A 72,089-nucleotide genomic window follows, 5' to 3' on the forward strand; every position below is an offset into this window, starting at 1 on the left:
CATGTGAGCAAGCTATATCCAAGGTGAATACGGGAGTAGTGTCATGTAAATGGTAAAATATGTGCCATCTTATATCAGGTGACAAGTTTTCCTAATAAATAGTGTCAATAAGGTGGAAACATGTGTAAGCAAGTAAAAGTTCAGACGAATATTGGCAGTGTTCTAATAATCTAACGCCTACCCAATTTAACTTATTTCAGGAGGTATTTGCATGCTTGCATCTTTCTGCAACATTTTTGTATTCGCCAATGAATGAAATATAGCGCATTCGTAGATGAAGATCTGCAGTTTAATTATATTCAGCTCGGGGTGAGTCTGCATATAAAAGAACGGGCTCAATAAAAGACAGCAATCAGCAAGAGACTGTATCGTCAGCAACGCTCAGCATGTCTTCTAACCGTAACGTGAATTATCTGTTTCCATTAGGGATATCTTGGCAGAACCTACTTAGGTACAAGTCAAAACATTTTATAATATGTGTTTTTATCCTATACTATAACATATATATATATATATATATATATATATTACTGTAATTTATAGAATATTGCATGAGTGATTGGGTATGTTTTTTTCTTTTTCAGACAAGTCCTTTTATGGTTTTACAAAATATTTTTAAACTTTTCTTTTCTCTTATAGCGCAGTTTTCATTAGTTTTTTCATTAAAATACAGTTATGTGTAAGAAAAGGCAATGAGGCTCTGACTTCACGTGATACAGTTTTCAATTAAACTAGTTTAATTTTGTATTGTACTGTGTTGTGAACTATTCTGCAGTATATGTAGTTGAATTTATGATCTAGAGGTACCCGTGGCTTGTTATTAGTTACATGACAACACTATACCTAATGACAATAAAAAATAACAAAGCTTACCACATATCTTTAATAAGTACTACTTATAATTAAGTTAAATTCTGAAGTCAAAGTAAAAAACCCACAGAAAAACAGGAAAGCGTGTAAGTAGCAGTAAAGAACAATGGCAGAACGTTTCAGTAGAAACAACTTCGTTCCTAACGACGACGCGGAGTATTCGTTACGTTAAAAACGCTAACTCCGTCTGCTTGATGAGAATTCTTTTCTATATAAGTAGATTTCCGTTTAGAGCATTTCAATATAAAGCTAAATGAATGTACTAAGATAACGTTAAAACGATGTTTACTTTACAATATACGAGACAATATTACTCCAGCTACGTAAAACCACACCATACTATTAGTACATTGCTATTCCACTGTCTGACAACATCCATTTGTCTAGTTATCGACCTATTAATTTCTTCCTTATTGAAATGACGAAATCTTCAACTAAATTGTTATATGATAAAACGTGCTTTTATCCTCACATGTGCCATTGTTGATAGATAACGTATATCAATATCACAGCACTACGTTTCAAGATCTAAAATCGGATCTCTTCATCAAGTCAAAAAATAGCATACTACATAATTACAGACGAGATTAAAGTAAACTGTACGTATAAGAGTGTTGTGACGTGCATAATTCAGGAACCGCAATAAACAAGTTGTGTGTTATCTTTTTGAACACAATCTGTACAGTCATGCACTAATAACAACAAAACACTAACTATTTAAACTGAATTAATCAATCCAGGTTGCAATAGGTCTATACTCACCAATACACAACGTAACTCTGACCAGAGGCCAATTGAATGTGACTGCAGAGATAAGAATTATGGAGATAAAATATTGTTTGATTCACAATCTTTGCACCGTCAAAAGCAAACATAAAACCATAATCTTATTATATTACTTAATACATTTAATGGAAGACATCATAGTAGAACACAATTTAAAATTATAAACAATTTCATTACATCATTTAGGAAAGCCTTATACTTGATGGCGGTGTTTTGCATTTCTGAATGTTTTGTTATAACTTAATATGTCTTGTTTTAAATGTGTACTACAAATAACACGATACTATCAATATTCTTTATTAAAATAATAATTAAAATCTCGAAATTATTTTAAACCAACGGTTTAAGACATATTGAACATTGATATGAAACTTTCTCTGAAAACCCTTACTAAAAGCTTAGTTTACGGGTTTGTGGTTTATAAGAACAAATAAAAAGTGAGAGCATAGAATTTGCCATCTTAAAGTTTGTTTCCTTGCCACCATTTTTTGTTTCCTTATTGAATGGTGGTGTCATATGACGTCAGGTCAGCCATTTTTTAACTAAGACGCAAAAAAAATTTAAAAAATGGTTTTTGTTATTAAACAAGCCTATTTAATAAAAAAGGTAATTTTTTAATTATTTAATAATTCATGCATGAAGATGTTATTATACCAGAGTTACTAATTTAAAGTTATTTAACTAATATACCATGCAACACTTACTGAAAACCAACAAAGACATACTTTTTCATAATCTAACTAAATGAAGACTTTAAGCTTCTTCACTTTAATAGTAAAGTAGTAATTGAAATGTCTAATATAATATACTGGACTAAGGGTTTTATGTATATTTAAACTTATAAGGCAAGAATATCAAAAAAATGTATGACTCTTAGATCTTTTAATGACGAAGGCTGAAAGATAAAATCATATAATATTATCTTAGTATAACTATAAAAAAGAGAAGGGATTTAAGCAAGATTGATCTCAGATACTTATACTTAGTAATTCTGAACTATACCACGTAGTTCATTATTTGGTCTGGAATGCTACTGGTCTGGCCGGTGTGGAACTTTGAGTTGAAAATTTCACATTGTTTCGTGTTTTATTTGCACCAAGCTATTAGGAATTTTATCCCTCAGAAACAAAAGTTATATAACGAGACATTCTAGACCAGCGACATAACCCCCGCAATTTTGAACTACCCCAATATAGGATACTATATATGATAATAAACCAAAATTAAGTAATATTTCATATAACTTGAATAAATATTACATTTTTCACATACAATACGAATTAGATAATAAATCATTGTTGTTTTCCTCAGTTATTATATCTGAGAATTCTATTTATGTACGGACATTGAAAAATAAACATTTAAAATAGCTTTCAAAGCAATTAAACTTGTTTAGTTTGAATTTCAAAGATTAGATTATTTAAATGTTGTTTTTTATAAAGCTTTAGATTAGATTAGATTACTGTTTTTGATATAATTTTTAAGAAACATTCAAACCAACTTTGTTTTATAAGTCAACAGCCATTTGCAGTTGGTTTTGTAGGACTACTTTTAGTTCTGTCCTGAAGGCTACAGACTCTGATTATTTGGTACGGCATATACATGTAAGACGACTGAATATAAAATAAGTTAATAAATTACAAATGTACCAAAGTCTGCAAATAACTGAACTTAACTGTGTAGTTTGTTTCTAATACATACCCACTCAACAGAACTGTTATCGTATTCATTGAACAAACGTCTGTTAATAAAAAATTAAGGGTATTTAAATATTTCTGAGTTGATCAAGTTCCTGAAAAGAAATCGTTTTTATTTTATTTGCATAAGAATATTAAAATATTTGAATCTACTTTTGAAAAGTATCATCTTTGATGCTAGTAAATGTCTTAAATTATCCAGTTAACACAGATAACACAATACCACACTACTGTTATAAATAGTGTATTATGAACTAGCCTGTAAACATCACGACACGAACAAACAGTTATATTTGCTTCACAAATTATTGAGAATTGGCTTAGCTTAAGTATTATCTATTAAATAGCTCGCAGTTGGTTAAAACTAACAATCAGTCCTCTGCTTTCTTGGAGGTCCAGTTAGTTCTTGTTATGCCACATATTATAAAATGTTTTGACTTGTACCTAAGATTTGCTAAATTTTCTTGCAACCTATATTATCTTGTTTAGCTGAACTAAACCATCTGAAAAATATTCAATGAAGATGCTTCAGATGCACTTGGACTCTAGGCTTGGTTGGCAGATCCATACTGCTTACTTGTGGAAAAGCATCGCAAGATCTCTCTACTTAAAAGTTACAAAATCCGTCCCAAAATCCGTAGTTAGAAGCCAGTGGCGCAGTGTAGTGGGTACGGCGGTTATCGCAAGATAACCAGATCAAGCAACGCCGAGCATGGCTGCAGCTTGGACAGGTGACCGCTGAGCGATCCTGTCCTTGCAAGCGGCCCGCCTGCCCGGGCATTGGTGGTGGTTCGGAAGTCTCCTTTAAGCCGTTGGTCCCCAGGTTAAGTGTTAGAGAGGGCTTCTTACCCCTAACTTCGCCTGGCAAAATAAGACATTCTTTACTTTATTTTACTTTACGAAGCTAACCCTTTTTATTAATGCATATTTAGTTTTTTTAAATTAACAAGCTACTTATGGAGCATTATTTTGGGAAGTTTCTCCATTTTACTTTGGCAGAAAAAGGCAACTGGGTGCATAAATTGAGTTACAAACAGTGAAATTTTACAGGGCTCCTTTTTATAGACTACAAGATTTTAACACCTGAATTAAAAATTTAAATATACTTTAAATTATCACACATTAATACTTTTAATTTGAATATGATTTATATATTGACATCTAATTTGCTCCCCTCAGCAAAACACAAAACTACTATGAGCAATTTAACCTAAGAATAGTTTTAAAAGTCCCTGACAAAGAAAAAACTGTTAGCATGGGTTATTTTAAACAAGGCCTAAATTCATGGTATAACATTTTGAAATAATTGTTAGATAGTTTAAACAGAAGTGAATGGTATATTATTTGATTTATAAATGATTTTTTTTCATTCTTAAGTAAACGATTCTAATAAGGAAAGAATGTTTACAACACTCTTAGTATAATTTAGAATACAGTAATAGAAAGTGAATATTTGTGTTAACTATAAAACAGTATAATCTTGTTCGTTCAAATCAATAAACTTTAATGATTTGTTTTGAAATACTGATCAATATGTTAAGTTCCATCGTTCATCATAAAAATATAAATTCTATATACAAAACAGTATTAATGAAACACGGTTTCTAAACTGAATAAGTAATATTTTCAGATCATATTGCTGCTATACTCAAAATTATGTCCTTTTTTTATTTAAAGTAAAAAGCCCTTAATACGTTATTAATTTATAATGATAAAAACTTTTCAGTTTGTCATGGGCGATAATTTAAATAACACACGTAAAGAATTCCATAAGGAAGAAACAATGGAAAATTCTAGCTACCAATAAAACACATGTTTGGGATATATTATTTTTGCCATATTAAATTAGGAAGATGGTATTAATTAATTCCCAATGCATGTAGTCTCTACATTGATAACCTCATTTTATTTTAAAATTTTATTATTACATAATACTTAATTACACACACACACACACACACACACACACACACACACACACACACACACACACACACACACACACACACACACACACACACACACACACACACACACACACACACACACACACACATATAGTGTATATATACGAGTATTTTGAATATATGTATAGATTTTAATTTATTATTTTTAAATGCCAGCTCTCATAAATCCTTCTGAATATGGAAGCGGTCTTATTTATATTGTGAAATATGAGTTATAATACCAAATAGTAACGACGAAAATTAATTGACAAAAAAAAGGCTTTAGAAATTTTATTTATTTAATAATACATTATAATTATGTTAAGTTCAGATATAAAACTAAAACACGCACAGGAAATAATACAAGGAAGCGTATAAATAGAAGTGGAGAACAATGACGCAGCGTTTTAGTTGAAAAACACTTTGTTCCTAAGGACGACGCCACGTATTTTTTATTGTTAAACGCTTACTCAATCTACTTCATGAGGATTTTACTCTATATAAGTAGAATTACTTCAAAGAATGTCAATAGAAAACCAAAGGAATTGATAAAGATAACGTTAAATAATGTTTACTCTTCAAAAGTCATTATTATATAAAATTGTTACAAAAGACACCGTACCATTATACTATGCATTGCAATCTTTTCCAACTTGCAAGACCCATTTGTTTATTTTACAAAGCATCAATCCTATAACATTAAAGCGACTCAATTTTCAGTTGCATACGGATATATTATGAAGGAAAAAGTATTTCAAGATATTTGTGATTTTTCATACTATAAGAAATAAGTAACACTACGTTTCGTGATCTGCAAGTGTATTTTTTCATCATGTGGATAATACATCTAACATATAACTACAATCAAAGTTACAATAAACATGTCATACGTTGTAATACGAATTAAACAATAGCCACAACAAACAATATGTGTGAACTCCACGCATACTACCTGTCAAATCATGTACTAAGAACCCCAAACCCTAATTATTGTAACCGAAATATAAAATACAGGTTTATATCTATCTACATTAACCTAATAACCACTAAAAACTGACCAATGGTGAATGACGACGGTCACGGCAATAGCAAGATCGTTAAAAAAATCTTTACATAATCAAAAGCTAACTAACCATTAATGCATTAAACTACGTATTTAGTAATAAATATCGTACTGCAATAATATTTTAAATTATGAAAATATAAATCAAATCTCTTGAGTGGGCAACACTTTCTATTTAAAAGCTGTGAATAGCCCACGTTGCTTTACACTTTTTATAATTTTTAAGATTAATTGTTTCTATTTTGATATGTGTATTGCAAGTACTGTGATACTTTTAGTACCCGTTATTGAAAATAATAGATGTCCAGGAATAGTCTTAAGCAACTGTTTCTTAAACATCGAGCGAGTGATATGAAATATGTTCTGAACCCTTCAAGAATCTTACGTTTATTATTTCAAACAATAAAGAAAATTTAGAAAACAACATTTTCTCTCTTCCAGTTTAGGTTCAATTATGAAAGAATTTTATTAACAAAATTTTCAAAAAAATATTTTGTAATAAGTAATACAAGTATTTTATACTACCGCTTGTTACCAGATTAAGTTCCAGAGTAAGATGGATTCTTGACTCTTTTAAAATAAGACTCTTCTTTATCTGCATTTCTAACTTTAACCAACCTGAGAAATTTTTATCGTGCCTATACCGCTTTTTAATGGCGAGACAATGAAGAACAGTTTGCATGTATTTTTTATCTTAACGTTTGTGAATAAAGTAGTCATCTTTTCAAGAGAAAAAAATATTGAAATAACCGTTATATTTGTTTTGTACAATACGATCTGCTGACAAAAAATATTAGAAGTCTTAGTAAAATTGGTATAAGTTGATGATTTTAAATTTCATAAACAAAACTTTTTCCTTATTTGATAAATAATTCTATTGAAAAATAAACTTATCTAATGTTTAAAGTTGTTTGCAATACAATTGAACCCGTAATTAATCAGTTAATGGGCGTTAATTACATTCCACGGTTCAGTTACAAATCTCTTGAGAAAAACTTTATTTTATTCCTCAATCCGTTATGAACAAGTTTGAAAACAAGTCAATAAGGAGAACAAAAGCGATAATTAGCGTAACAATCTGGTTTAATTCTTCAGCGAAGTTAGTGGTTTACAATAGAGTGAACAATAACAAAACAATTTCGATGTCAATAATAACATCATGTGCATTATGGTTTTATGCGATATGTATGGTTTGATTTACTTATGGTTAATTACATATATTAATTCAAGTAAATATTATTTTAACATGTACTAGTATTAAAAGCCTTAAACATTTTGAGTTTTCTCCACGTGTGAGAAAGCCTGGAGTAACTATGTTTTTGAGTATATAATAACAGTTTCTTTACCAACAACTTGTATAATACAAGATATAACTTTAATGTGATGTATTACCATGGAGAGGTATAATCCTCACTATGGCTAAAATTTGGAATTAAAACAATTAGTTTAATATTATGAACAGTAAAATATAGGGAAGTACAAGTGAAACATTTTCCGAGGCATAAACTCTCGGAGAGTTATTCCCATAATCTCAAATTACTATTATCGACCAACCATTTCAACTTCACTCACATTACCACGACAAAACCCCCAAAAAATATAAAAACAGGTTGTGGACTGACACATAAAAATATTACGTTAGCTGTTGCGGTTTGTGTCCATACCCGAGAGATAGGATTAGTGTCTCATCATAATCCAGTCTGGGTGTAAACTAATTAATGAATATACCTTATACCATATTAATAAAAACAACCAATAAAATATTTTTGTAATACAAAATGTAAACATACTAGCTTGAAGCTTAATCATTTGAACGTTTTTAAGGTAGTATATCATATGTTTTATATAATATACTAGACTTTGGGTTGTAAAAATTTTAAAAGAAAAATATCAAGCAAGGAATATACTGTAAAGTACAGAATTACACTTAGATCTTTTTAATAACAATGAATTAAAAAATTAATAACATATTATTCATATATTATTATTACTACTACAGAGGAAAGTGGCTTAAGCAATAATGACCTTGGATTCTTTATTTTAATAATAAGGCTTACTTAATAATACAAAATATGTGTTTATTAGCTAATTATTAAGTAAATTAAGTAAAAAAAAAACTAATTGTTAGCTAAGTGGTGTAGTTCATTATTTGGCCTCATTGTTATGTAAACGTAGCTAATACGTACAGATACAGTTTTGTACATTACTCCGTTTTGTCTCGGTAAGTTTGTACCGTTAATTGGTTAATTAAATTTCATATAATGTAAAATTCACAACCTAGTCAGCCAGTATAATTTAATATTATTTTTTCCCAATGTTCCGGAACTAAATTATTGGGCGGAGTAACTACCTAATTGGCACGCGTATGAATATCTTCTTCTAACCCTTTGTAGCAGCCCAACTATGTGACCGAGCAGACCTCGCGCGCTTTGTCCGTAAGTAAAATTTATCTTTTCGTATTATTAAATTAGCCCTTTGATGCCAAACATATAAAAATGAATGTAACGTAAAGTAAAGTTGTAAATAGTAAAGTAACGTACCCTTGAAGATCTTTTATTTGCTTGAATGAAATAGATAAAAGTGGTGGCGTCGTCCTAGCACGTTGTTATAAATATTAATTTGTATCATTAAATGGCTAGTACCGTCGCGAATTCGTTTTAGGTGAGTTTACGTGTCCCACGTGTCTCACGGCTCACAGGGCACATATTATTTGACTAGATGGCTACCAGTTTATTAACTTCTACTCATCGTCTAGTAACCACCGACTAGACATAACCCTTCTTAGACTACAGCGCCATTGTCTCGTGACGCGGACACCCGGGTTGTGAGTCTACACATTGCGAAGGGAAGTAAAACCTTATGTTTTATAAAATAGAACATCGTAGGCATAATTCCATAGAACATTGGATATTTTAGGCCCACCTGGAAGATATGCATTTTTAGTTATTATATTCTAAATGGCAGCAACGTGGCATTACATACTTGTCCTTTACTATCTAAAAGTGGTGCTTGTAAGTTTTAATAATTAAACTGAACTTATAAGTAAACTTTGCAATTCGAGTATTTATTACTACGACCTCAGAAGTCACCACCCCCATGTGTTATCGTCAAGCGGTACAAGTTATTGTACATATGTCCAGAACACAAACAATATAAGCTATAAACCATTACTGTGATAAAATTGCATGCTGATGGTCAGTTCCTTGTAAATAATACTCATTACATAGTGTTTTGCTAGTACCAAACTTTAAAAATTTTTATTCCTCAGATCAAAAGCTTTAAGCCCGATATGACACCCAATAATAGGTCTTGGCCATGTTGGTTTACCGCAACAGGAAAATTGCACAATTATAACGAAAAACAATTAATATGATCACAAATTTACTTACTTAATCCTATACAATTTGAATGATATGTTAATAAATTTAGTTTTTCCAATAATATTAATATATTATCTCTGAAAATTTTGATTTATTTATGGAAATTTAATATTAAACTGCTAAAATATGTAGTAATTTATTTGCAGCATTTGCTAGATAACCAATTAAAAACGTATTTACTAAATATTTATGGGAGAAACTATATTCGAAAAAAATTCAGAAAATGAATAATGTTAAGTATGCGTCAAATATAAGTAAGATAAATTATGTAATTTCTTAACAAAGAGACCACGGTATAGGAATTGTACGGTAGGACAGCAGGTTATTTCTGTTAGTCGCCTTTGATAACGAAATTACTATAGAGGTAGCTTTGTGTTGACAATCTCTCTGGCATTGTGATTGAATATTCGGAGAACATATCAATCATGTCATTGATTTTAATGGTTTCTTTTTAGTGATTGTCCAAGTCTGCACGGCAATGTGCCTAGGTATCCCATTTTTATTCGAATAAAGATTTTCATTTTAGACATTTGTTCTCAACTAATTTAAGATTTCTTTTATAGGGGTTATTGAATTATTTTGGCACACAAGATAAGTAAGAAGATCTGGAATGCAATTAGTAATTAACGCATATTTTTAATGTATTTTTTAAAGTAAAGTTCTCAATTCTAATATTATTTAAAAGTGACTTGAAAGAATCATTTGTATATCATTTGTGTGTTTGAGTGCGCGCGCGCGTGTGTGCAAAGGCAAGTAATTCCATATTCTGCAATTAAACCACGTAGTTTCAAATATGTTTTGATCGAGTTTGCATAGTATATTGAAATACACGGACCAGATTCAGAGTGAGATTTCGTTTAAAACTTATCAAACAAATTATATCCGATTACGGAATCACAGACAATTTAAGAATATTTTGTTATTGAATTCCTAAACAGAGTGATAAATGCGATGAGAACGAAGCAGCTGTTAATTAATTAATTGCTGAGATCAGTTACTGAATAGCAACCATTTAATTTATTACATCTTAAGTAAAATTATAATTTTATTCATTGTTTTGTGATTTTACATAACTCCTAAAGAAATAAATTAACTGTAAAATTGGATTCTATCTAATGAGTGTAGAATATACTTTACTTTCACGATTTGTTATATAGATAGAAGTTTAAAATGTCATTAAGTCGAATAATTCCTACATAAATCATTGAAAATCTGAACCCGTGTTATACTGCATTCGTTGTTTCTCTCCATTATTGTTTTTGATTAGCAAATAAAAGGTTTATCGAAGTTCTAAATATATCATAAACTTTTGAAATGATATACTACGTCATGTCAAGTCATTATTTGATGAGTAGTCATTATACTTTTTGTTAGTTGTTTTTTATGTGTATGCGGAAATTTACTTAAGATTCATCCTCTTGTACGCATAGAACAATTAGTTTAATTAAACAAAAACATAGTTCTAATGCAACATAAATTTTTGACAATGTTAAAGAGTCGTTTGGTTCATTAATATACCAGGTAAAATATTCTGTTTACAAACAGTGAGTTAGCAGGAGTACGTTTAGGTCACAGTTATAAATGTTGAAAGTTAATGTTTCAGGCGGATTTGGAGTGCGCCATATTGTTTGAGCTTGGGGAGAATACTCTTAGACAGCAACGAAAATTCATCCTCAACGTGATTCAATAAACGTGAGTACAATCGATTTCCAGTAAAGGCTGAGTTGTTATGTGAAAGAACTCCAGAAGGTTATTTACATGAATAAAAAGCATTACTGGGATAGGTATCACTCGGTTCAAGCACTAGATTGTTACAAGGTACCAGAGAGTCTGGAATCAATCCTAACTCAGCCAAGTGTCCGAATTGTGGTTTGAGGATAAAAAAACGATAAAAACATTGCAATGAATATAATGATGTGTTTAATAAACAGGATGTTTCAGACCCCAGTCTCTAATGCCTGATGGTAAAACTTATAACTGCAGAGGTTTATTTCAAACGGTCTCCCCAATAAGTTTATCCCGTTTTATATAATTTTAAATTTGTACAACCAAAAATACACTATGTTTAAAAACAGGGTCCCATGTTCTTATTTAAACATGTTTAAGTACTATGCATGTTGTTCATGATCTTGTAGTACTGATCAGATGAGTTACCATATTGTCCATAGATAACCTTTTCAATCCTTGTGATTGGTGTCTAAATTCTCTTTTTACTAAAAACTTGAATCATCACAAATTATGTTTAATATTGTGACCGATTTTCATTCTTCTTATTTTAAAACGAATAAATCCAAGATATCCTGTCATAAATTTTCTTCTCAGCTCTTCCTTCAGTCTCAGTCTATACTTTAATCTCCTACTTATATTTAACAAATCTATTTGGTCACGATTAGGATCAAAATATTGTTTAGAGTTTTTCTTCTAAAGTCCTAGTAGCCTCTAGTAAAAGTTACGTGAACAAGGTTTGGTTGGGTTATTATACGCCATTCTATACGTTCAGCTATAAATCATTCTTGGTCTTATTCGAATTCAATTTATAACTACATTGAAAATTTTCTTAAAATGTATGCCGTTATTATCTTAAATTAAGTAAATTCTTCTTCTGTGAGCGACACATCTTGGGAAAGTCATTCCAACATCAACATCAAGGAGTGATTAAATGATATACAAATGTACTGCCTATAAACGACACATGTGAACATGCAAACCATACTTTTTCTCGTCCTAGAACATAAAGAGAGCCCTAAAATATGTTTCAAATACTTCATATCGTAGCATTGTGAACATCAATTTCAGGTAAAGGAGGTGTTTCTACTTCAATAGGCTTTGCATAAGTTTCTTCATGCAGCATAGGAACTAATAACTCATCTAGCAGTTTGATAATTAAATATGTATTTTTCTAAAATGTTCAATCTCAACTACCAGATATGATCATTACTAATTACAATCTAGTCAAAATCTATTGAATGAAACAAAATTGTAAGCTTATATAAATTACCCTGTAATTTGTACAATTACTTTTGTATTTTATTAGGTCTCTTATTTCAAAAAACATTCATATTAGTAATACATAATATCTGTACCGACATTAAGTTCTGTAATTTTAGGTTAGGGATTCGTAGACGAATAAGGTTATAAGTTTCCTAGTTACTTGTTAGCTAGCTAAATCATTAAATACTTGAGTAAATACTTGTCTTCGTGTCAATATAAATTAAAATAAAACTTACATTTATTTTATCTTTCAATGAAACTCATTACACCCTGAGGAAAAGTGTTCAATGGAAATAGTTTTCTTTAAAATAAAACATTAACCGATTAAATTGAAGCTTAGAGCGACAACAGATGCAGCCAACTAAATACGGAAAGATTTAGCTTCCTTCAAATTTGGAGCTAGTGTTAACTCGTAGCCTATTATATAAAGCAAAGCAATGCGGACGCAAATGCAATCAAGCTGGTACTGAAGCCACTGAGTGTTTCATGATAACTCCATTTGTGTTAATGAACATTTTAATTGTGAGCAGTTGTTTGAGAACCCAGGGCTGGTAAAACACAGTTTTTTATATCTTACAAACTGCTTCCTTCTCATGTTTTTTATATATCTTAATGCCACTTCAACAGCACCGATGCCTCTATGGTTTTTTTCCTATTTTATACATTTATTTTTTATTTCATAACATTTCGGCAAGAAATCTGCTAGTAATAGGTTAGGTTGTTCTGCGTGTTGACCTTTTGATCTTGAAAATACACCATTCCTTAATTGTTTTTCATCTCAGTAAATCTTTCCTTTAAACTATTGGTAGTATGTACGCTGATAAATTTCAATACCGTAATATGTAATATACGGTTTTTTTGGCGCGCGCGCGCGTGTGTGTGTGTGTGTGTGTGTGTGTTGTGAGTGTGTGTTTTGTGTTGATGTTATATGATAATTAATCACCCGATTCAATTCGTCCACAATCTCCAGGGAAGCAACTCGAGCCTACGCACAGGCTTTCTGCCCATGTAGGCTCATTTCCTAGGCCACTTTAATTTGATGAGTGTAATATTTTCATGTTTAATGTTTTTTAAGTACACATTTAAATATTATAGTAACAAGATTATATAGATTTGATAGTAAATGTGCTAGCATGTAAATATTTTTGGGAAATAAATTATGATTTGATTTGATTTGATTTGATTTGATATTGACGGGTTTGATGGTAGCTATAAGCGCGTTTTGTAACAATGACATATAACGAACAACACAGCTTTTATGCATAGAATGAGCTTTCATTGCCTTTTTTTACCATAAGTTTCTCTATATTTACATGTACAGGATTAATAAACAGTTTCATAATACTTTGCAGTTTTGCTTACCATGAACGTTCATAATTTGTATACTAATTTAAATGTATGATTATGGAATTTATAAATTTTTTAATAACTCTTCCGAAATAGGGTATATATAAATAAATTAATAACAATTAAAAAACTTAAATAATTTAAAGTATAACTCATTTTTATGATTACTTTTATAATAATTAATAGTCTGAAAATGTATAGCTAATACATAGACTTACGTGACTGATATAAGGCTGTTAACCCTTTGAAGCACAGTGGCATCATAGTGAAACCACCTATGTTTTTATTTCTATTCCTTTCCCGCATAGTGGTGCATATACGAAACCACCTTCCAGAAGTGATTTAGGACGCATTCTAGTGGCAAATTACGTAACCGCTCCACTAGATTCGCCCAAATCCCGGCAGGAGCGTTGTTTGCCACGACTGGGTGAAAGAAGAGTCCATGCCTTGACTGAGTGTGACATATTTGTATTTCTTTTGTGCTTTGATCACTTTTGGTAAGTACAAACATATATTTTCAGTATAAATGTACTTAAATATATACATATAAACTATAATAATTAGATTTGAGATGCCAGGCGAATAAATATTAGGCGTTATTGTGGTGGTTTCACCACATGACCACCATGCATTTGGGGTCGGCCGTCGTTTATACTACGTACCAGTTGCTAAACCTGTTTTATATTGTTATTTTTACTATATAAAACTACTTATTACATTTTTTACAACTGCTTATTGATTTCAGGGGGTACTATAACCATGGAGAACAAATCCATAGAGGCTTGGCTGGTGGAAACTGAAGACATCCCATCTGATCCTGAATCAGAGGACGACGAAGATCAAGTATACCCGGATGTTGCTGAAGGAATATACACAGTTGCAGAAAATGGAATCTTAGAGGTAGATTATTTGGACCTAGCCCAAACAGCTGAAGGTAATGAAATCCCGATTTTAATTATTAATGAAAATGACTTTCAAGATAATCATAGTGCAGAGGGGGTAGAGCCTGGCATTCCCGAAGGTAATGCAGTCTTGGACGTTCAAAATCAGCCTATGGACGTTCAATTTGATGAGGACTCTGAGCCTTTGGCTAACAGACTTTACAAAGATAGTGTTACGTGGTATCAAAAGTACTACTCACCCAATAAGTCGTATGATTTCAATGAACGCACAGGTCCCCTAATTGACGCTTCAACCCCAGTTGATGTGTTTTCAGCTCTTTTTCCCGACGATCTAGTTGACAAACTTGTGTTTGAAACCAATGTTTACGCTACCCAAATAGGTGGGGGCGTTATCAGATTTCCAACAACAAGGAAAGAAATGAAAGTGTTTCTAGGCCTAAATATCCTAATGGGAATAAAAAAACTTCCCTCCTATCGTGATTACTGGTCTTCAGAGGCAGATTTGAGAGATGACTACATATCTTCATACATGTCTGTGAACAGATTTGGCTGGCTTTTAACAAATTTACATATAAACAATAATAATGACATGCCCGAACGAGATTCTCCTAATTATGACAAACTATATAAGATCAGGCCTCTCCTAAACAAGCTTCAAGAAACCTACAAAGCATGCTATGCTCCATCTCGATTTCAATCAATTGATGAGAGCATGATTCCATTCAAAGGTCGGAGTGGAATCAAGCAATATATGCCAGATAAGCCAACCAAACGTGGGTACAAAGTTTGGGTGAGGGCTGATGAAAAAGGCTTTATCAGCCAATTTCAAATCTACGAAGGTAAAAGGGCTGGAATAGTTGAAAAGAATCTTGGGCAAAGGGTAGTAACAGAACTCACTGAAGAATTAGTAAATAAGAATTATGTAATATATTGTGACAATTTTTTTAGCTCAGTCAATCTAATGATTTACTTACAGAAAAACAATATTCAAGCTTGTGGTACAACAAGAGCTGACAGACAATTTTTTCCAAAAGAGTGTTTGCCTGAAGGGAAACATATGAATCAAGGAGAACATGACTTCATGTCAACTATGACTGGAATTGTAGCTGTCGAATGGAAAGACAAGAGAGGTATCTACTTTCTTTCTAATTACCACAATCCTAACGAAGTGACAACTGTAAACAGAAAACAGGCAAACGGTGAAATTGTAGCTGTTCCATGCCCTATATTAGTAAAGGACTACAATGCTCACATGGGCTATGTCGATAAGGCAGACATGTTGAAATCTACCTACTCAATAGATCGCAAGTCCAAAAAGTGGTGGCACAGAATCTTCTGGCACTTTCTGGACACAACCATAGTAAACTCTTTTATCATATTTTCAATGCTATCCCAGGGAAAACCACTGACACTAAAAGAGTTTAGGAGAAGCGTGTCAAAAGCCCTTCTGGGAGTACCTCGTGGAGAAACTAGAGGAAGACGAAGTTCTTCAACTCCAATCAACAACTACAAACCAAAGGTTCCACAAGAACTTCGTTTTACGGAAAATGCACACATGCCAGTAAGAGGAACGTCTCGACGTTGTGCTCAATGCTCCAGCAAAGAAGAAGTTCATCGGTCGAAATGGGTATGTGAAACGTGTGGTGTTGCCCTTTGTTTGAGTGAACTAAAAGATTGTTTCCGAGCCTATCACCGAAAGGAATAAATAAAAAGTGTCCACATATGAAGTAATAATAACATTATCAACACAATCAGTTTTGGATTGTTAGAATAGTCATTTATTGATTGTATTAAATAAAAGTTGGTGGAGAAAATTTAATTTTATTTGCATACACCCAAAGACCGTACTTGCATAGTGGTTATGCAGTGAAACCACCTCAAAAATAAATATAAATTATGATTGACAAAATCTAAAAATAAATGTACTGTACTTACAAAGGTTATTTCTATAGGGAAACAATATAAAATCACTAAAATATTCATTTTTTTTAAAACGTGCTTCAAAGGGTTAAATTAATTTTTTGACATTTTCCTTCATTCAACTTTTAATTTTTGACAAATATCAATTTCTGGATTGGCAATCGGATCACTTCCTTAAGTAGATAATTCTCATATATCTCTACAATATAAATGCTGAAATAAATTAATCATACGAAATCATTGTGACACGCACTACACACGAATAACACAGTGTAATTACACGCACACTATATCCCTTAATAAAAAAGACACACACAAATTATTAATAAGAAACTGTACAGTACAATTTACAATAAGTATACACTGAACGACCAATCCCTCAAAACTGACGAGAGACCGATACTAAATGGTTTTACATCCGTAATTGGAGCTTTGTCTTTCTTCTTTGTTTAATTAATAAGAAACTGTACAGTACAATTCACAATAAGTATACACTAAACGACCAATCCCTGAAAACTGACGAGAGACCGATACTAAATGGTTTACATCCGTAATTGGAGCTTTGTCTTTCTTGTTTGTTTAATTAATAAGAAACTGTACAGTACAATTCACAATAAGTATAGACTGAACGACCAATCCCTGAAAACTGACGAGAGACCGATACTAAATGGTTTATATCCGTAATTGGAGCTTTGTCTTTCTTCTTTGTTTAATTAATAAGACACTGTACAGTACAATTCACAATAAGTATAAACTAAACGACCAATCCCTGAAAACTGACGAGAGACCGATACTAAATGGTTTACATCCGTAATTGGAGCTTTGTCTTTCTTCTTTGTTTAATTAATAATAAACTGTACAGTACAATTCACAATAAGTATAAACTGAACGACCAATCCCTGAAAACTGACGAGAGACCGATACTAAATGGTTTATATCCGTAATTGGAGCTTTGTCTTTCTTCTTTGTTTAATTAATAAGACACTGTACAGTACAATTCACAATAAGTATACACTAAACGACCAATCCCTGAAAACTGACGAGAGACCGATACTAAATGGTTTACATCCGTAATTGGAGCTTTGTCTTTCTTCTTTGTTTAATTAATAAGACACTGTACAATAGAGTTCACAATAAGTATACACTGAACGACCAATCCCTGAAAACTGACGAGAGACCGATAGTAAATGGTTTACATCCGTAATTGGAGCTTTGTCTTTCTTCTTTGTTTAATTAATAAGAAACTGTACAGTACAATTCACAATAAGTATACACTGAACGACCAATCCCTGAAAACTGACGAGAGACCGATACTAAATGGTTTACATCCGTAATTGGAGCTTTGTCTTTCTTCTTTGTTTAATTAATAAGACACTGTACAGTACAATTCACAATAAGTATACACCAAACGACCAATCCCTGAAAACTGACGAGAGACCGATACTAAATGGTTTACATCCGTAATTGGAGCTTTGTCTTTCATCTTTGTTTAATTAATAAGACACTGTACAGTACAATTCACAATAAGTATACACTAAACGACCAATCCCTGAAAACTGACGAGAGACCGATACTAAATGGTTTTACATCCGTAATTGGAGCTTTGTCTTTCTTCTTTGTTTAATTAATAAGAAACTGTACAGTACAATTCACAATAAGTATACACTAAACGACCAATCCCTGAAAACTGACGAGAGACCGATAGTAAATGGTTTTACATCCGTAATTGGAGCTTTGTCTTTCTTCTTTGTTTAATTAATAAGAAACTGTACAGTACAATTCACAATAAGTATACACTGAACGACCAATCCCTGAAAACTGACGATAGACCGATACTAAATGGTTTACATCCGTAATTGGAGCTTTGTCTTTCTTCTTTGTTTAATTAATAAGACACTGTACAGTACAATTCACAATAAGTATACACCAAACGACCAATCCCTGAAAACTGACGAGAGACCGATACTAATTGGTTTACATCCGTAATTGGAGCTTTGTCTTTCATCTTTGTTTAATTAATAAGACACTGTACAGTACAATTCACAATAAGTATACACTAAACGACCAATCCCTGAAAACTGACGAGAGACCGATACTAAATGGTTTACATCCGTAATTGGAGCTTTGTCTTTCTTGTTTGTTTAATTAATAAGAAACTGTACGGTACAATTCACAATAAGTATACACTAAACGACCAATCCCTGAAAACTGACGAGAGACCGATACTAAATGGTTTACATCCGTAATTCGAGCTTTGTCTTTCTTCTTTGTTTAATTAATAAGAAACTGTACGCCACGAACGACACGTAATACAAAGTGAACTGATACTTAACAGCTGTGAATATTTTCAGCTGAAGTTCATCAAAGAGGCAGAAACATTTGTTCACATTTAAAATTTAGAAAGTAATATTTTAAATTTGTAAAGTGCTTGATCAGTAGTGTAATGCAGATTGCAAAGACGAAGTTTCACCAATTGTTCTACGTAAAACATTATAGGCCTAATATTACAACACAGCCATAATGTTTTTTCTATTTTAATTCCAGGTTTTCCCGACATTTTGTGCTGCTATCAAATTTGTGTGTTGTTTTTGTAACATTCTGTAATTATTGTGTGAGTGCTAATTGTTATAATACATTAATAGAGATTGAAGATGTTTAAAGTGCATAAAAACCTATACTTATTTATTAAAGTTATTGAACTCATTTTGCACATTGAAGTGAGTATATTGGTCGCATACCTCAAATAACCTAAGTAGCATACAAATTAAAAGGTTGTGTTTCTATGTGTGAATATTGTTAACAGTTTAGATAATCAAGTTTTAAACTAATTGGATTTAAAATAATTTGTTGTAATTTACATTTTTTAATCTGCAGTCAGAATTGGTCACATAAGTTCAAATTAAGTAGCATACAAATCACATGTGTGAATAACTACTTATTGTTAATAGTGTAGGAATTGGTTTTAAATTAATTTCTGTTGGCCAGTTCCGACATTATACTGTAATTTTAAATTACTAATTTTATAACAAGTATATTTTTTTAATTTACAACTTAATTTATCGTAATGCTATTGAATGTACAATATTTTTTGTTAATCCTTCAGGAGTGTACATAAACAAATAAGATGGTTTTCCAATAGGGCTAAAGTATAATAAGTGGCCACCATCACAATCGAATTATTGATATTTCTGAATAGCCTATCCAAACTACTATCCGAAATTGGAATATAGTTATTTAAAGGCTGAAGTATAATAAGCAGCCACCATCACAATAGCATTATTGATATTTCTGAATAGCCTATCCAAACTACTGAATTTCATTATAGTTATTTATTCGGTAAAATTTAATTAAATTTTTAATTATAAATTGTTGATGTTGGAGTGTTTTATATTGGATCCGACAGACTGTGCTACGACACGTAATACAAAGTGAACTGATACTTAACAGTTGTGAATATTTTCAGCTGAAGTTCACCAAAGAGGCAGAAACATTTGTTTACATTTAGATTACGTTATTATGAAGTGCTTGATCAGTAGTCTAATGCAGATTGCAAAGTTAAATTTTCACCAATTGTTCTATGTAAACATTATAATATTACAACACAGCCATACGTTTAATCAATTATAGTCTTGAAAGCATAGAGTAAGCATAAACATATAAAAATAACACCACTTCTTATTTCAATATATTCTGTACTCACTTTGGAGGATAGAGATTATCCAGATATAAAATTGGAAGTTTTAGCTTTTAAGTGAAATTCTTAGTAAATTCTTAAGTGTTGATCTTGGAAGAATGCGCTACGATCGGAGTTTCAAATGTTTTTCTATTTTAATTCCAGGTTTTCCCGACAGTTTGTGCTGCTATCAATGTGTGTGTGTTGTTTTGTAAGGTTCATGTTTCAAAAGTAAATACGGCAAATAACATTAAAATATAATAGAATAAAGTTATAAAAAGTGTACTACGTGGCCGCGTTATAAGTTTATAAAGGCCAGCCAACAGGCAAAAGGAAGAAAATAAAAAATAAAAACATTGTGTAATTATTGTGTGAGTGCTAAAATTGTAATAGTACATTAATAGAGATTATTGGTCGCATTACCTCAAATAACCTAAGTAGCATACAAATCAAAAGGTTGTGTTTCTATGTGTGAATAAACTATTGTTGACATTTTAGATAATCAAATTTTTAAACTAATGGATTTCAAATAATTTGTTGTAATTTACATTTTTAATCTGCAGTCAAAATTGGTCAGATAAGTTCAAATTAAGTAGCATACAAATCACATGTGTGAATAACTATTGTTAATAGTGTAGGAATTGGTTTTAAATTAAATTCTGTTGGCCAGTTCTGATACTATACTGTAATTTTAAATAACTATAATGAAATTCAGTAGTTTAGATTAGGCTAATCAGGAATATCAATAGAGGTTATCCAGATATAAAATTGGAAGTTTTAGTAAAATACACTTTTAACTGAAATTGGTAAATATTAAGTGTGCAGTGATTGATCAGTTAATTTTTGGTTTATAAATAAATTGTTTTTTTATCTTGGTATGTTTTAAATTGGATCCAGCAGAATGCGCTACGATCGCAGTTTCAAATGTTTTTCTATTTTAATTCCAGGTTTTCCCGACAGTTTGTGCTGCTATCAAATTTGTGTGTTGTTTTCTACCATCGTGTAATTATTGTGTGAGTGCTAATTGTAATATTAAATTAATAGAGAATCACATGTGTCAAAAAACTATTGTTAATAATGTAGGAATTGGTTTTAAATTAAATTCTGTTGGCCAGTTCTGATACTATACTGTAATTTTAAATACCTATAATGAAATTCAGTAGTTTAGATAGGCTAATCAGAAATATCAATAATTCGATTGAGATGGTGGCTGCTTATTATACTTCAGCCTTTAAATAACTATAATTTGGATCGTCATTTTAGTAGTTTAGATAGGCTATTCAGATACATCAATAATTTGAATGTGATGGTGGCCACTTATTGTACTTCAGACCTATAGTGAATACTTATTTAGTATATTAGATATATATATACTTCAGCCTTTAAATAACTATAATCTAATTCGGATCATCATTTTAGTAGTTTAGATAGGCTATTCAGAAATATCAATTCGATTGAGATGGTGGCCGCTTATTATACTTCTCCCTTTAAATAACTATAATCTAATTTGGATCGTCATTTTAGTACTTTAGATAGGCTATTCAGATATATCAATAATTCGATTGTGATGGTGGCCACTTATTGTACTTCAGACCTATAGGGAATACTTATTTAGTTTATTAGATAAATTAAATTCTGTTGGCCAGTTCCGATTACTATACTGTAATTTTAAATAATTATAATGTAATTCGGTAGTTTAGATAGATTAATCAGAAATATCAATAATTTGATTGTGATGGTGGCCACTTATTGTACTTCAGACCTATAGGGAATACTTCTTTAGTATTTTAGATACTGTAGTCTATGTTGTTATACATTTTTATCTAGAAGTTACTTAATTAAAATTACATATTGAATAAGTTACTCATATTCATTGTGTACTATTATACAGAATTTTATTTTTACAGAAAAATGCCACGTCTTCGTGGAAGAGGACGAATATTTATTCAATCATGTGATTTATATGCTACTTAATTTGAACTTATGTGACCAAACTGTTAACAATAGTTATTCACACATAGAAAAAAAACCTTTTGATTTGTATGCTACTTAGGTTATGCGACCAATATACTCACTTCGTTCAATAAATTTTCAAAATTAGTTCAATAACTTCAATGAATGACTATAGTTTTTTTATGTACTTCAAACATCTTCAATCTCTATTAATGTATTATTACAATTAGCACTCACACAATGTTACAAAGCAACACACATATTTGATAGCAGCACAAACTGTCAGGAAAACCTGGAATTAAAATAGAAAACATTTGAAACTGTGATCGTAGCGCATTCTGCTGGATACAATGTAAAACATTCCAAGATGGTCCACCCAAATAGGAGGAGTTCAGCTCCATACACACGCACACAAGAACTATAAAGATAATAAAATTCGGTAGTTTAGATAGGCTAATTAGAAATATCAATAATTTGATTGCGATGTTGGCCGCCGCTTATTATAATTCAGCCTTTAAATAACTATAATCTAATTCAGTTTGTCATTTTAGTAGTTTAGATAGGCTATTCAGAAATATCTATAATTTGATTGTGATGGTGGCCACTTATTATACTTCAGCCCTATACGGAATACTTATTTAGTATTTTAGATAAATTAAATTCTGTTGGCCTGTTCTGATACTATACTGTAATTTTAATTAACTATAATTAAATTCTTATAACGTGTACAGGACAACGTCTGTCGGGTCTGCTAGTATATATATCAATGTACGAAAGATTAATTTCCTATTAACTAAATGAAGTTTTCGTTGTATCATGATCGCTTTATTCCTATCCATATAATTATTTTTAATCAGCATTGATGTTAAGTTCTATATTCATTATGTTTTATTTAATATGTGATAGGATACGTATGTCTATATCGTGCATGAGTGTGTGTTTTTGTCCAAAATTATAATGGAATTTCGCTTCGACTATGAATTTAATGTTAGCAAAAAGTTTTATATTTATCACAGTTTTTGGAATCCTGTCTGGCATTTTCTGTTACCTTTTCAATAGACCTTGTCTAAGAGTTTTATGTGTTTCAAAGGTGGTTTTTATTTTGTACTTTCTAACCTATGATTCCTATATTCTGCGATAACACAGCACATGAAGGATTTAACATAAACGTAAACTTGTATTTTTTCTGATTAACTGACTCAACTCAATTCTTCGGTTTCGTATGAACTTGTGTAATACTGACTAAGTGTGAAATTTCTGTCTAATATGCCATTCAATTTCCATATTTCTCTTTGAATCATTCTTTATCTGAGCATAAGCTCTTTTTATATAAAAAAATTAGGCAAGTACTTATTTGATTAATTATTTTGTTATTTATTTGATAGTTTAAATGTGTTCATGTTCGTTTTTTCATATATAAACCGTAATCTTAAGGACATACCTGTCTCTTGTAATACAGAAATTGAAGCTAACTTAGGACTCAAACTTCTGTTGTGAGGCAGATGAAAGGAGAAATACTATATTATTAGTGTAATTCAAAAGTATACAATATGGATTTTGCATGAGGAAAAGCAATTCAATTTCATAAATATATTTTTATCAAACTTTCGGTTTCTAACAAGCTAAGACGAAGGTTTTGGTGGTCTTTAAATATACTAACAAAAATAGGAGGCAGTGTAGAACTCATTGCGGTTTCCTCATGTTGGCGATGGATTCTACTCTCGAACTATAATGAATATTATTCAGTAACGTAGTTAAAGCCCTTCAATAATAAACCAGTACAGAGAGTTTAGTACTTAAAAGAAACTTTATAAATTACGAAGGTAATTAAATAATAAACACACTACATTATTGGTTTATATCGGAAATGTTTTTTATTAGTATGGTTAAAATTATTTACTACTAAGGTTGTATTCTTTATAATTTGTATTATATTGAAAATAAAAATATGTAAAAAAATAGTGCTGCAAATTATACAGTACAAAAGGTCTTAAAGTTTGTCAGAGGTAACATATGAAGGTTGGAAATATGTTCCTCTAACAATAATAAGCCATGGCTCACTACCTCTATATCCAGTATTTATTTAGTGTTATTCCTAAGATGGTTAGTCTGGTACTTTTGTTGTAAGTTACTCTTTTTCCGTCTAAGATAGTGTGTCACTTTCTGTTCAAAAAGGATTAGTGCTTAAAATCATTATTTTTTACATTACAATATATAAATTACAACCATACAAATTGTCATATAATGTTATTGATTTACTACCAAGCAACCAAAACAACAAAAACACTTCCGTTTTAATTTTTTTCTAACCCCAGGATGAAACACCTGGTGACACGAACATCGTTATAAAGTAGGCAGGTTTCCTTTGCCTGCATAAAATTTATTTCAAAAGTCACGAAATAAAGGTACAAACACTTTTATACTTTTCCTTGAGTTAATATCCGCACATATTCAGTTGAAATGTTTTAATAAAGTCTGTTTAAAACTGTGCAATAACACAAGGTATTTTAATACAGATAATTATGACTATGGCTTTGTTATACACATACTTGCTATTCAGTTTTATCTCCCCTCTAAAATACTCTGTATGCCAGTAATTACAAAAAAAAGAATTAACTAAATAATTAATTATTCTATATTACAATTACTAATAAGATTATTATGTAATACAATAAAATTAATAAAATAATTACTGTATGTTGTTAATATCAGTTCTTCGAATGTTTTAATAATAGGCTTAAAATATTATTATCTACCATTTTATAATTCTTATTACCATTATTGTCAATTCATAGCATAATTTCGTATAGTTTCACTGAAAAGCTTTCAGAAATGTTATATAATATTAAAATACATAATTGACACAAATTTATCCTTTCAAAATGTTATTGGATATCTGAAAGACGTCACACGTACTTAGAGCTTTTACTTCAGTGATGCTTTTAAGATGTCTGTGAGAAAAATATTAGAGAATTCCTAAGTAAGATGCTGTCCAACATCATAATGGTAGTAAATATTGAGTTATGAAATAATGGCGTCGTTTACATATTTATCATCAAAGATTGTGTTTATCACCTTTTATAGATCCTACAGCTTGGGGGAGATGTTTTTAACACTGAGGGTGAGGGCGAACACAAAAGGATTAATTTTTTTCTAGCGATAAACACCACGCATAATATAATATATGCATTAGAATTAGTAGAGGATAAATTTTATTTAGAAATCTGAGTTTTATGAGGAGTAGATGTACAAATTGAATTTAGGAATCAGTATATCGGATTAATCACGTTTACGTAGCTGAGCAAAATTGTCTTCCAGTTTTAACAGTTGTAGAACAACCTATCACAAACAAGCCACTTAAACATTAAAGAAGAAAGGGCATGGAAATGTCAAATCCAAATATTTTTCTCAACTGAAAAAATTAACACATTCCTTGACAGGGATTTGTTATGTCAAAATAAAAAAGACAAACTCCCATTACATTTGAGTACTTTATCAATATTGAAAAACATGTAAGAGATCCCTATTCTACAAAGTGGTTTTTGGGTGCTCATAATAAAATGTGGATTACAACAAATTTTATCTTGTATATAAACGTAAATGTTACAGAATATATTGCATACTTCCATTAATTTTAAAATGAGATTTGCGTTGGTAAAAATTATTCGAACATCTATTTACAATTTAGATTTATGTTATGTAATAACCTATATAAAATATTGGCAAATTCAAATTGCCGCTATCTTGGACACTTTTATTGGTTAAGACAATCTATCAAACTCAATGAAGCCATTTGTAAATACTGCATCTATAGCACGTGTAGTCTGAATCTATTAAGAACCATGGTAGCTATTTTTGTCATGACTATGCCTGCAATATTGCGTGCTACTTAATACTTTGTACCCCCACATCTGCAAATAAAATAAAATACAAATGGCCTTCCATTTTTAAACCTTAAGAGATTGTCAGAGATTAAAATAATTCGTAATATAATTTTAAAAACTTATAGTTTTTGTTTTTTTTTGCGAATAAGTCGAGTTTAAATCTCTGCTCGAATTTAAATGGTCATCATCTTGCAGCTTTTTAATGTTTATGACTACCTAATTCTGCAAAGTTTAATATAATATTTAAAATTTGCATATTAAATATATAAATATATATATATATATATATATATATATATATATATATATATATATATATATATATATATATATAATTTCGGATTATTGTAGAATTAAATTCTGGAGTTCATTATAGAAGGAAGAAAGCACATAAATCCCTGGAAATTGCATAATGAGGGCGATTGCTGTAGACAGATTTCTATAATGATCCAACGATAAAACTTTCCGTTCTTAATGTTTAAGTTAGATGATGAAAATTATGCGGTGAAAATATTATTTTTTTTCTGAAGTTGCAATGACGTTTCTGAACAGAAATATTTTATTTACAACCTGATAGTGTTAACAATTAAACCTTTTAAGAGTATTATAACCCTATTCTTTACGTGCAATAGTTTGACGTCAACATTATATTAATCTATAAAAGACATAAATGGAAGTAATTAATTGCTACTTTGTTGTGAATTTGTCTGCTGGTCCCCTGTGTGAGGTAATTGTTCCCTTCTAGCAGAACCATTTAGGTTTATATTTGTTAATTAATAAAGGACAACAGCCTCAAGCAATGAAATGTGAACACTGTTTGTCTGCTTGTCCTTAAATATTTTACTGTGTTATCAACAACTGTCAATCACCTTCCAATTCCAATGTTCGCCATCAGAGACTTATATATAAAACTGGTAGTGCTACCGTAGCAAAGGGCATCGTATTTTGTAATCTTAGTAGCATTGTATATTTGTAAATAATAAACACACGATTTCCTTCTACGATTACCTTGGAGCCGTTTAGGAAAAATAATCATATGTATTTCATACATTAATTGCCAATACTAAATTTAATGAAATAAAAAAATTAATTTACTGAATAAAATATTTATATTTTATGTTTTTTTTATTTATTTAAGTAAAGTCAGTTTAAATTATAAAGGATTTAATATTAAAAGACACATGCTATATTACCGGAAATCTGGAAAGGTCTGTGGTAGGTCTAACAAAAAGTAAGGCTTTGTAATTTTGTTAATTATTTTAAAGCTTCATTCATGAAAATATATTTGAGAAGTGCTAAATAAAGAAGTAGGTAGGGAGGAGATCCCTATTTAATGAGATCTCCACCTGAAATTCATTTATGTGCAAGTGGGAAGGTAACATGTAGGAGGTTTCGCTAGTGGCATTCCTTGAGGCTTTCATTGTTGTAGACGAGCTGCTGCGAGGTAGTATGGTTTTTTATACATTTACAAAGGGTATGGATATTGACCTCCCGCAGGTTTGGCACTAAATCCTTGGCACATATTATCATAGCCTCTACGGTCATGGTCTAAACCTGCGCCTGCATGCACTCCTAGCAGATTTGCACTGATCCCAAGTCCTGAAAGTGAATCCGATGAACGAAGAGCAATTGGTTTACTCATTGGGTTTGCTCCATGTTCATTTAGTACTTCTAAAGTTGAGTTCATACTGCTGAATGTTATGGGAGGTAATTCTGCATAGCTGTAGTCTTCTTCCTGAAAATGATCAATATATACTGTGTGTGTATGTACTGAATATATGTCAATAGTTACTACACAAACGTAGTCAACATGTAATATTGTATGCTTGAATGCTATTATCACCTTGTTTTAGATAAATATAACTATTGATAGAATGATCATAATTTTATAAATGCATTGTATAGATGCGCTATGTGACTATATCAGCTACTCTAATCATAATCAAAATCATAGTTTTTTTTTAAAGATTACAGAGGCAAAATTAGTGCACAATGGTACTTTTTCGCATTTAACATAAAAAAACTTAATTGTATACGGACGACAAATATAAAACGAATGAAAGGAATGTGATATCTATCATTATTACAATGAAAAAACAAGTTTATCTCTATCCACTTTTTCTGAACTGTCGTATTATTATTTATTATAAGTACTCATACATTTTATAAACGATACTTTCAAGAATATTTTTATTTTAAAAACCTAACAATATATGGCTCTAAAGATATTTAACATCTTTACACATAAACGTGGCACCATGAAAAATATAATTTATTATCAAATACTTCTACTTTTCATTCTATATCACTGAGAGGCGGTCTGTCTAAATCGGTAAGCAAAATCAAACTTTGCTAACTGTATCATTTATGAAAACCTTTTAGTTTTTAGGGAACCTCAAATATATAGATACTGCTATTTTAAATGATATTACGCGACTTCCCCCATAAACTTTCAAGAGGCTAATAATACCGCATAACATTAAAGTGAACTCACAATTCTGTGTAGACGTTGCTACACTTAAGTATATTATATTACTTGAGTGTTGAGAACCAAATAGTGGTAATCTAAACTTTAACTGGTGAGTTTGATTGAAGCCGATCCAGGTCCTCTTGGTCTAACTAATAATACTAGCTGTGCAGTTGTTTTAAAATTATATTAGTCATAGTTTAAATTGTCTCAATTCATTTTAATAATAAAAAGACCTTCATAAATGTACATATTTTTATTTGGAACAAAAGGATGAATGTGAAAGATGCAGTATAAAACATATATTTTTTATATAAAGATTTTTATTATTGATTATATTACTTGTAGGCAACAGGATAGACGTTTGGTTAAAGTAGACGTTTACCATAGTTGTACTTTACATATTATTTATTAACCTGTAAAATAATTTTCTATACAATACCCCAGTTTATGTTTATGTGTAGAGGCTTACAATGACAACACTTATTTATCAGAATGTCGTCTTACTTCTTATCCACGAAAGGTTTTTTTTTAAATATTGCATACTACTTGATCTGTTAAACGATATTAATGTGGTAACTACTATATTGGCCAATCCGGCAAATGAATTAATAGAACACTTTTATTAATACCTAAATATTTAACTATTTTCTACCCGTTGTAAAAGAACTTAAACACAACTCAATATTCAATTTCTGTTACATTGATTATGTATATTACAGACAAATTTAAAAAACCACAACATTTTACATTAGCCAATATGTGTACAGTTCAGAAGTAGTGAAAGTTTTTTTAGATATACGTTATATAAAAAAATAAATTCGATCAATACTGATAAATGTACTGTTATATAATAAACGTGACAATATGTAGCAAATATAACCCCAAATTTTGGTATTCGTAATATTATTTGACCACAAAATAGGATTGAGATATATATATATATATATATATATATATACATATATATATTTGTGGCAACTCATGAGAAATATTGATTGTCTTTATCTAATAGTTACATAAATGTAACTGCAGTTACAAATTATGCAATAATTTTACCTTCATAAATAATAAAATTTGGTGTTATTACGTGTGTTAAAAGAACAATACTTGTTATGCCAAATAATCACTTTTCATTTTATGATTATTATTATGAAATTCATATTTAGAATACTGCCAATTATTTATTTAAATTTGAAATATATTAATATTTTCTCCTGCGTTGATGTAACTAAACTTATTTAAATACCAGCCTCAAATAAACTCTCATATGAATTCCATAGTCATAAGGCATAAAAATAAATATATTAACATAGAAAAAATATTCTAAGGGTTTGTATTTTTTCAGTTGTTATCTGAAAGTCGTCAATGGATTACAACCTTTAGTGATATACTTATTACCATTGTATTTTAACATAAATATGTATTTACATTGGAATTATTAGTTATTAATAACGAAATATATGAAAACTTAAATATATTTTACCGTTGTATCGCTGCAAAATAGCTTTACTACCATCCAGAAACATATAAGTTTCTTAAACATCATTTCCTGTAACAAAATCATAAAATATAGTTCGTTATATAATCTTATCGCTAATAGTTTTTACTAATGAGAACGATGATAATTAGTCGCTAAAGCTCAGTCAAAAACCATTGCGTTGCGCTTCATCACCAATCTTGGGGTTGCTTTTGTAGCTGTTGTAAATGAAGCTGGGTGCAAAATTTCTAGTCTAAAGGTAAGGTATTTTATGACATATTGTACGGACGGACATAAATAGTTTACTTCTGGAATTATGTTCGAGTAATTTTAATTTATGAATGCATTGTTAGCAAATGCCTAGATTTCAAAATTATTAATCTTGTCGTAATATTTCCGTGCACCAATATACACAAAAAGACGTGAATATAAAATAATATATCTGCCAATGAATAACAACAGATTCATAATTTTGTATGGGTTTTTTTAGCTTTCTTAGGATAAAAAGCTTATAAAAGTCCGGAGTAATAAGGTATTTTGGATGGCTAAGGTTTAGAGTAGTTACCGCCTCCTGTCGAGACTCATGAGGAATAGTTTAGGGCACTATTCTCGTCATGTCAGCTGGGAAGAAAGAGAAGTCAGCTCTGAACTAAAATATTCAGTCTAAGCAAGTCTAAGGCATGAATCTATGATTCTTAGAAATAAACCCCACCAACTCCAACAGTCATCTCCCGCAGTAAACTAGACCTTTCTCGACATTTGCAGTCAGTGATGTGCCACTCTTATATCAGCCATAATGTTGCCCACACTTATGTAACGCAACGGCTTTTGTTGTACCCACTGTGGGTTCGACTAGAAGGTATAGTCCAGCCAGAATTAAACCCTACTGGGTATTTTGTATTGTTAGTGCTCATACTTCTTGGTAAAAGAGTAGAAAGAGAGGGTTCAATTATCTAAACAAATATTGGGATGCTTCGAATTGTAGATCTATGCCTAATTAGTCTTTTAAACTCGAGACTCCAACGTCATCATTTTATTTGTAACTATTATGAGTAACAGGGTACTAATAAGGAATATATGGTACGTTTTGAAATGGGTGTATACGTTTTAGTTATTAATTTTATCTAGACTATAATACTGTAATTTATGTTTTAGAATCAGTAAAGTTAAAATTATGTCTGACCACCAGTTAGAAACCTGAGATAACATGTATGTGTAAATTTATCCAAAAAGATTTTTTAATTAGGATACAAATTTAACCAAGTTTGAATTTCATACGTTCATTAAATTTAAAAATATACTTTTTGTACAAAACAAAAATACAAAGACAGGAAGTAAACTGAGCATAGAAATATACTTCATGAGACGTATCTAACTTATTTTTACCTGTCAAAAAATACTGTAAGGTTATATGGAGTAAAGCATAGTCACTTTGTCTAAATTTTTAAATGCTATAATGTTAAGGCAGAGGAAATTATAAAAGTAGCCAAAGAAGTACATTTCTCTTTACTAGGGTATATGGTATTAATAACGAATACTTTAATATGAATTTCATGCAAATAAGACATCAAAATAACATTAACACAGTAAAAATATTTTCAACAGTTTATATTTATTCAGTTTTTATCCTACCGTCGTCAATGGATTTCAACCTTTACAGATATATTTCTTACTGTTGTATTTTAACATAAATATGTATTCACATTGACGGTAAAGGTAAATAAAGCGTATATAATGAAATATATAATCACTTAAATATACTTTACCGTTGTATCGCTGCGAACAATCGCTACTACCAGCCAGAAATACATAAGAGTCTTAATCATCGTTTCCTGTAACAACAACTTAAATATCACTTGCCGTAACATTAAATATCATTTCCTGTAACAATAACATATAGCATAGTTCGTTATATAATCGTATCTGTCATATGTTTGAGTTTTTACTAATATAACAATGATATAATCGCTAAAGCTTAATCCAGTCCCATGGAGTGGGATGCTTCATCACCAAACTCGGTGTTACTTCTGTAGAAATTAAGCTGTGTGCAGAATTACAAGTCTAAAAATAAGTTATTATATGAGATATTTTCCTTTTGTAATTATATTACAATAAACATAAAAAAATTATTACCAAAAATAAACCTTAATTGATATTTATTAACATGTAATAAATATGAATCAATATCCTACAAATGCAAAAGTAAATATTATAACTTAATCCATATTTTGGTTACTATTAATTTTACTGGATTATTTAAATTCAAGTAAATAAAATACAATATAATATTATTTCTTAATTTTCCCTTAGAGTAATTCTTGTAATTCTGTTTTTATTTACATTTTACTATTAATGTATTTCAGTAATAAATGTTCGTTTTAATAGTCAAATAAATTATTAGAAGGCCAAAATATAATTTATTTCCGTTTAGAGTAAGTAATTTACAACAGTATATATTATATTAACAAAACATATTATTAATTTAATATTAGGGAGTGAAATACTTGATTATAGTGTCATTATGATTTTAAATAGACTTAGTTGTCGATTATGAAAGAAATGTAAATATGTATATTTTATATATATATATATATATATATATATATATATATATATATATATATAAATTTAAAATATATATTATATAAAATTGAAATTTTAATTTTCCATGTGACACAAAATATAATATAAACCATAACAACTACTCACGTTACGTGATGTGTTTCTTGAACGAATGAAGAGAGACTGAATTCAGTCTGAAGTATATCGTCCTCTTACTGGGTGGTGTAAAATTAAACAATATCCCATTATACTTTGAAATCATGAACAGATACTTTCCATTGTTTTATTCCTGATTGGCGTGACTATTTTTTTCTTGTTCCGCAATTGAAAAAAATACAGATGCTTAAGTTTTTAATGCTTGATATGAGTACAGTTGAATAAAGTTTGATGGTTTTAGTGTTGGTTTCTATAATTGAAACCTTATCATACCCGTATAAAAGTAATAAAATATAATCAGTCGATGTTGTTAATGATTTTCCACAAAAGTTTGAATTTGCTAGGTAACAAAATATAATAATAACAAATAGAATACAGCAAAATAGAACTAAATTAAAATGTATTTTCTCATCACATATAAACAGGGTGTTTCTTGAATTAGATACATAAAACAAGCAACAAGTTCATAGAAACATATGTCCTATCTCGCACGGTTCTAGTTTATCAGTACATCTGTTTTTTATTAGATTTATTTTAACATTTCAGATGAAATTTATGCATTTATGTTGGGTTAAATAAACTTTTTGTAATGTCCTGACTTTAACAAATTTGTTTATAAATATTATGATTTTGGCTTTCTAATCAGCGCAATTTAAAAGTTTTCAAAATTGTATATCTCTATAACTGAGAATACTAAATTAAAAGTGTAATAATAATCATTTGTTTTAAATGTAAGATGGAAATAGCGATAGATTCTTTGAAATCAGAAAATAAAAACATTGCACCTATTTTATTTATTTGTGAGTATATAAGCTTTCTTGTCGAAAGTATATTCGTAGGTTAAGAAGTGTTATGAACCTTATCCGTAAGAAACTTTCTTCGTGACCTTACCAATAACTAATTTGTTTCCATTTACAGTAAATAATCAAAAATATACGTAATTAATCACATAAAATGCTATAAAGTAAATTTTGAGAAGTATTATACTTGATCATAGTTTTTGATGTCCAAAGAAATTGTTATAGGTGCCGATCAGATATAACATAAATATATAGAACTGTTAATTAAATCTCCATTCGACATAAAATATTATATAAAGCATAACACTTACCTTATGTGGTGTACATATTGTGTGAACGTGTGAAGCAATACTGAACTTGTTTTGAAGTATATCGTCTTCTTTCTAAATAATAAGACATAAATAAATATCGCGTGACAGTTTTGATATCATGAACACTGACTTTCCATTGTTTTATGCTAATTAGCGTAACCAATATTTTACGATCCCTTTTCCACAATAGAAAAAGACGGATACTGAAATTAATGACCCTTGACATGGTATAGTCGACTATTGTTTGCTGGTTTTAGTAGTGTAGTATATAACTGATACCTTAACTGACCCGCACTAAAGTAATAAAATTGTATTACCGGTATATGGTTTTCTGTTACGGGTTTCTACAAAAAATAGAGTTTACTGATAAACAAATTTTAAATATAATGAATACAAAAGCGACATAAAACTAAATAAAAATACATTTTCCCAGCAGATATACACAGGGTGTATTTGGGGATGCACACAAAAAAAAAAACAAGGAAATAACCTCTTAGGAACAAATGCCCTATCTCGCTTTGTTGGTTTTTATCCGTCCATATGTTGTTTAAGGTAATATTTTAAAACGTGTTAGAGGGGGTAACATGGAATTTTGCATTTATGTTAACTTAATTTGAAGGACATTTACAAATGATTTAAGGGCAGTCTAACTAGAATGTATTTAATTTTTTTCGATTTTTATTTTTTTTTTGATTATTATTCTTTGAAAGTTTCTAAATCCAATGATGTATAACACATGGTACTAAAAATTTATAACCCAACTAAAAAATATTTTAAAACAAGTATTGTACGATAGCTTAGCGTGGATTTTGCCAGCTCTTACGACTTTTTGTCACAGGAACTTCTTATAATAACAAAGTCCCTGCAGAATAAGTTTATGCTTTATACAGCTGGCAACACTGTCTGTTTACTAACTAGTGTTTACTTTTGTGGTTATGCTTCTTCTTGTGGTCAGTTGTGTTGAAAGTGAATAATACAGTAATCTGAGTTACCTAGTTTGGGTTATTTTACATTTTGTGTTAGTGCGCATTCTTTATTTGTGAATTGGTTTAGTGAATATTACTGTTTTATTTTGTATTAGTTATGGGGAACCAAAAGAAAAGTGGTTCCCGCTATTTGGCTTTCAAAGTCAGGAAGAATGTTGGTAAGCCTAAGCCTAGGCCTAGGGATACTGAAGTAACTGTTCCAGTCACCACAGAATCGAAGTCGTCTACCTCTAAATCCAAGCTACAGCCCAACTTAGGTAAATACAGCACAAATGATAGCCTAGAATATGAAATAGTTGACTTGGCTCAACTAAAAAGTGCTCTAGATGAGGTTGCAGTCTGTAAATCTTGTCACGAAACGCTTAGCTTAAGTAAGAAGACTGCGGTAGCCCTAGCTTCTGAATTTGGTTTTTCCTGTGAACAATGTGATGTAATTAAGACCTTTCCTAATTATGACAAAATTACTACTACTAGTGATGATGGCAAAGCTCAAACGTACTTTGACCTAAATTTGAGGTTAGTATATGGCCTCAGAGTGATTGGTAAAGGGTATGCCGCGGCCCAGTCGCTTTGCGTTATTATGAACTTACTTGCTCCGCCAACAAAAGTAAAGAAACATGAGCAGTTTCTATCACAAAAAGCTGAAGAACTATGTAAGACATCAATGAGAACTGCAGTTGAAGAGGCTGTTGAAATAAATGAAAACGTTAGGGATCTGTGTGTCGCTATAGATGGCTCTTGGCAAAATAGAGGACACACGTCGATGAATGGCATTGTTTCAATGACATCGGTTGATACAGGCAAGGTGGTTGATATATACTCCATGTCCAAGTACTGCCAGTGCCCTAATAGACATGAGAATGAGCACACTGTAGAATGTAAGACTAACTACCAAGGAACAAGTAGTGGGATGGAGGTAGAAGGGGCAATAAAGCTATTCGAAAGATCGCTTCCTCAGTATAACGTTCGCTACACTGAGTTTTTAGGTGACGGTATACAAATGCCTACACATCTGTATGTGACTCTCATCCTTATGGCAAAGATGTGGTAATTAGCAAGCTAGAATGCGTTGGCCACGTACAAAAGAGAATGGGTACGAGACTGCGGAAACTTACAGCGGAAAAAAAGAAAGTCAAATTAGCGGATGGTAAATGTTTGTCTGGTAAAAATAGGCTAACAGCAGCAGCTATTAAAAAATACAAATTTTTTACGGATTGGCTATCAGGAGAAATCCTCACAATCTGGATGGTATGAAGCAAGCAGTGTGGGCTTCATACTTCCACATTCAGTCCTCGAATGAAAAGCCTACTCACCAGTTGTGCCCTAAAACCGAAGATACTTGGTGTAAGTACAACAAATGTGTACTTAGTAATTAAACTTATGACAACTCACAGCACTTTCATCTTCCAGAAGCCATTATGCTAGAAATTAGGCCTATTTTCCAAGCCCTGTCAGATCCTGAATTGCTAAAAAAAGTGCTTGAAGGGGAAGTCCCAAAACCCCAACGAGTCGCTAAACAACTATACTATATATATATATATATATATATATATATATATATATATATATATATATATCTTTATATAGTATTTCACTTATTTAAATGAAAAACAGAGATATAAAGCTTCTATATTTCGTGGGATTTCATACCCACATCTTCAGGAAGCAAAATATACGAGTAAATATAAAGAGAACAAGACAAACAACAAATAAAAGTAAAAGTAAAGTAAAGAATGTCTTATTTTTACAGGCGAAGTTAGGGCTAAGAAGCACTCTCTAACACTTAACCTGGGGACCAACGGCTTAAAGGTGACTTCCGAACCACCACCAATGGCCGGGCAGGCGGGCTGCTTGCAAGGACAGGATCGCTCAGCGGTCACCTATCCAAGCAGCAGCCACGCTCGACGTTGCTTGATCTGGTTATCTTGCGATAACCGCCGTACCTGCTACACTGCGCCATTGGCTATAAAAAGAAAAACTTGCGCAAATAAAAATAAAATGAAATAGAAACCAGTAAGTTTAATTATTTACTGGCCACTATTGTAATAAAAAGAATAAACTTATGAGTTTGTATAAATATATAAACGAAATACAAGACTTAGGAAGGATATATACATACATGTACATATATATATATACACATACACTTATATATATATCCTTCCTAAGTGTTGTGTTTCGATTATATTATTATATGAACTCAGAAGTTTATTCCTCTTATTATAATAGGGACCAGTAAATAATTAAAAGACATCTGGCAGAGGAGTTAATAAATTAACTCGGTCATAGAAGATGTAGTCATCACAAAGTTCATGATGATATACTCAAAGTTGTGTGAGGGCTGATAACTTCCTCTCGATATAGTACTGGTATAAACTTTCAAATGTAATTAACTAATAAGAAAATATTAAAGCGAATATACTGTATAAAATCATCGTAATTAAAATACACTTTATTAATTTTAATTTCAAAAATATGTAATTCTCACATTCACTCCCATGACATATAATAATAGGTCGGTTGGTAGCACTTTGTGCTTGTAGCACCCATCACATTAAATTTGCAATCGTCTGTATTATCCAACTGGAATAAAACATGCCTTTTACTAAACTTTATATTGATTAGTGGCATTAACAATCACCCTTAGTCATTTTATAACAACCTACTGTAATAAAACATGACTAGATCTAACCATTGTATTAGTGTATTTCTGTGTAAATTTTCCACTAAGATTATTATCCTCATTGCAAAGTAAATTATTTCTATAACTTTGCGGACATCTGAAGACAACACAAGTACCTCACTAGTGGTATGTCTATATCTGAACTTATTCCAGCCATTACAAAAGTGTAATCCGATGGATTAGAGCTATCTAAATAGCATACGAGCCTACGGGCTTAGTCCTTCACTGAGGATAACAAGCTGAGTAACCTCACTTTGCCTTTAGTCCTAAAAGTAACTTTGCGCTAGCTTAAAGGAGTGATATGATATTCAGGACTGATAAGATTTGGGTTAAGGGCCTCCTTCAGTTGAGATCCCACAAGGAGTTTAGCCGGCTATATCTATATCATGTCAACTTATAAGAAGAAGAAATAATCTTAGTTGGTACTTATACTAAATGTTAATATACAAAATTTTTTGTTTTTATTATGATGACCTTAAATATTCTCGAACTCATAAGATTTAAGTAGATACTGGTGGAAATTAAAACTGCACCTTTTTAGAAATATTCAGGTTTATTAAATCAATCCAAATTTCAATTATTAACCTTGTATTCCACCAATGAAATGTTTTGCACAATAGTTTAAAATTACTACTTCCTTAGGCAAGGCACTTTCGATTTAACATGGACTAACTGTCCTCCAAATACGTGTGTATAAAATATATAATAATCTTGAATAATTTGTATGAAATAAAATAAATAGGCTTCTTCTCAAAACTAATAAAATAAAAATTATAAACTTCTTTAAAATAAAATTCTCAAACAAATCTAAACAGTTCTCAACAGGAATTTTTCACAAGTTCCTACAGGATATGGTGCAGCACCTGCAGCTCTTAATTTTAACTAGAATCCCTACAATTTCAATTAAATTTTTACGTTTGACTTTAAATAAATAACTCCTTTACAATTTAGATATATATTAGTCCACACTCAACAGAATTTGATCGTTAATTTCAAATTTCAATTCCAATTTCAAATTAATTCACTTCTTAAATTTTCAAATTTCAAATTTAGAACGGCTCTTTGGTCGTGAAGGTCTTGGAGTTTGGTATTAAAATAATCTATACCAACGGATCCTACGCCCGACACTACTTTTAAACTCGCACTAAAGACTTTACTCTATCGCTTCTCAACTCGGAATGGAAGCAGAGCGTGTTTTCTTGGCCTGCACCGACTACGCTCCTGTTCCTGCAGGCCTGTTTGAATCACTCTCAACGCAGGTTCGCCGCCTAACAAAAGATTGAGTCCACTGTAGACTATTGTTTAGCATTCACTGCCATCAAGTCAGGTCTAGACCAGATTCCAAGCGCGTTGTGCCTGCCGCTGGATTACAATATAAATTTACTTTTTTATTCCCTATCCATTTACAATTCTAAAATAAAATTTTATTTATTAAATTTTTATTTTTATTTAAAGTATACCATGTAATTGGTATACACACCCCCCCTTAAAGCGCTTGGTATCTGCCAAGTTTAATACTTAAATCTAATAAATTTATCTCACATCCTTTAGAAATTGTATTTCCACCTAGCCTTAACATGCATCATCAAATCTACAAAACCTTTTTTTTTTATTTATAATATTTGTTTTAATTTATTTTTGATAAATAGTTGTAAGAAGTGGCAGCATACTAGTTGTCAAGTTATTTTAACCAAGCGTTAATTATTATAAATTCTTTTTAAAAGAGTCCATACATTATTAGATTGTTTTTGAAAACTTAAACAATTAAGTTCCCCAATAGAAACCTTGACCTAAACTACGGCAAGTATTAAGAGTCCAATTGCCACTTACCTTTTTACAATTCTAAGTCCTACCATAAAGATAGTCCATCCAGATAATCCTTCACAATGGGTCGAACGAGGAAGACGGTGATTGTTGTTGTGGGATGTTTATAGCAGGTCCGGTCTGTTATCAGTTGGGTCGTCCCTGGAACCTTTGCCCTGCACGGCTGTGTGTGTTGGCTCCCCCATTCACTGGTTGATGCAGCTTCATATAGAATTAAAACATATCCCCAGACGGGGGTGTCAGTTCTTATTTTATTATTTTTACCTATACCATTCTTTATCATAGAAATAACAGTCTTTTTTCTTCTGTTCCCCTCCTCCTTGGCATAACTTTTATCAAACTAACAAGTTTAAATTAATATTCCAACATTCGTGTTAATTATTAATTTACATACAAACATAAATAACACATGTTAATAAGATTAATTACGGACCATGAGTTTCGGATTTGTGCATTATTCAGAAAAATAAATACTGAATTGGTTTAATACACTCCTCCTCTCCCAAACCATGTAGTTATCGCAACTGTGTACTTCACCTGTGCCCTTTTATCTAAATCATAAACTTTTTTATTCCTCTTGAGGTTTCTTCAAGTTTAAAATACATTTTTACAACATTACAATTCAAGTTAATATTTACAATTTAACAGGGCTGTAGAATTTCCTCAATTGTTCAATATATTTTAATTTAATCTTCCTTGTCACTGAAATTTCTCAAATCAAACATACATACATACAGCGTACATCCAATATAGTTTTTCTTCATTCTTACAACTAATTTAATTCGTCATAATTTTTAATCAGTTCTTTTTTTTATTTTCTCGGTAATTATATTGTTTTTTGTTATATTTAAATATGCATTCTTCTTTCCCCAGTGGGTTTCACATCCTGCAAGTGTATTCTACGGAATTCATTCAATTCTTTTAAATTTTGAACCACATATGAGTTGGAGCTAATAATTGAAATTATTCTGAATGGTCCTTCATATTTCAGATCTAGCTTATATCGCTGATTTGTAATTCTACAATAGACTACATCATACATTTTTAATTGCCTGTGATTTCGGTTGTATCGGTTTCTTCTCGAATTCAGCTCATTTTGTCTTTTTAAATTTTGAATAGCTTCAACCATCTTTGCATTCTTATCTTTGCTCCATTTTTCATCACAAATATCTTTTTTAGTGACAAACCATCATTTGCTTTGAAACTGAACATCAATTCAAATGCAGACGACTTTATGCTTTCATTGTGACAAGTATTTAGGGCCATTTGCACATGGTACAAATCCTTGTCCCAATTCTTTTTACAGTCATGATAATAAGCTGTCAGAATTTGATTTAAATTTCGAATTTGCCTTTCACTTTTATTTCCTTGAGAAGTATAAGGTATAATGGTCCTTTGTTTTATGCCCAAATTAAACAAATAATTTTTGAACTCCTCGCTGACAAAATATGTTCCATTATCCGTCACGAATTCTTCAGGCAAAGAAAAATTTTTGAAAATATTATTTTCTAATGCATTAATTACATTACCTGAGGTGCATTTCCTGAGTGGCATTATCCAATTATATTTGGTGAAGTCATCTACAGCTATCAGGATGTATTGCATTCGATTGGAAGACGCAGGTAATGGCCCATAAATATCCATATATAACTTCTGCATTGGACGACTGCTCAGATTGCTGTTCAAAGGTCCTTGGTCCCTCCAGTTGCTACTTTTTGCTTTCAAACACACTTCACAACATTTTACATTATTTTTCACATAATCATTTAGTTTAGGGTGATAAAACCTTTCATTTATTTTCTGTTGTGTTTTTAAAATGCCGAAGTGACAGCCAGACAATGAGTTGTGATAATACTCGTATACGACCTTGAATAAGTGCTCAGGTAAATAGATCCTTTTAGAATTGTTTTTATTGTTCACATAAAATAACACCCCTTTTTCCACACTGTAAACATCACTATTGGTATAGTTCAATACACCCTCCATAATTTTAGTTATATTTACATCCTGCTTCTGATGCGTTTTTAAGTCCATAAAGCTAAAAGGCATCGTACTTATACTATTTATAGACACTGTTTCCTCTCTTATTACTAAGTCCTTATTATTTACAGTTTCATTGTTCATTTTTTATAGAGTTATCATTCATCTTGTCCTTATTCACTAATTTTTCTAGTTCATGTAACACATTGTGGTCAACTTCACTATCTTGAAATAATCTAGATAAATAGTCCGCTACTGGGTTCTGATTACCTTTAACATGCGTAATTTTAAATGGTAGAGACAATATAACCTCCACCCAGCGCCCTAATTTTCCTAACTTACGAAAGTGGGACAATACCCAAGCCAATGCTGAGTTGTCGGTCACTAAGTTGAATGGTCTCATTTCTAGGAAATTACGGAATTTATTTATTGAACAGACAACTGCCAAAGCTTCCTTTTGATAGGTAGTAAGTTTCACCTCACTTTCGTTAAATTTTCTCGAATAATAGGCCACCGGTTTTAAATGTCCATTGTCCGCTTCCTGTAATAAACAGGAACCGAGGGCCTTATCACTCGCGTCGCATTGGACTGTGAACTCCTTGTTGAAGTCAGGGATGGCTAACACGGGGGGACGGGTAACCGCTCGTTTCAGTTTATCGAACGATTCCTGACATTTTTGGTCCCACACAAATTTGGACGACTTCTTCCTCATTTCATTGAGTGGATGAGCTATTTCCGCATAATTTGGAATAAATTTAGAGAAATAACTAGTCATCCCTATGAATCTCGCAATACCTTTCTTGTCCCGGGGCCTCGGAGATTCTAATAACGTCCGTGTACGGTCAGGGTCCATTCTTATAGTGTCTTTGGAAACCAAATGTCCCAGAAATTTAATTTCATTATAACAAAATTTTACTTTCTCCGGATTCACAGTAAGATTATTTTTCTTTAAACACTCTAACACTTGTTTCAAATGCATATAATGTTCCTCCAATGTCTTCGAATACACAATAATATCGTCCAAAAAGGCGAGAGTGCAAGTAAATCTCAATTCTCCTAAGATTTTATTCATATATGACGACAATACCCCACTTCCAATTAATAATCCAAAAGGAATTCGTTTAAAGCTGTAACTTCCGAAAGGTACCGAGAACGTAGTTAACTCCTGGCTTTCCTTCGCTAAACTTATTTAATAAAAACTTTTGGTTAAGTCTATTACTGAGTAATAATTGTTTCCCTTCAAATGGTAATATAGTTCGTGCATGTCGCCTATAGGATAACTCACTCCTTCCAACTTCTTGTTTAACTCCTTGTAATTAACTACTAATCTTTCCGATTTTCCATCTTCCTTACCTACTAAAAAGGCTGGACTCGAGTACTGACTCACACTTGGTTGAATAATGTCCCGTTCCAATAATTCGTCAATAATTTTTTTTATTTTTAATTGTTTAGGTGGATTCAATGGATATGGTCTAAGTTTTACGGGTTCATGATCTTTAACTTTTAATTTATACTCATAATCTAGAGTTTTACCAATTTTGTCGGTAAATACCGTTGGAAATTCCTTTATAATTTTTATTATTTCATTACTGGCCTCTTCGCATCCTATTTTATAAGTGTGATTGGTGTTCATACACGCTACTGTAATATTTTGCACAAATTTTATACACTTTTCTATATTAAAGTCAAATCGACAACAATTATTTTTCAAGTCTATTAACAAACCAGAATGTTTTATAAAGTTCGCTCCTAAAATTGCCTTTTGAGCTAAGTCCTTCACTATAACAAATTCCACTTTCCAGGTGAACATATCTATTTTTATTTTTATATTTACACTGCCGATTACGGACATTTTTTTATTTTCAGCACTCATACATGTCAGGTTAGATAACTGGTAACACTTTACAATCTTATTCTCTAATAATAGTTTATACAGTCTATCACTTATTATATTTATACTACTACCAGTATCTAATAATACATTTAATGATATATTCTTGCCAAAATCTATTTCTAAGCTGGGCAATGAACTGATATTTTCCGAATTTTTCTTTTGCCAAGTATGATTTAATTTAGCAGATAATTCATGTGAATTTTTGTTGGACACAATTTTAGGTAACCGGGAAAGTTCGCCCTTCCTTAACTCATTGTTCGAACTTTCCCTACTAACTAGTTTTTTGACTCCTGTACATTACGACCTACATTTTCGGGGTTTATAGCTGGAGTGTGGTTTACAATAGGTCTCCGCTGGTTTACAACAGGTTTCCTGTTTACCTCCCGGCACTGATAAGCATAATGACCAGGTCTATTACATTTATAACAAGTTATTGTTTCTTGCCTCGCCCTGATGCTGTTAACCGGTACATTATACTTCCTATTCACATTCAAATTATTCCCTGTTTTCCTCACGTTGTCAGCATAACCTACATTATTCGCCCTTATACACATCTCATCCAGTTCGGAATATGTGCTCGGATTTCCCATAAACACTAGTTTATTTCTGGTTTCAGGATTAATTCCCACCTTGATTAATTCCACAACATCCCTTTCATTTATATTACAACAAAGTACTTCTACTGATTCCTTAATGTCTATAATGTAGTTGGATAAGCTTTCATTACATCTTTGGGGACGGTGCACCTTTTCAAATTTCAAAAGTTCACGCTGATGATATGGCACGAAATAATTCAATAATATTTCAAGCATTAATTTGACCGTGACATTGTCCTGTTTTATTTCTAATAGTTTCGACAAAAGAGCTCCCTGACTATGTGAAATCGCAATCTCCATAATATCCTCTTCCGTACATCTAGTTTCCTTTTTAAGTTTCAAGATTATTTTAAAGAATTCTAATAATTCTTGAACATTTAATCCATCGCAGATTTTTAACTCTTTCAAATAACGCTCAATGGGGTTCGGTAGTTTATTATAACTTAAATGTGGCCGTCCCGAAACAAACACCTCATCTCTCATATTTAGACCAGACTTATCTTTCACTTCCGGTTTACTAGCCTCTTCCAGCTCACCTTCTATTTCCAGATTGGAATCAGATAACTTACGCACCAAGTTATCAGATGTTTCCTTGTCAATTTTTAAGTTTTTTATTTTTAACCCGGCAGTGGTCGCTGTGGGTCATAGTGACCCGCACGTGACTTTTGTCATCTGTCTTGACTATACAAAAATATTAATTTTTCCGGCCTTTCGCATACCTGCCTGCCTCCCCACCCACTATAACTCAGGACAGTTTTGTTCAGTTTCAGCGAGACTGGTGTCCGGGATAGACACGTGTGGGTCACCGTGACCCGCAACGACCGTTTTCATTGTCAAAGTGTCTTAGATCAAATTATTTGTTGAACAGTGTTTTTTAGCGTTTATGGTGTTTTTATTAACATTTATAGCATATAATTTTTTATTCTATGTTATTGTTCAAAAACTAAGTGAAATGGCTGAAGGCTCAAGTACAAGTGCTCCCTTTCGAGCGACAGAGCGTGTAGTGTTGGATGAAAACAGAATTCTCCAGGCTCTGCAAGAAGATGTTGAATCCGATGTTGAAACTGGAGCTGAAACTGATGTTGGAAGTGACGTAGATGAAATAGAAGAAAGAGAGGACGATGCCTGCAGAAATTCAGATACAGAGCAGAGTGACGAAGATTCGGAAAATGATGGACCTGTGTCGGATGATGAAATTCCTTTTGCGTATAGAGGACATTACCTAGGATGTTGTATTGTTTATTTATGTAATATAATTTATTATAATAACAAGTTAAAGAGAAAATCTTTAAACTTTAAGTTTTTTGAAAAATGTAATTTATTTTCAGGTATCAATGAAGAGTGCGTCCCTGACTTGTTTTACTCCAAACATTTTTCTCAAGATAATATTTTAAGAATAGTGATAAGTTTTGATTATTTTAAGATTTAGTTATTATAAAATTAATTATATGCAATATTAGGTAAGGTTTAAATACTTCATAGTGGTTTTAATATTTTACTCAATAATTTTCTACTTAAGTTTTAGTTTTTATTTTATTACATTTGACAGGAGAATTTACTAAAAATATTTCGAAATAATGTATGTGTTTTAAATTTTGTTTAGGTACTTTGTATCTTAAACCAATAAATACAATCATTAAAATTTAAATATTTTGTAACTAGATTTTTATACAGACATTAGAAAATTAGTCAACACAAACTGCTAAGATTTGTGACATACATTTCATAATTTTAAAACAACATGTAAATAAATAAAAAAATGTTTCCGAAACATGTTAAATTCTATTACCTAGCTCCAAAATTAACATATATGTAATATTAATTAAATAAGTAATAGAGCTTTCAGATATAACAAGGTTTTAATTTGCGGGTCACCTAGACCCACAGCGACCGGATTCAGGTGCGACATAGGCGCGACCACTCCCGGGTTAACAACAATTCACTTAATATACTATTCCGGTTTTCAACATGTTTAGCTATATCCTTTTCTTCGATTTTAAACAATTTACTTAAGTTAGTTAGTCGGCGCTGCCAATGATTTATTTTTGTTTCACACCTAACTATGTCCAATGTTAGTCCCTGTTCAATGGATTCCTCCAGTCTACTTCCTAATACTTGGGTTTCTAATTTAATTTTATCCCATTCCTCCTTGAAAGCGACCTTTCCACTCAGGTTCAAATAATTACTATTTACATCAAGACTTATTAACTGCCGTAACTTTTTCCTTAAATCTATCACTTTAAGACTAGGAGACACTTCCACACCTCTTAACCTAATTTCATAGTCCAATTCCTCCTTGGTTAACAAGTCCACCTTAAGTACCATTTTAAAAGTTTAATATTAAACACTTTATAAATTTCCAGTATCCAAGCCACTTATTAATGAACAACCACTAAGTTCAATTTTATTAAGGTTCACCAGAATAAAGCAGAGTGGCGCACTTATTTGTATACTAAATGTTAATATACAAAATTTTTTGTTTTTATTATGATGACCTTAAATATTCTCGAACTCATAAGATTTAAGTAGATACTGGTGGAAATTAAAACTGCACCTTTTTAGAAATATTCAGGTTTATTAAATCAATCCAAATTTCAATTATTAATTAACCTTGTATTCCACCAATGAAATGTTTTGCACAATAGTTTAAAATTACTACTTCCTTAGGCAAGGCACTTTCGATTTAACATGGACTCACTGTCCTCCAAATACGTGTGTATAAAATATATAATAATCTTGAATAATTTGTATGAAATAAAATAAATAGGCTCCTTCTCAAAACTAATAAAATAAAAAATTATAAACTTCTTTAAAATAAAATTCTCAAACAAATCTAAACAGTTCTCAACAGGAATTTTTCACAAGTTCCTACAGGATATGGTGCAGCACCTGCAGCTCTTAATTTTAACTAGAATCCCTACAATTTCAATTAAATTTTTACGTTTGACTTTAAATAAATAACTCCTTTACAATTTAGATATATATTAGTCCACACTCAACAGAATTTGATCGTTAATTTCAAATTTCAATTCCAATTTCAAATTAATTCACTTCTTAAATTTTCAAATTTCAAATTTAGAAAAATTTAATAATTCAGTCAAAAGTATTTAGCTCTTTGGTCGTGAAGGTCTTGGAGTTTGGTATTAAAATAATCTATACCAACGGATCCTACGCCCGACACTACTTTTAAACTCGCACTAAAGACTTTACTCTATCGCTTCTCAACTCGGAATGGAAGCAGAGCGTGTTTTCTTGGCCTGCACCGACTACGCTCCTGTTCCTGCAGGCCTGTTTGAATCACTCTCAACGCAGGTTCGCCGCCTAACAAAAGATTGAGTCCACTGTAGACTATTGTTTAGCATTCACTGCCATCAAGTCAGGTCTAGACCAGATTCCAAGCGCGTTGTGCCTGCCGCTGGATTACAATATAAATTTACTTTTTTATTCCCTATCCATTTACAATTCTAAAATAAAATTTTATTTATTAAATTTTTATTTTTATTTAAAGTATACCATGTAATTGGTATAGTACTTTTGATTTGTCGGTTCTTCATATTGGTTTAGACTCCATGAGTAGACACTACTGGAAAGCAAGCCATTATACTTGAGTTTTTTATAGAACTGCCTAGACTAGAAACCATTCTCGCACTGATAAAACAATGAAATCTACATTCCCTCGATAATGCCGTTTGAAATTTTGGTTCAAGAAACATGCTTACTTTACTTTATTGTTTATTGGAATTGTAAGGGACTTCAAATAAATATCTTGCCAGAGGAGTATACATAGACAAAAAAATATTAAAGGACTGATATTGACTAAATATCAAGAAATATAGAAAAGAGCGTACAGTTCTCTTTAGTATATTTATATGAGTACGATTATCAGAAGTTAATAGTTTATATATTTACATATTAATGATTTAAACGTGTCATTGTAGAACAAAACCTAATAGTTAATCTAAATATTGCTCGTAAAGATTATCAGAACAGACTAAAATATTAGTATTTCTCTTCACTATTCCATACTAAGATATCAATGGGTTTCTGTAAAAAAACAGTTGGGATAAATACATCTGCAATACTGTATACGAATGTAACGGTGTCTGTCTGCGTGTTCGTGTCTTCGTTACTAAATCAAAAGTTTTACATTGACAGTCATAGGTTCTCTGTTTAATACAAAGGCCTATTCATATTTAAAAATCCCTAGCAGATACACCCTACTAGTTTTTAAATTTGCGAAAGGCCCCATCTTGGTCTCTAAAGGTGCAATTCAAAAATAATATTAATTAAAATAACCTGTTACATTTAATCAACTGTTTTGTTTAAACATTGTTGTATGACAGTACAACCAATTTGTTTGTCAATTTTAACATTATTTTCAATTTGTTGACATTTATAGTCTGGTAAACAAAGAGTAGGCTTGAGTACACCCTAGGCAGATTTTTTATAGCACTACAAGTTCCAGGCTTACTACGTCTTACGATGAACTGGATACTCAACCAATTGTTTTCAAAACCTTGTAAATATAAGACCTTTTGATTTACCATATATTCTCAATATCAATAGGACGATCACCGGAGCTATACAAAAAATATATTAGCATTTGACTAATGTATTGGTCTCATGAATCCTTAAAGTGATGTACTCCTTCTTTAAACCGAGTTTATGAATCATTCCAGATATTTTTACTTAGGAAATGCCTGCTAACCTTACAAAATATATTTAATATCCAAGTACATAAACCTGATTCTTTTGACTTTGTTGTGTGAGTGACTTATAGTGCCTAAACTATGGAGTTAGAAAATATAATTATGTCCGTCCTTTTCCCCAAAATCTATTCCGAAGGCCTTTAATTATACTTCTGTTTCGTCGTCTTACCCCGCTATTTTTAATTATTTGTTGCATGCTTCTACCAGTTTTATTTCAATGTGTAGGGGTTAGTTTATGCATTTCTCATGGTTGTTGTAATGATTTAGAAATTTTATTAACATTAATTTTACGCATTTAATAGTTTTCTTGGTCTGTGTTTTGAAGTTAAATCATGCATTTATAAATTTTTTTCTATGCTTATTTCTAAATAAATTCTTACTTTACTGTAACTGTATTTAGCATGATTAATAATCTTTTTATGGATCATTCTTCTTTTAATTTCAAAATCTTTGTACTATACGAAGTTTTTTAGTCAAAGGTTTTTACTAAGCAAGACTACGTAGTAAAAAATTGTGTTAAAATGTTTTTTTTTTACGTTTCTTCTCATACTATTAAACTCTTAATCACGTAAATAATTCACATATATTAGTCGTGTATACCAAGTTTTATTAATGCAATGTTATATTTTTTTTTAAATCTCAGATACTGTAACTGGTTTATTCGTGCTGTCATGAATGCCTCTTCATTATTTTGACTTCATACCATTTCATGTGATGATTTTCAGAACAGCAATGATGAGCAATTTCAGCCTGTTCGAATAGTCCTTTTTCGTATTTTTATAAATTTTTACATTTAGTGATCTTTTTGTCTAGATATACTGTTCTGTATTGTTGCATGTAATAACACCCCCTTCCGGGCAAAGAGGAAGGATTTCAATCCTCGAAACGTTGTGTCATGCATTTTTAAGATGTAACGGTGGAAAATATTTGTAATCGTGCTATCGTTTCATAACAAATTCTTCAGGAAATATATATTTGTTTAAGCTCTTCAACAAAATTCATTTTTTTTTATATTATTGCCATGGCGTTATATGAAACTTCATCTATTCTTATTTTACGCAAAATAAAATAACTTATCGGTCATAAGGTCATCAAGCCAATTTACTTATTTCGCCAAGTTGTCCAGTATTTAAAATATATAAATTGTTAATTTGAAAAAAAAAACAATTTTTAAGTAGTTACATTTATTTTGTTTTATAAAAAATAATACAAAAAGAATCAGAACCTTGTTTATGCTTTATGACTTTTATTATTTTTTTACAGAAGTGCATCAATTGAATATTTTATTTAGAATATATTGTTACCTTAAAATTATTATTAAGCTTGTTAGAACTGTATTGCAATTTTGTAAGACTTAATATCCTTAAGGACATTAATTTATAAAATAACACTTACACAAGATTTAGTCAAACATTAACATAGCGAAAAAAGGGTATAAAACCATTGGAGCGAAAAATAATTGTAAACATTTTGTATAAAAAAAGTTTTTTGATACGTAAATACCCAAATGCTGATGTGGTGTTGACATATCGCTGCTGACCCATCAGCTGTTTCCACAATGACGTGTCCATGGTCAATGACAGCCTGCTTCATTAACATGTTGTCTGCAAGTCAGAGTTATGCTATTAAATAAGATTATGCTTGTTTGTGGTAAGTGTGATAATAACTGTTGACTTTACCAGAAAGTGAGATAGATTAATAATTCTACATATAAGTAAAATAGGCCGAAGTGCTTGGCGCGTGATGTTGGTTCAAAGGCACAAGCCACCATCACACTATTTTCGTATGCGCTGTTCCAGTAATTTCGCTCATTCAAAATTATAGCCTATAAAGATACAAGGTACGATGACGTAAATAAATACGTCATGTAAGCCGGAAATGTAAACTACTTATAGGTGTATGGTACGCTCTGACGTTTAATTTAAAACCATGTATTCCTCAGATTAATATATGTAACATGTCATAGTAAGTAAGAATAGTACACCTCTGAGTATTGTTGTAGATTTATATCTATACAAGTTACATTTCGGATTCAAAGAAAATTAAAAAAGGAATAAAAGAGATAAAAGCTATAAAAGCGTTCATAGGCGTACTCTCTCTTTCTTGTATTAAACATTTTTTGAGGACTTATTTATAATATGTGTTAGGACATGTACTGTTATTCTAATCTAGTAATAATCGTTTTCAAGTGTTGTTTCGACTGTTGGAATCCCGACATTGACCTCTTGTTCCTGGTCAACAGTGTAGAATACCTGGAATACCTGGTTCAGTTGTTTTATGTACAACCCATTTATTCGTAATAGATTTAGAGTAATGAACATAGTTTAATGCACAATAAGATTTAATCATGCAGTTTAGTAATGGAGGAAACAGAATCCTGTGCACGAAGTTAATCGTGTGAACTGGTGAATAGCGCTATACTTGACGAAGGGATGTTTGATGTGATTTCAATGTGTACTCTGACTGAAACTGGACCAAACAGTCCGCAGCTTTCATAGAAGTTGGATAAAATCTTGCTGGACTAACTTTGACTATACCTATCCGGTGAAATTTTGTTTCAACGCGATACGTCCTCGTACATTCTAACTAACATGTATATTTATTTTTATCGGTATAATATATTTTACTTTTGAAAATATCTAATTCGAGAAATTTGTTTTATTTTGTTTCGTTTATTCATACTCTGATTCTTCATTGGCTGAGTGTTAAAAAAAGAGAGCTGGCAATTTTTAATTTCTGTCCTTTGCCTATCTGTGCGCAAAGTATCTCAAGATGAAATTTAGCTATAGAATTGAAATTTTACATGAAACATCATGTATATACAGTAAGAAATATCGCCGTTGGTGCATGAGGTCATGGAAATGTTCAGAGCATTTGCAAACTTTTTTAAATCGATATTATGAATAACTAACACCAAAGACAAATCCTGGTTTGAATAAATTTTGTATATAAATTTTGTAATTGTGTTTTTTTTTTGTATCACACCGAGAGCACTTATATGGATGGAATTTAACAAGAGACATAGTAAACAGTTTAGCTAGATAAATGAGCTATAAAATTGAAATTTCGCATAGAACCTCAGCGATGCCTTTTAAGTGAGACGTGTGTTTACGCTGCAAACTCCTGCATTGTTCTACTCTTACAGCAAAAGATAATCTCAAATAGTTGGTTTTTCAATATTGCATTGATACAGTAGTGATCTACTTAGTAGTTTACTCTATTCTATGTTATAAGTGGTTCAGGATCCTGTTTAAAGTCTTTATATTATTTAATACAATATCACAATGCAAGTACTTTAAGAACTTTTAAGTCAGAAACATATAAGTTAGTAGGAATAGAAAACTTTTTAAAGCATAATCGTTAAAACTTTAAAACTCCATTGTAAGAAAAATGTTTTAAATATACATGAAATACAGTAGTAAGAACAACTTTACAATCTTTGCATTTCTTGGTATGGGTTTTTTCAATTATTATTTTTTTACCATAGAATACGCTTTATGGAAATTAAATGTAACATGTTCTATACTTATGTACTAGTAAAACAAAAAATCTTTGATTCAAATGTTTTAAAATGTTTTTTATCAATTTTATAAATATCACCTCCCAACTATTAAGTGGCATATTCCTGTTTCCTTCCTTTGATACGAAAACTTTGCCATCAACGAACACTAACGTGACAACTATAGACGATACCCTTTGCGGGGTGTCTCGTAAAAATACACTTGAGGTGTTAAGAGACTCTTTAATTGAGAGTAGTAGTACAGCTCAATAAAGAAAGCATAAGGGAGAACAAGTTTTGTGTTATTATTTTGAAAATTAGAACAAGAAATATCCTTATAAATTTCTCAAACGTTGTACTAACTCTCATAACTCTCACTGACGTTTTCCTTTTACCTACAAACGGTAATATCACCTCAGAAAACAAAAACTTAACATACATAGTTTCTATTCTAAAAAGTTTAATTTAACTGTTCCCTGCTAACAACAGATAGCGATATCAACTTAAGAAACTTAAACATGGCATACATAGTATTAAATCTCAAAGGACTCTTCCCTATTAACTGCGAATGGTTATATCACCTTAAGAAACATAATCCTAGCATGAATAGTAATAATTGTCAATAGTACTATTTAACTCTTAACTATTACCTGCAGGTAGTGATATAACCTTAAGAAACATAAAATTAAAAAAGCGTATATATATATATATATATGTATATGTATATATTTAGTGTGTGTGTGTGTGTGTGTGTGTGTGTGTGTGTGTGTGTGTGTGTGTGTGTGTGTGTGTGTGTGTGTGCGTGTGCGCGTGTGTGTGTATTTGCTCCGACATTTAGCTTTCAGTCCTTTGGATGATCATGAATATCGATGATTAGATATCATTCAATAATCATCATCTGATTGTATTGGTGGCCTCTTATTACACTGGAGCCACATTTAGCTCTAATAGCCTAGGATCTGTAAAGTCACGGGATTTATAGGTAGTTGGTGGCTTGTTAAGTATTTAGTGGTGTTATCCTTGACGAAGTTTTTTCCTCAGAAAAGTTAGAACTACTGAATCCGTTACAAAAGTCAATGGATTCATCAGAATGTAGTTTACTTTCTTCAATGTCAATTATTACTATATAGTACTGAACTTGGTTACAATAAAATGTAGATTTTAAAAACACAAATTTTAAACGACACACTAAAAACCGTCAATACTACAATTAATTAACTTAAAATTTTTTTAATGACTACAGCTCTCTGCATGGACAAGGAAAATTACTCTAAAAAAGTTGACCTGATTCACTCAGAAACTTAGACATTAAACATTAAAAGATAGGGCAAACATGTAAACATTTAAGTCAAGAAAGCAAAGAAACATATATATATATATATATATATATATATATATATATATATATATACATATAATATATTGTAATGTATGCGGGTCGACACTGTACTCTCTATGGGTCGGGAAGAATAATTAAACTACACATTTAGAGTAACATTGCTCTAGGACCGCTCGTAAAGGAACGGACGGGACGCGGAGGTTACATGACGGTGTCTGGTGGTGGACTCTGGGGGGACTGCTGGCTGGCCAGCTTGGACCGTTGGTTGTAGGGTAGTGGCGTGATGTGACGTCACAGGAGAGCAGCCTATGAGCATTCTTTATTCTTTTAGACCACATCGTATGTTACATCGCCTGACAATACATACTGCCAACATCACTGGTGCAGACATTAAATATCACTATGGATACCTACCAACTTAGTACTTCTCACACTAAATACACTACAATCCTCCCCCTTAAATACATAAGTCCCCTACAATTTTAGAAATTTATCAATTACAATTTGTTTTACAATTCTCCAATTTTAAATCAATTACAATGAATAAGAAAATTGACATTATACTCTTTTATTTTTGTAAGTATAGATTATAGAGAACAAAATACAAACTCAATATAATCATTTAACACAAATCACAAACACTTCAATCAAAACCAATAAATCAGAATATAGCAATTAATAACACATTGAATGAACACAATTAACAAATCGATAATAATAATGCTTAAACAATATTAATTATATACAAGTCACAATTGGGTTGTATTTACAAGTTCATTTTGACTAAAGGTTTACGATCCCTTAGTGGGTATCGTCTAACAGGTGTCATTTGTTTAGGTGAAACGCTGGAACTGTTATTGTTTACATTTGTACGTGGGCTGGGGCTTTGCCCCTGAGCGTTTCTGTTATTGTTATGGTTTTGCGGAGAGGGGGGCAAGGTCGTTGCTAAAAGTACTGGCGACCTTGCGCTCGCTCTGTCCCGCGACTGTATATCGATCGTTTCCTGCGTGTGCTCTGTTGCCACGCTTGCGTCTGGGAGTCTAGGCATTGTTGTCAACTCAGACATTTCCGGACTACACTGTAAACCTACCAACTGGTCGATATGTCGTTTCCACCTCATGCCCGTATTCAGTTCAACTAAATACGTGACTGGTCCTAATCGTGAAACTACCACACCTGGTATCCACTTATTTCTACCTCTGTAATCTCTGGCTATGATTGGTTGTCCAATAGCTAACTGTCTAGTTTTACTACCCCTATAGTACAATCGTTGTTTTTCTTGATTATCTGACATTATTGCTTTAACATTTGGGCGAATTAAATCTAACCTAGACTTTAGCGATCTGCCCAACATTAATTGAGCTGGCGATAGATTGGTAGTAGAATGCACTGTATTTCTATAAGTGAACAGGAAGTTACTCAAAGCTAATTCTAAATCCTTGGAATTATGAAGAGCTGTTTTCAATTTATTTTTAATAGTTCTGACTGACCGTTCTGCCAAACCATTGGTTTCTGGGTGGTATGGTGGTGAAAACGTGTGTTTGATACCATTTGACATCAAAAATTCTTTAAACTCTTGACTGGTAAAAGGTGGTCCGTTGTCGGACACTATGTGGTCTACAATACCATACCTACTAAATAATTCCCTTAATTTCACAATCGTGTGAACAGCTGCCGTTGAAGCAACGGGCAACACCTCTGGCCACTTAGAGTACGCATCTTTTACCACCAAAAATAACTTGGACTGAAAAGGTCCAAAAAAATCAATATGAATTCGAGACCAAACTCGTTCCGGAACATTCCAATGATGCAGGAAAGCCTTGGGCGGTTTTGCTCGTTCCTCCAAACAGGCTGCACAGCTGTTAGCTAGTTGTTCTATGTCCCGGTCGATATTAGGCCACCATACATATGCACGGGCTAATGCCTTCATGCGAACAATACCTATGTGTGAAGTATGCAATTCGTTCAGAATGTTTATTCTGAACCTTTTAGGTATTACCACCCTGTACCCCCACATTAGGATTCCTTGCTCCAAGGTTAATTTCGACTGTCTAATTTCAAATGGCTTTAGATCTGGTTCAGTTACAATAGGCCAACCTAATTCTACATAGGATATTACCTTTTTGATTTCACTATCTACCATTGATTCTCTTTTTATGTCTACATAGCTTAATGGTATGTCATTTTCAGCTAAACACTGCAAATAGGTACCTATGACATTAATATTAAGGTCATCATCCGAGATTTCATCTTTAATCTCACTATTTACAGGTAATCTAGATAAACCATCGGCATTGCCATGGTTTTGGGACTTAACATACACAATCTCATATTGGAAACCACTTAAAAACAAAGCGTATCGTTGTAACCTACTGGCTGCGAAAGCAGGTAACCCTTTCTTTGGTCCAAAAATAGCCACTAAAGGCTTATGATCAGTCTTTAACAAAAACTGTGTACCATATAAATATTGACTAAATTTCTTAACACCAAATACAATGCTTAATGCTTCCTTATCTATTTGTGAATAGTTTTTTTCAGCGCTATTTAACACTCTACTTGCGAATGATATAGGTCTTTCTGTACCGTCGTATTGAATCTGACTCAAAACTGATGCAATGCCATATGGACTAGCATCACTGGCTACCACTAGTGGTAATGCAGGATCATAATGCGCTAAAACTTCAGCAGAGATTAACTTTTGCTTAATCTCTTGTAGTGCCTTCTTACATGCTAAATTAAATACAAAATCGGTATCCTTTCTTAACAACTGATACATTGGGGTTAAAATAGTGGATATCCTAGGAATGAAACGTGAATAGTAATTAACAAGACCAAGGAAGGCTTTAAGCTGTGTCACATTTTGAGGTTCAGGTGCCTTGACAATTGCTTCAACCTTACTAGGTGCGGTATGCAACCCTTGTTTACTGATAACAAAACCTAAATATTCTAAACTGTCACAGAAAAATTTACATTTGTTCTTGCTCACTGTGAACCCATTGTCTTCAAGTCTTTGACACACTAGTCTAAGTCTATGCATGTGTTCCTCATTGTTTTTACCTGTTACTAGAATGTCATCTAAAAATACAGTTACCCCCGGGATACCTTGTAATGTTCGTTCTATTATTCTCTGGAATATTCCCGGTGCTGAACTGATACCAAAACATAGGCGATTGTAAGCATACAATCCCTTGTGTGTGCTAATTGTACAATACGTTTGACTATCTACATCTAGTTTAAGCTGCTGATAAGCTGAAGATAAATCTATTTTAGAGAATTTTTCTCCGTTTTGTAGGCTGGCAAATATTTCTTCAATTTTCGGTAACGGGTGTCGGTCTACCTCCAAGAAAGGATTTACAGTTATTTTATAATCCCCACAAATTCTTATTTTCCCATTAGCCTTAATAATTGGTACAATGGGAGTCCCCCATTCACTGGTATCTACTGGTGAAATAACGTTCTCTTGTTCTAGTCTAGTCAGCTCGGCTTCTACTTTTTCTTTAAGTGTAAAAGGTAACGTCCTAGGTTTAAAGTATTTTGGTACTACATTTTCTTTTAACTTTAATTTAACTGGTGCACCCTTGAAACATCCCAACTTATCCGTAAATACATTTGGAAACTCATTGTACAGTAATTCTACTTGTTTGTTGTTGTTGACAACAGACGGATTGACAGATGTTTGTTTGTTTACCTCTACAGGTGTGTTGTGGCTTCCACTGACAGGCGTGCATGCGTCTGCCGCGCTGCCGCCTGCAGTTGGCACAACCCCCACCATGCTCGTGCGATCGGCTGACTGTACATTGTTTACATTACTAGGCACTCTAACTGTTAAATCTAATGCTTGCATCCAATCACGCCCTAACAAGGGATTAGCCCCATTAGCTACGATGTATAAAGCTAATTGTTTCTCTTTACCTTTATGTTGTACATTGACCATAACCTTACCTAAAGGCCTGATCTTTTCATGTGTATATGAACTTAATACTAAGCTAGTTGGATACATGTTTATATTTCCTAACTTAGTCTTACAATCTTTTTCTGACATAACTGAAACACAAGCTCCACTATCGACTTCAAATACAATTTCCTTACTTTCCACTAATAACTGTACCGTTATTGGCTCAATTTTATTAATCTTAGTTTCTATTTCTTTAACCGTAAATAGATTGGAAATGTCATACACATCGTCATTGTCTTTATGTTTCCAGTGATTATCTGAACCGGACTCTGCTGATTCTTTACTTTCCTCTACATAGTGCTGCCTACCTTTATAAACATATTGCTTTTTATTGCTGTAAAACTGTTTCCCTTTAGCTGAAAGCTCCTTAGACCTATTTGTAAAAACATTTGGTTTGTTCTCGTTAGGTTTGTTAACATAATTTTTCGATCTACAAACTCTTTCAAGGTGTCCCTTCTTTTTACAATGATTACACGTGTACTCACGAAACCGACATTGCGATGCTGTGTGTGATCCTCGCTTGCCGCAACAATAGCAGGTGATGTCTCCCAGCGCCTTCCCGCCGTCCGATGACCGTCTCGCTGCGATGCTCGCCGCCTGTGTCCTTTTCGGTATCGACCCGCTGCTCTGCATCCGGTGAATACGTCCTCCTGCAGTTGTCATCTGGGCCGCCCCCTTCTCAGCAAATTCCATTGCAGTAGCTAGTTGCACGGCTTTTTCATAAGTGAGGTTCTCCTCCCCGAGAAGTCTTTTCTGTATCTGTTGGTCTCGCAGACCCGCGACTAATCTGTCCCTTAAGTAGTCTGGCAATTTATCACCAAATTCACAATACTTAGATAACTGTTTTAAATGCACAATATAATCGCTAACCGTTTCATGATCCAATTGATTCCGCCTACTAAATTTAAATCTTTCCGTGATAAAAGAAGGCTTGGGATGCAGATGATTCGCTATAGTGTCCACAATTTCCTTGTACGACTTGTCAGACGGTTTGTCTGGTGTAATTAAGTCTTTCAGTAACGTATAGGTCCTTACACCCATAACTGTCAACAAAGTGCTTAGTTTCTTTGAATTATCGATATCATTACAATCAATAAAAAACTCAAATCTCTCTATATAAGACTGCCACGATTCTTCCGCACTATCAAAATAACCCATAGACCCGATAGTTGCCATTTTGTTTTCTTGTACACTCCGTAATAACTGTTTAAAATGTCCCCGGTAAAAATAATCGTCTAACGGCATTAATTGCAACGATTAAAATCAGCTTGTGCGCTGCTTACACCAAGAATAGTTTATATCGATCGGCGTACCTTACTACTCCCGACCGTTGGAATGTCCGGAATGTCCTTGCACATTCGCGGTTATTTGCACGTGTTCATTACGCTTGTTGCCCTTCCGCACTAAATCACTGTAATTCACTGTTGCAGTTGTTTTCCTCGTCGCCACTGTAAGCGACGTTCCACTGTTGCAGTTGTTTTCCTCGTCGCCACTGTAATGTATGCGGGTCGACACTGTACTCTCTATGGGTCGGGAAGAATAATTAAACTACACATTTAGAGTAACATTGCTCTAGGACCGCTCGTAAAGGAACGGACGGGACGCGGAGGTTACATGACGGTGTCTGGTGGTGGACTCTGGGGGACTGCTGGCTGGCCAGCTTGGACCGTTGGTTGTAGGGTAGTGGCGTGATGTGACGTCACAGGAGAGCAGCCTATGAGCATTCTTTATTCTTTTAGACCACATCGTATGTTACATCGCCTGACAATACATACTGCCAACATCACTGGTGCAGACATTAAATATCACTATGGATACCTACCAACTTAGTACTTCTCACACTAAATACACTACATATATCAAACTATATATATATATATATATATATATATATTGCTATTATAAATAATGACTCTAAAGTGTATGTGGAGCAAATACTTTTTACTATTTACAAACGTTTCATATCAACATTGATTCGTAGTTATTGTTAGTTGTGGCGGACGTCTTATAATGAATAAACTATAATCTCACAGCTAAAGCTAAGAAGAAATTAAGATATCCATATTAAATATAATTTGGAATAAAAGAGTTTTTTTTAAATTTGGTACTGATCAATAAGCAAATAACAAAGTTGAATAATTACACATTGAAATGTATCTTGCGTAGAATATATGTCGGATATGCATAGTAGGTCTACAGGTTGAATGTATGTACATATGTTGACATTACACTTGCAATAAAATGTAGCAGGTCAACATGTCAAAGTAGATAATGTGTCATGTGCTTTCCGAAATAGCCCTTGTATATAATTATTTTCATTAATGTCTACCTTTAATATTGATAATGGTTTAACGGAAACCATATCTTCCAAAACGTGTTTAAGGCTATGATTATTTATGAAAATGTAATTTTTTTATAATTATAAATTTATGGATAGCCATAGAATCACAAATATCAATATTTACTATTATAAATAATACTTTTTGATTTGTACTACTGTATATTAGTTACGAACTACCAAGCAGCCAGTTTTACACATCTGTATAGACACTTGGGAGTTTGCAGTGCTGGTGGTCAGTCATCTTCATTCGCCTATAAAGGTTGTACATCTACCTCGGTATGTGACATACTGCAGTTTACAAGCGAGATACGAGAACCAGACTTCTTACTAGATCTATGCTTGGAAATTAAATCTGGACTAGTGTCCATGAATAAGTATTTCCGATTTTACTACAGATTTAAGTAGTATCGAAATATTAGTATATTACGTAATATCAACACAATAATTGGCAAAAAATAGGTTTATTCTTTTTTATTATTTAATTAGATTTTTTATCTAATAAGTATCTTTCTCTTTTCCAATTGTACGTTCTATGCACTAATTAAATTATTGTATTTAAGCATTAAGAAACTTACGAGACCTTTTTAGTGTTGTGTTGTTATCTGTCTCTGTTGTGGGCGCATGTTCAATAATTCATTATCTAAGAAACTTAAAGCTTTAAAATTGATAAATAGGTACATTTTAGTAAAAAGAAGAAACTATTCATGTTATGATAAATATATCCAAGTACTATCAGTATTTTTTATTGTTAAATCTTAATTTATGAAATATATGTAGAATTTAAATACAATTGTTGTTAAAGACTCAAGAAACATACGGACTGATTTGTATACGTTCTAAATGCTTTTCAGCTATAAATTTCAGAAAAGAAATGGTTTTATACCGTCCTCGTCAAGCTTTCGAAAAACCAAATACGAAAGTGTAATTTTTTATAGTTTATTACTTTCAGTTTATATAGTTTAGTAGTTTCAATAAAACCACATGTTTGCTATATAATTTATTATTTATCTGGTTTTCCTTTCCTCCTCTTTAATAATGGACTGGTCATTTTACTGGGACAACCCAAACCCCTCAACCCAAAATGGGAGATTTAGGGTAAAGTCAAAATGTTTAATAGCGAAACCCAATCAAACGATACTTCATTTTAACGGTCTTTATGAAAGAAGAACAATGCCACAAACTACAGGTCTATAACTCAATCCAGTACGAAACAACGGCTTGTCAAAATGGCTTGTGCTCGGCCATTTTGGGCATTTACTTACAACTTAAAAAAGGTTGAGGTAAGATTTCAACATTAAGTTTAAATATTTTAAATTTATTTTGGCACAACTTAGTATTACAAATAACTCTGAACAGATGAGTTAAGAAAAATAGTGTTTTTAGCGCAACTTTTCAATAAAACTTTGACAAGCCGTTGTTTAGTACTGGATTGAGATAGAGACCTCTAGTCTGTGGTATTGTTCTTATTTTATAAAGACCTTCAAAATGAAGTGTCATTTGATGGGGGTTTGCATTTACAAATTTTGACTTGACCCCCCAACCCTCCATTTTGGGTTGAGGGGCTAAGTTCTCATGTGGTGCAAAAATTATAATTTGTCATTATATAACTACCCCCAAAGGATATTAGTTTGTTTAATTCCGTTCAAAAGTTAGAAGGGGGTTGGGACTTTTGGGACACCCTGTGTGTGTGTGTGTGTGTGTGTGTGTGTGTGTGTGTGTGTGTGTGTGTGTGTGTGTGTGTGTGTGTGTGTGTGTGTGTATTTGGTCCGACATTTAGCTTTCAGTCCTTTGGATGATCATGAATATCGATGATTAGATATCATTCAATAATCATCATCTGATTGTATTGGTGGCCTCTTTGTACGCGCGCGCGTAAATAGTACCGATCTTTATAGATCACTAAACTAACATATTTTACTAACATACTTTGCATACCAATGCGTGTAAAAAGTTAACCACTAAAACTTGTTAGGTATCTTTAAGTCGAACTGTGAGAGAATGAATGCATAAGTTCCATTGCTGCAATATTGCTAAAGACTAGTCAATTAAAATTTAAGACAAAAAGTTAGGAAACGAGTAATAAATGTTCATTAAGGTATTGCTTTGGCAATATGGAATTAGGTAAAAAGTTTTCAAATAAATGTCAGCCTTACTTAGAGGTTTGGTTGACAAGACCAGTTTCATTCCTGCCAGTGTAAATAAAATGTGTCCTATACATTAAAAGAGTTTACCTAAACTGCTGATGTTCAAAAATAATATCAATTATACTGTAAAAATTTAAAGATAATTAAAATACAAATTCTATGTTTTTACCTTCCTCACTACAATATGTGCCGTGAGAACAGTGGGTTTACATCGCCTTGAACTGTAGGACGCAACTCAGATGCCATAATGTTATTGTTGGCCTCTACTCTCCTAAACACTTAGACGTTTGTCATTTACAACGTATCTCACTGCTACGTCATATCTCCATCATGCAGCGTAGATTCATCTATGTCTTCTGCCAATCATTTTACCCGTCTTACTCTGTGCATGAATTGTTTTGTACTCTATATAAAACACGCTTAAACCGGGTATCTTTCCAATAGATTTTCTGCACCGCTTCTGATTTACACCAGAAGTGCTTAAGCGATCTAAGGTACAAGCGATTCAACCATATTTGCCACGATTCAGGCTTGTAAGGATATGAGGTCAACATTACACTAAATAGTTGAAACAAAGACATATAAAATGAGATAATAGAATTATATCATAACACAAATACGCATCTTATTTATTAAAACATTTACGTAAAACTTATATGCACATTTTATTATACAACGTGTCAAGTAGTAAAAAATTAAACGCCACTGATTAGTGTTTTAATAAAAAATTAAAAGGATTATTTGTAACCTGTAAAATAAGTTTTGTGTACTGTTTATTACGTAAGGAAATATGAATGAAAAACATTCTTCAAGTTATCTGTATCAAGAGACTCTTAAAATTAGTTACAATAATGGCTCTTCAAATTAGAACATATTTAAAAAAATAACTACTCCAACCCCCAAAAATACAACTTAAAGATTTTCTTGGGTGGTTAGAAATAATTATAGAATTCTTGGTCTACAAAAGAGAATTACTACATTCAACAACAGAGTCTCTACATTCAGTGTGATACACTACTAGAATCAGTGGCTTAGTTGTTTTGATTTATAAAATAGTTGCACTTTTCTCTCACTTTAAATAAGAATCCTACCTGTAATTACATGTAACATTCTGTTTTCCTCCTTAACGTCACACCATATAGTTTTAGCAGATCATTGTGTGTCTCTCCTTTCACCTTATGTGTCAGTCCGTTCCACTCCTCTACCTCTCACCGTAAGTGGCAGTCTGTACTACTCACCTATCAGTCACCATAATATGTGGCAGACCGTTGTCCTTATCTACTGCACATAATATGTGACGGTCTGTTGTGCTCCTCTACCTCTCACCGTATGTGGCAGTCTGTTCTACTCATCTAACAGTCACCATAATATGTGGCAGACCATTGTACTTATATATTTCACATAATATGTGACGGTCTGTTGTGCTCCACTACCTCTCACCATATGTGGCAGTTTGTTGTGCTCATTTGTACAGGGAGTTCACAAAAGTGTATAACTAGCTTCTTTGTGTGGTAGTGCACATAATTTGAGACAAAAAATGTCATGTAAACTTTTGAAAAATGTCTCGTTATCCGCTATCCGCAATTTTGTAATTTTTATAGCAAAATTAATATTTATAGAACTAATAAAGCTACAGCTATCAAACTTCGCACATAAGTACGAGGGCTGTTTTTTTTTCAAGTTCCGATAGGCCATAAATAATAAACACATTGAGATAAAAAGATGATTTTATTACCAAAAGATTCGTAATTTCTTACTTATTTTTCTACGTAGTCACCAAAAATGTTGAGGCACTTGTCGTAGCGAGAGACAAGCTTTCCTATACCCTCCTCGAAGAAGTCTGCCGCCAGTGAGCTCAGGTAGACCCTTACAGTTGCTTGAAGCTCTTCGTTGTCAGCGAAGCGTCGTCCACCTAACCACGCCTTCATTTCTCGAAAGAGGTGATAGTCACTGGGCGCCAAGTCAGGACTATACGGCGGATGGTCGAAAACTTCCCATTTGAACTTTTGCAGAAGTTGTTTTGTGACATTGGCACTATGCGGTCGTGCATTATCGTGGATCAGGACCACGCCGGATGACAGCATTCCTCTCCGTTTGTTTTGTATTGCTCTCCGGAGGCGATGTAGAGTCTCACAGTATGATTCCTTTGTTATCGTTGTTCCCTGTTGCATGAACTCAACCAGAAGCACACCTTTTTGGTCCCAAAACACTGTAGCCATTGTTTTCCTTTTGGTCAAAGTCTGCTTGAATTTTTTGGGCTTGCTAGGGGAGTGAGTGTGCATCCATTGCTTTGATTGTTCCTTGGTTTCTGGATTTTCATACAGGACCCAAGTTTCATCCCCAGTAACAATAGACTTTAAAAAACTGTCTTTCTCGTTGTCATATCGCGTCAGAAAAGTTAGGGCTGACGCCATTCGCTTCGTTTTGTGATCCTCACTCAACATTTTGGGTACCCAACGGGCACACAATTTTCGGTACCCTAGCTCGGTGGTCACAATCTTGTACAAGGAAGACCTTGAAATGGCTGGAAATTCGGTAGAAAGTTCATCAATTGTAAACCTCCGTTTCTCCCGGATCGCTTGGTCAACTCGTTCAACCAAACTTGCAGTAGCGACCGACTTGCGTCCTTGACCGCCTTCGTCATGGACGTCTGTTCGACCTTCAGCAAATAGCCTACAACCATTTTCTTATCGCGCTATCACTCATACAGTGTTCACCATACACAACACTCATTCTGCGATGGATTTCAGCAGCACTACATCCTTCAGCTTGAAGGAAACGAATCACACTTCGCAACTCACAACTGGCGGGAGAATTGATCGTAGCGGCCATCTTTACTCGCCCGTAGCTCGGCTACGACTGATGGATTGGAGCCGGCAACGGCGTTGGTTGTAGTGTGGGAGCGGCGCAATTGCACAACACGCAGCCCCGCCTCCCGCCACTACGCTGGTTATTTGGAGAAACAAACGGAACTTGAAAAAAAAAACAGCCCTCGTATTAAAGAAATAAATTTGAAAAAAATTGTGATTTACTGTAATATTAAAAAATGACATCTGTTTAAAATGTTGTATATCAATTTACCAACAAAGAAGTATCGTTATAAAACATGCACAAGATTTCAAAATTTATTAGGTTATATAAAAATTTCGACGGTATCTTTTTCGACTAAATCCGCCAGCGTATAAGCGAGCACGATCACTTTATATGTATCCTTGCACTAGCCTGGAGCAACAATAATTTTATAACTTGAAAGGGAATTGATTTTTTCAACGGTCATAAAACAATACAAGATTTTCACAATTTTTAAAATTGTTATAAGATTCCAAAGGTATTTTTCTCAAAGTATTCCGTCAAAGTATAAGCGAGCACGATGTGCAAGCAAGAAACAAATGTCATGCCATGTCACAGTTTACAGTTATCAGCTTTTTGTTGCTCACACCCGATTTTGAGCAGATTTTATAAGATGGCAAACTACAAAGTTTTGAACTAATTTACATTAAATACTGTGACATCTATAAATATTCAAAGTTAAGTGCAATACACACATTTATAATTTTATTCAGTAATTACTTACTGGGTGAATCAATTTGCCAGTCATAAAATGGTAATAAACACAGCCTTCCGATAGACAAGTTCCATACTCATATTTCCTCCTGGACACGCCTTACACATAGAGCATGTTTTAATAGGGCAGCAAACCACAAGAATCTCGACAAAACCAGTAAACATCTGACCGCCTCCAACCCCTGTCCGCTCCTCGCTGCGGTCGCGAACAACTAACAATAGTTTAATTTGCATGTTGTCTCTTGAGAGCCTAATTTCCGACGGTAATTGCAGTAAAACACAAAAAACACTAAGCGCTACAATTACGTTAACTTTTTAAACGGTACACATAATGTGACAACGTTTTAAATATGGGACTAGATCAGTTCCTCAGAGGGATAAAGATCTGAAAATATAAGTGCAACACAGTGATGGTGTTTTAAATGCTATATAATCTTATAAATAATTGTATTATCAATAACTTTCACATTCACATTCTTATGATTCAGATTTTCTCCTTTAGGCACGATTTTTCTGTATAAGCTTAATGTTTTTATAATAAATAATAATGAGTATTAGCTACATTCTTAGCACTAAGGAGATGTTTCCGTATATGGTAAACAAGAGATTCATTCTCTACAGTTTTTGCTGATTCTGTGTTTGGAGTTGATACACAAAACTTGGGGAGTTTTGTTTGATTTTCTCTGATCAAAGTCCCCAGAACCCAAAACTACGATAATAAGAATGTCAATATTTATACACTACACCTTCCCTTGTCTCACTGTGTTAAAATAGTTTAAAAATTAGGTGTGTAATGTTAGCTTTTGGTTTGAGGATAGCAAATGTCACATGAAACTGAGCCATGAGTCTTTAAACCCACTCCTGCCATTTTCTTAAACTGACCTCGAGCTTTGTTCATTTTCACGGTCAGTTGTTGCTTAAAAGGTGAAGAGAGCAGTAACAAGCTGCAAATAGTGACAGCTACAGGTAAAACCTGAAATTAAAGGTACAGTATACCTGTAGTTATGTTGCACACAAGTTCTTTTTAAGTATATTTTAGTCTAAAACAAGTTCTCAATCAAAACACTAATATTATATGGGTGAAGGTGCCTAAATTTGGATTTTATGATAGTAAACCACAAGTATAACAATTTTAATCACGGATTCATTATTTATAAGTTCCCTAATGATGTAACTAAAAACGAATATTATTTTTATGATTTATAGTACTTTCAGATTTTACGTTTGGAGCCTGTTTCCAAATTATAATTAATTGAAAGTGAGTAAGTAGGATTTCCATAACAGAATGCAGTAAAACATGAAATTTTTACATAGTTTTAGCTAAACCAACTGGTTGGATTCAGTATTGAATAAAACATATAGTATTTTTATATTATTGCATTATATTGTACAATTTTAGTACTACTTATGTGTATTATTTACATTTTACTAGTAAATACTGTTTGAAGTTGACTGAGTTAACGTACTAATATGTGAAAAACAATAATCCAGTCAAAGTTTTATAAAACTAAAATAGAATTATTGGAAACTGCAGACACACATAACATTGGACGGGTGAAGCCGTTCACTTCCGGAAAAGGTCATAAAACTCGCAGCCAATCTGACTCTAACATAGACTTCTGATAGCTCTTTACTTTGCTCGCTGAAGTAACTTAAAGGTTATAATGAGTACAACAGAGATCCCTGTAAACTGCTTAATATTTCCATTGGAATGTTGAGTAGGCCTAATGCAGAAAACAGGGCGAGGTTCTCAATAAAACATAACGATTAGGGAAATGTATTGATTTATTTTCTTTCAATTTTAAGACAAGCACATTTTGATTGTTCTAAAACAATTAGTTTTTCACCATAAATTGTCATAAGAAATAGTTATATAAAACAATGATTCACATAGAATGTACGAATAAAAACTAAATACTACGAAAGAGTGGTCAATTTTGAATGTAAATTTTTCAATTTGTAAGAACAAAAATTTTAATGTTGACACTCTTTAAAATTTTTAATTTCAGTGTAATAATTTTGTTTTAGACCAGGTAACTTGAAATACACTATATATGAAATATGCATTAAAATCATAAAGAAACACTTTTAAAATTTGGAAACCACATAATATAGCGCACCTAATAATGGACTTACACTTGCTAAGTAAGCAAATTAGCAGTATAGATTTATTGCACATACACGCTTGGATAAACTTATCAAATAAAGGTAAAGACTTACCCTTTATAGTTGATTTAACCTATATTTATGGTGTCCTTATCTTCATATGACACCTCTAACACCCTTGATTTTGTCACACAGACATTAATAAAATTAATTAACTTCAATGAATAATTAAATCTTTTTCCTAACGCACCAGAAGTACGGTTACAATGGCATTTACGTTTGTCACTAAATGTGTTTATTATTGTTTGTTATCTGCGTTGTGTCACAGTTTGTACCTACCATTCCTACACAGTTTCTTCCTAGCCACCTCCACGGTTTGTCATCGTTCTTCAACTTATGGCTCTCTTTGTAGTATTAGTTGTTATATAGTGATGAAGATCACTATGTTTTTAATTTTTAGCTTACAATGCCATTACTTAAAAGAATAGGCAAACAATGCATGTAACAATTCTAATGTTATTAAAATGCAAATATTCATGTACTTGAAAATAGAACAAACTGTTCTACCTTCAAGAAAAAAGTGTGTATGATTTTGTCGTCTTGTGATTAGTAAACTAAGAGTGGAGGGGCCATAATTATTGTGGTATTGTATGAGAATTGTTGTTTTATTGTTGAAACATGTTATTCTAATTGCACTAATGTATTAGTGCGATATAGTAGTAAGGCTTATATCGAACCATTTGACCATTGTCAATGGCGGATTTTAACAGATTTCTATACCGTATTTTTCAGTGAGTAAATGTAAACATTCTTGTATTCTTGATATTGGCTGCTATTCTTAACACATCTTTAGCATTCTTATTCTAAACATTCTACAAGTAAATGGCAAGATTGTATTCGCTATCTGTAAATCGGGCCGAGGGAGGTGGTGCTCCAGTGTCAAAATATTTTTTATGCAACTAACCTATAGGCTTGAAACTTTGCTAAAAACCTCATTTCTATATACGCAATAGTGCCTTCGTTGATGATGCACGTCACCATGGAATTTGGTAAAATGTTTGCGAGCTATAGGGCTGTTACAATGTACCGGTTTATTGATTTCCAGATCATAAAGAGGTTTCGGAAACGAAAGGCTTGTGCTTGACTAATCTTGGCTCGGTTTCTAACAGGAGGAGGTCTCAACGGTTCTGTGGAATTCTTAGGTGTGACTCCTTTAGAGCTGTCTCGAATTGGAATCACTTGAGAGAAGGTGGAGACTAAATCCGGGTCTGAGGATGAGGAGGCTGGTGCTGGAGCCACCTTCCCCTTGGTAGTAGATCGATGACTTCTGATGTAGTGGATAAGAAAGCGCGAAACGGACATCTAAGGAAGCATTTTCATGAGTATTATTTTTCTTGGAGCATCTGCTCTGTATTTAGTGTTACAAGCAGGAGGGAAATGCTGAACATCTTCTCTTTCACTGCAAATCGGTTGTTTCTGGCAGTTTGAGGAACTGCTGAAACTGTATACAAGTTTTCCTCATGACGCTTCTGGGTTGCGCAAAAGGCCATAAAAGCTTAAATATATCTTCTACCATGTTCATTATGTTATAAGCACCTTGTTTGTTTTTTCGGTTTAACTTGTTTACCTTTCAGCAAATTAAAGGACATACATCACATTTAGCTTTCTATCTCAAATAATTTCATACATTAATTACTGAAACAAAAATTAAATGTAATTGATGAAAACGCAATATATATATATATATATATAGTGGAAATATAGATACACTCTGTTTTATTTACAATGGATAAAAAAGATGACGGGATGGAACTTTTGACACCTTTCTAGGAAAAAAAGTGAACTCTTACCACATAGCTCGTTTCCCCAAATTGGAATTTTTGGTTTGGACTAAAAGTTATGAAGACCGTTGGAAAGATCTTGATGAAAGAAGAACAGTAGAAACTAGAACTTTCTATGTCAACCATTACAAAATGGCATCGCATTGAAATTAATTATAAAGTAATTAAGGCTAAACATGAACTTCTACATTCAGAAGGTACTTAACTTCATTAGACAACCACTTTCCTTAAAAACTTAAACCTGTTTTAATGTTATTACATGCTGCAAGGCAGGCATCTATAATCTTTTAAGTTTTGAATAAGTCCAGTATCACGTTCAGTTTCTAGTTGTAATGAACAAAGTTAAGACGTGTTTTTGTGATACTTAACATTGAAATGGAGTGTTTAAGTGAATGAGATTTTATCCGGATCATGCGAGGCTACAGAGAATGGCTAAGATTGTATGATGTAGTAAGGAATTTATTTAATGACTATCAATTCAAAAAAACAATCCAACATCTTCAGAAAAAAAGAAGTGTTAAAAACCACCCAAAACCTGCATGACCAAAATCGGCTACAAAAGAATCATTGTTACTTAACGTTTTACAGTATGTTGTTTTAGATACAGTTTTACAATACAGTGTTTATAAAGCGTACAAAAATCTTTAAGTTCATGAGTTAAGTTAGGACGATTTTGATCGTCGAGTAGGATTCTATGAAATACTGGTGGATGGCATCGATAATAATACAATTAGATTTTATATCATTGCTTTCTCAGGTGTATTAACCTTCATGTAAAACGGTAACAGACACAATACTCCTTTTTGGACTGATTCTAACCCTCATTGGATGAGAGAGCAACATACTAAGCAGAGACAGCAAAAGACCAAGCATCATACAGAGAAATACAATTTTTTGCTTGGTATTGAGATAATATGGTTGGACCCTTTTTTATTTATGTAAAACTTAATGCTGAGGTATACAAGGAATTGTTAAAATATCTGGTTTATTCTTCTATTTAAGTAGCAACCATCAAACTGTAATGAATTTAGTTTCCGGCGGGATGGAGGACCTCCACACTATAGTCTGCAGGTCGGCTATTATTTATAACACATTTTAATATAATAAACTGCCCAAATCACTGGATGAAAACAATGTCTATAAACAAAAAATCAGGATATTAATGACCTTAGGGGCAGAATATTAGCAAATATTAAAAGATCCCACGTGAATCTATACAGCGTGCGTTTCAACTTTCTACAACAGACATGGACAATGTCATACTATCCTGGGACATCATTTTGAATATCTGGTTTTAAATACAAAGGATAGTAAGTTTTAACTGATCTATTGCCTCACGTATTTGTAATTACTAATGCTAATGTAAAAATACATTTAAAAAGTTTATACTACCAATTTTAGGGAAATGGTTATATTATGCTAACTAGAGTGCTATCCTGAAGTTTATTTTTGTATCTTTGACCATTAAACGTTGAGCAGGTCTCATTTATACTTTTAACTTAACTAGTTTAAATGAAATTTAATTTTTTACTTGGTTTAAACAGAAAGATCTAGTTTCTACTATTCTTCTTCTTTTATAAAGACATTTAAAATTAAGTTTCTTTGGGATTGTAAATTTAAAAAAAATTTAACTGCCTCCCACCCAAATCTGCAAAAAAATCTAAATTTTGGGGAAATGAGAAAAGTTATAACAGTGTCGACAATGTATAAATATATTTCCTACAAAGGTGTGTTCATCCCTCCATCTTTATCCATAAAAAATCTACACACACACACACACACACACACACACACACACACACACACACACACACACACACACACACACACACACACACACACACACACACACACACACACACACACACACACACACACACACACACACACACACACACACACACACACACATACATACATACACACATATATATATATATATATATATATATATATATATATATATATTCTGACTATCGTGGTTTTAGATTCTGGGGGCACAAACCATCCTATCTGAAAGCACAACTCCTAATTTTGAATATCTGATATTCTTTTGCGAAATCCTTTAAACCGCATATCAGAATAAAACGTCCAACATTGCAATATACAGAATTGAATATACAATTTAACAGTACTTGTACTATTTAAAAAAGTTATAAATATGTGTTTTGGACAATACTGTTATTATTTGTGACTGACATAAAACTTTTCAATGATTTAACAGTGCAATATTCTCGTATTATAATACAAATTTCAAATTTATTATTAGTTGTTAAGACAAAACAATTTCATAACTATAAATACTAGTGGATAGTCTACAGTTTGTTTAATTTTCTATAACGGAAACTAGCAGATTGCAATGCTTTAGTAAGGTAAATCTTCAACGGCGACGAACTTCTTCAGTTTTACGATCAGGTATCTGTCAGCCAGGAAACGGTTT

The 72,089-nt window shown here is 32.2% G+C and overlaps 2 protein-coding genes across 2 annotated transcripts; one reads left to right on the forward strand and one right to left on the reverse strand.

The window, feature by feature from the left end:
• The first annotated feature begins 14,839 nt into the window (after positions 1–14,839).
• LOC124371099 (piggyBac transposable element-derived protein 4-like) lies at positions 14,840–16,687 on the forward strand. Its single transcript, XM_046829412.1, has 2 exons — positions 14,840–15,821; positions 16,017–16,687. Exons 1-2 carry the CDS (start codon positions 14,840–14,842, stop codon positions 16,685–16,687), a joined length of 1,653 nt encoding a protein of 550 aa, XP_046685368.1.
• Positions 16,688–27,663: 10,976 nt separating this feature from the next.
• Positions 27,664–30,426, reverse strand: LOC124371100. The gene is made up of 2 exons (XM_046829413.1): positions 30,366–30,426; positions 27,664–28,147 (listed from the first exon to the last, which is right to left on the reverse strand). Exons 1-2 carry the CDS (start codon positions 30,423–30,425, stop codon positions 27,878–27,880), a joined length of 330 nt encoding a protein of 109 aa, XP_046685369.1. The 5' UTR covers position 30,426; the 3' UTR covers positions 27,664–27,877.
• Between the last annotated feature and the right edge of the window lie 41,663 nt (positions 30,427–72,089).

The sequence above is a fragment of the Homalodisca vitripennis genome, unplaced genomic scaffold (assembly GCF_021130785.1).
Source record: "Homalodisca vitripennis isolate AUS2020 unplaced genomic scaffold, UT_GWSS_2.1 ScUCBcl_936;HRSCAF=3909, whole genome shotgun sequence".
Classification (NCBI taxonomy): Eukaryota; Metazoa; Arthropoda; class Insecta; order Hemiptera; family Cicadellidae; genus Homalodisca; species Homalodisca vitripennis.

Bases quoted from the DNA above. Each gene is read 5' to 3' on its own strand.
- LOC124371099 (XM_046829412.1), top strand. From the start codon at position 14,840: ATGGAGAACAAATCCATAGAGGCTTGGCTGGTGGAAACTGAAGACATC. The intron at 15,822-16,016 runs GTAAAAGGGCTG...TTTTTCCAAAAG, and splicing joins CCAATTTCAAATCTACGAAG to AGTGTTTGCCTGAAGGGAAA.
- LOC124371100 (XM_046829413.1), bottom strand. From the start codon at position 30,425: ATGTTTAAGAAACTTATATGTTTCTGGATGGTAGTAAAGCTATTTTGC. The intron at 28,148-30,365 runs GTAAAATATATT...GATCATTTTCAG, and splicing joins TATTTTGCAGCGATACAACG to GAAGAAGACTACAGCTATGC.